The 72089-nt window shown below is 46.2% G+C and overlaps 1 protein-coding gene across 1 annotated transcript; it reads right to left on the bottom strand.

Moving 5' to 3' along the window:
- Positions 1-19072: 19072 nt before the first annotated feature.
- On the bottom strand, positions 19073-20773 carry LOC119364907 (probable galacturonosyltransferase-like 3). The gene has a single exon (XM_037630478.1). It carries the CDS (start codon positions 20620-20622, stop codon positions 19591-19593), a length of 1032 nt encoding a protein of 343 aa, XP_037486375.1. The 5' UTR covers positions 20623-20773; the 3' UTR covers positions 19073-19590.
- Between the last annotated feature and the right edge of the window lie 51316 nt (positions 20774-72089).

Here is a 72089-nt window from a genome sequence, read left to right on the forward strand (position 1 = left end):
GAGGATAGGACATGCGGCGGTGGCAAGGACCTGTGGCGGCGGCGGCGAGTGCAGTGAAAGGCGGCGGCAGCGGCAGTGGCGGGCGGCGGCGGCGCGATGGAAGCGCGGCGGCAGCGGCTAGCTAGGGTTAGGACCGACTTGCGATTGATACCATGTAGAGAGATGTTTTGCAATCCAATACTCGTTGTATTGATGTGGTACTGGTGCACGTATATATAAGTAAAGGGTAGGCCTCAACCTCAACTATACACAACTAGGAGATGGGCCACAACACATAATACATGCGACCCAAAGTACAACTCAACAGTTCTGATAGGTGGTGCTAACGTACATCCACGTTGATGGAGACTTCAACCCACGAAGGGTAACGGCTGCGCGAGTCCACGGAGGGCTGCACCTACAAAGGGTCCACGAAGAATCAACCTTGTCTATCCACCATGGCCATCACCCACGAAGGACTTGCCTCACTCGGGTAGATATTCATGAAGTAGGCGATCTTCTTGCCCTTACAAACTCCTTGGTTCAACTCCACAATCTTGTGAGAGGCTCCCAAGTGACACCTAACCAATCTACGAGACAACACTCTTCAAAAGGTAATAGATGGTGTGATGATGATGAACTCATTGCCCTTGTGCTTCGAATGATAGTCTCCCCAACACTCAACTCTCTGTCACAGATTTGGCTACGAAGGAATGATGATTTGAGTGGAAAGCAACTTGGGGAAGGCTAGAGATCAAGATTCATGTGGTTGGATTGGAATGTCTTGGTCTCAACACATGAGTAGGTGGTTCTCTCTCAGAAAATGAGTAATGGAAGTGTAAGCACGTTCTGATGGCTCTCTCACAACTGGGGATGGGGGTGGAGGGGTATATATAGCCTCCACACAAAATCCAGCCGTTACACACATTTGACCCAACTCGGTCAGACCGAACAGAAGAACTCGGTGAGACCAATTTAGCTCAAAATGTGAAAGTTATGAATCTCGGTGGGACTGATTGGATCAACTAGGTGGGACCGATGTGCTAGGGCTAGGGCAAAACCTCATCTCGGTGAGACCGATTGCTTAAACTCGTTGAGACTGATTTCAGCAAAGAGCAAACAGAGAGTTAGTCAAGCAAACTCGGTGGGACCGATTGCTCATTTCGCCGAATTGTTAAAAGGGAAACCGAGAGTTTGCAAGGCCATCCCGGCGAGACTGAGATCCATATCGGCGTGACCAAATTGTTTAGGGTTTTTGGCAGTGGCTATGTCAAGTGAACTCGGTGGCGCTGGATAGATCAAATCGGTGGGGCCGAGTTTGACTTTGGGTTTTGGATATGTGTGGAAATGAGAAAGTGACTGAGGGTTTTGGAGCAATATCACTATGCACTTTGAGCAAGTATACCATTAGGCAACACCTCATCCCCTTTTAATAGTATTGTCTTTTCTATAGACTCAATGTGATCTTGAATCACTAAAATGAAAATGAAGAGTCTTGAGCTTTTGCCAATCTTTGTCCTTAGCATTTTGAGGGGTCCACATCTCTGGTCCATGCCATGTCAATCATCGAACTTTCTGAAATATATAACTTAAATGGATATTAGTTCAATGAGCTATATGTTGTTATGAATTACCAAAATCACCTCAGGATTAGTTGCACTTTCAGTAGGCACTACTAATGATGATTTTGTTATGCCTATTAATTATTATGATGTTCATGATTGGGGTGATAATTATGATGCTTCTTGCAAACTTGAGAATTTATTTGAGCCTCATAATGAATGTAATATTAATAATAAAATTTGCAATACTATTCAAAGTGGGTTTGGAAGAGCGTCAACTTTAGGTAAAAAGAATCCCACATATTTGGAGGAGAATATTCAATCTTATGATTTTTTTATAAAAGTGGGTTTGGAGACGCCATGACTTCAGTTAATGTTAATCCTATTATCTTGAAAACCTATAAGTATGCATGCATGTAAATCATGAAGAGAATGTTTTATATAATAGTTATATTGTAGAATTTGATTATGATCTTACATGTTATTATTTTGAGAGAGGGGAATATGGTTATAAAAAAATTCATGTTACTAAATTACCTAGTTTCATGTTAAAATTGTTAATATTTCATTCCTCTTTCTTGCATATGCTATATATTGTTTGCCTTAATAATTTGTTTATTTATAAGATTACTTCTTGTTCAGTACAACCACCCTGACACATCAAGAGACGAGATCTGTCCATACCCCTTCATAATAAAGGGTATGATGGTCTTCTCCAAACCAAATAGTGCACCAATTAGGCATCGAACACAGGACCTCCAGGGGTTGCGAAATTGCTAATGGCCAACAGAACCATCACAATTTGGTGATACATATGTAGCGCAGTACTCTATCACCTATAATGGACGTACATCATGAGTTTTTTATTAGAAATAATGTAGCTGATCAAAATTGATACTGTACAACCGGGCCGGACATTCTAGCTAAATCGTTTTGTTAGCTAAAAAAATAATGTGTTTTTTTAATTCGAAACATTTTTTGAAATTTGACTTCTTTTGGAAACACATTTTTTTAAAATTTGCGAGACTTTTTTATGAAAACTACTTAGATTTTGTGAATATTTTTAAAATTTTACAAACTGTTTTTCAAAATTGTAAACATATTTCCTGAAACTGTAGACCTTTTCATAATTTATCAAATTTGTGAGCATTTCTTGGAAACGTGAATAATTTTTCAATTTCTGAATATTTTCTTTAAATGGCAACACTTTTTCATATTGGCGAGCGTTATTCGGAAACACAAACATATTTTCAAATTTACGTATATTTTTTCAAATATACTAACATTTTCTGAAAACGTTCTTATTTTCTAAGGCCTAAGCATTTTTTTGTCGCAATTTTTGTTTTGTTTTTCTTCTCTTTTCATTAATTCATTTTTCTACTTTTGAACTTTATTACTCTTTGTGAAACTTGTTAAAAATTTTGAAAAATTGTTTGGCATTACATAAAATGTTCTTATTTTCATATATTTTTTAATATTCTAAAAATATTCTGGAATTACATAAAACATTCCAGTTTTCAATTTTTTTTCACAAATTTAAGAAATGTATGCATTTTAGAAAAGTTGATAATTTTTTAAAAAGTATGTGGTTTGCATTTTTTGTTTGAAAATTTCATCATTTTCCGTAATTTGTTAACAATGTTGGAAAAAGGTGTTCAAGTTTGTAAATTTTCATACACACTTTGAAATTCCAAAATTGTTGACAAATTTCAAGAAATTGTTATGCAAAAATAAAATGTTCATTTGACCGATAATGACGGGAATGACAAATACACTTACCTAAACTGATATACTTTAGGCTATGGATAAATGATCTCAGCTTCTAGTATGCAAGTTGCGACACGTCTAACCATTTATTTACCTTTTTTTACCAAGAAAACTTTAGAAAATGCAAAACTTGTCGAAAACCCAAGCAACTTGATTTGGTGCCTTGAATTGGTCATAAAAGGCCATGGAAAAAATATTAGGGGCATGTCACCTGCTGTCAAAAGTTGGGTTCATTTCAAGAATGTCCAAAATAACACCGTGTTTAACATAGCTTGTCGGAATAGTCATCCCATGCTAGGTTTCAAGGGAAAATGTATTTAAAATCATAATTTATATAGGTACATAAAATTGTCATTTCAAGTTTCTAACATAACTAATAAAATACAAAATGATAGAATTAAAAACAACAAATGCTCTTTTAAAGCATTGAATAAATATTTAAAGGAAGAAATAATTTATAATAGTTAGTTAAAACTTTTATTTTGTTATTTCAATTTTTTGAAAAGGTTTAAGAAAATAAAGGTTAAATAGGATAAAAATAAATTGTTTTAAATAGAGCAAAAACAAAAAAAGAGAAAAAAAATCTCAGGCCTTGCCCAACTAAGCGACGCCATCGCTCCTGTCGGGCGACTATTGGAATTTGTTAACAATTTAAAAAATGTTCTCTTTTTCAAAAAAAATTGTTCACAAAATTGAAAAAATGTTCGGGAAAATTGAGAACACTTTTTTATATCATTTAATTATTGTTCGCATTTCTGAAAAATGTTTTTGAATTTAATTTTTTCTCCCTGCTCTCCAAAAATGTTTGTTTTCACAATTTTGTTTATGCTAGTCAAAAAATTATTCACATTTTGGCATTTTGAACTACTTTTTAAAGACATGAACATTTTTTCAAGTTACCTCACAATTTTTTAAATGCAAATATTTTTAAATTTGTGAATTGTTTTTGGAAATAATGAACTTTTTGAAATTTTGAACAACATTCTGGAAGCGCGGCCATTTTTTGCAAAAATGAAAGAAGAAACGTAACAGGAAAATGAAAATAAAAAATATTATGGAAAAAACCGATTCACAAAGTGTTCCTAAGTTTTTTAAATATACCCAGCCCGTCCATTACTTAAAGTGCCTGGCTTTACTTTTCACCAAAGGTGTGTTGTCCAAGTGGTTGTGGACGCAATTCATGTTGTAGGTGGTAGGGGGTTCAATTCCCAGCTTGTGTGAGCCTTTTCATCGCAAATGTGTTTACTTTTCTTTTCATCGCATGCTGCCGCTAATGGGCTGGCCCAAGTGAACTGTCCGGCGTATATACATTACATACAAAAGTAGATACAAATTGTGAAAAGTCCATATTACCCTTTATACCTTTTGCAAGGCTTTGTACCGAAGTGGGACTCTTATAAGATTCCTATGCATGGAAGTATGTTAGACTCAAATGTGTTTGCTACATGCTATTTAATGCTCTCTTTATTCTTTAATTCTTGTCTTTCATGTGAGCATCACTACAATCTCAAGCCTATCTTAATGGTTAGAAAGAAAGGGCTTGTTGGTTGAGTGCAGCTAATCTGCACCCGGGCTCAGCTGCACCCACGCTTAGAAAAAAATTCAAAAAAATACTAGAAAAATTCAAAAAATTCCAATTTTTTTTGTGGTGGTAGATAATTTGACGCGTGAGGTGTGCCCCAAAAATAAGCTCATTTGAGCATCTGAGCAGCTCTCAGCAAAAAAGAGAAAATCAGGGTCTGTAAAAATGTATATTGTTTAGGCACTGTTTTGACCCGATTTGTCTTTTTTGCCGAGAGCTGCTTAGATGTCCAAATGAGTTGCATTTTGGGGCGCACCTCACGCGTCAAATTATCGACCACCACAAAAAAATTTGGAATTTTTTGAATTTCTCTAGTATTTTTTTTGAATTTTTTGCTGAGAGGGAGCAGATGAGCCCGGGCACCGTTTAGAGTTTTCGTTGTTGGGAGACATACCAATAGTTATTTTTATTTTGTGAGTCTACATGATTATTACTACTATAGTCATCGTGTTTGTTTCTTTTCTTTCATTTTTTGTGCCAAGTAAAACCTTTAGGGTGATTTGGATGCTTGTTTATTTGGTTCTGTGCAAAAACAGAAACTTTTGCATCACTTATCTAAATTTGTATTCTCTACTCGAGCGTGATAAAATGCTGAATTTTATATACACTGCTTCTATTCAAATTTTCTAAGTTTTGTTAATTTTTCTGAATTTTTGGAGTTACAGAAAGTATAATTAAAAATTAGATTTTTACGTGTTGTTTTGTTTTTGACAGACTTTGTTTCGATTTCATAGTTTGCTTATTTTAGAATTTCCATGCCTTATATTGGGAGGTATAAATTGTTTGAATAATATAATACAGTAGAAATTATGTGAGAACAAGTATGGATCTTGTCTTGACAGTACCCAAGTGAACAATTAATTTCATTATACTAACCTATCTCACGAGTTCCGTTAAGTTTTGTGTGAATGAAGTTTTTTCAAGTTTTGGGTGAGATGGAGATATGATAAGAACAAGGAGCGGCAAGAGTCCAAGCTTGGGTATGCCCATGGCACCCCAAGGTAATACTGAAGGAAGACTCATGCGTCTAAACTTGGGATGCCCCGGATAGCATTTCCTCTTCCGTCTTCAATACTACCGGTAAACCTTACTCGAAGCTATATTTTTATTCTTCACACGATATGTGTTTTGCTTGGAGCGCCATTGCTTTTATTTTAGTTTTGCTTGATGAACTTCACAATCATCTTTTCATGGACACATTTATTAGAGATACACACATTCATCTTAAATTTATAGAATGATCATCTATATTTCACTTATATCTTTTTGAGTTGAGGCAATTACTCTAGTACTTCACTTATATTTTTTTGAGCATGGTGATGTGTTTTATAGAAATTATTTGCACTCTACTGCTTAACTTATATCCTTTTGTGAGTTAAATAGGAAGTGGTAATTTGCATTAGTTATATGATTGGTCCAAAAATGATAGTTATATAGTAGTGGCATAATAAAAATTTGCATGGACTTGTAGATCATTGAACGTGAAAGTGTTTGATCCATTGCAATAGTTTTGCGACATTGAGATGATGATATATGAGTGTGTTAGTGAGTGATTATGGTTTAGTAGTAATATTGACGTTAAGGCTTATGAGTCCATATACATGAAAGTGTTAGTCCTTGGCATAGTGAGGAAGTTGGAGCATGATTTATCATTGATTAATATCCTTTGTGTTGCTTGGATCAGGGCCCCGTGATGGTTTTATCCTACCAAGCAGCATGCGAGTTATTCTTTGCTTTAGAGGACTAATTTCACAATAAATTTTTGAGTTATTTTATGACTAATGTGAGTTTTTGTACTTTAAAGCACTTCCACCCATTCATATTTTGCCAGCCTCCTAGTATCCTGCATTGTCCACTCTCACCTCAAGACACGGCGCACACTTTGTCGGTGCATCCAACCCCGTGGTATGATACACTCTTTCACACATAAGCCTCACTATATCTTCCTCAAAATAGCCATCATATCTACATATCATGGCATTTTTGAAGCCATTCCGAGATATATTGTCATGCAACTTCCACGTGCATTTACATGACTTGAGCATTCACTTGTCATATTGCTTTGCATGATCATATAGAGCTGACATGATATTTTGTGGCAAAGCCACCGTTCATCATTATAATACAAGTTACGCTAGATCATTGTGCATCCATGTATACTACTAGAGGCATTCACTTTTAGTCATTATGTTATTCATATGTTCATGATTTATAAGTAAATAAAAGTGTGATGATCATCATTGTTAGAGTGTGCCCCTACCTGTGAGGGAATGAATAGGAGGAGATTTATGATTCCTCGAAAAAACAGGGGATGAGGTCCATGAGGCCATTCAGAAAAAAAGGAAAAAAGAGAAAAATAGAAAAAAAATTAAGTGAAAAAAAGAGAGGAGACACACTACTATCCTTTTACCACACTTATGCTTCAAAGTAGCATCATGCATTCCATATAGAGAGTCTCCATGATTTTCATTCTCATATACTAGTGAGATTTTTTACATTATAGAATTGACTTGCATATTCTGATGACGAGCTTCCTCAAATGCTTGAGGTCTTCATGAGCAAGTAAGTTGAATGCACACCCACTTAATTTCATATAGAGAGCTTTCATATACTTATAGCTCTAGTGCATCCATTGCATGTCAATCCCTACTCCTCGCATTGACATCAATTATAAAGCCTCTTGATTGCCTAACAATCAAGCCTCATTTGTGCGAGACTTTCTTATACCTTTTTGTCTTCCCTTATAAACCCCCATCAGTAGTCTCTTTACCATTCAAAGTGCTAAGTCCTTGGCTCACGCCCAAGTATTGTGTGAGAGTTGAAAAAACTAAAGTGAGAAAAAAGTATGATTCAGTTGTTTGGTTTGACACCGGGGTTGTTTGTGATTTGGTATCTTTATGTTAGGAAAGACTGAGCATGACATGCTTTACATGATTAAATGTGTAGGGTGTTGGGTAACGTAGTAATTTCAAAAAAAATTCCTACGCACATGCAAGATCATGGTGATGACATAGCAACGAGAGGGGAGAGTGTTGTCCACGTACCCTCGTAGAGCATAAGCGGAAGCGTTAGCACAACGCGGTTGATGTAGTCGTACGTCTTCACGATCCGACCGATCCAAGCACCGAACGTACGGCACCTCCGAGTTCAGCACACGTTCAGCTCGATGACGATCCTCGAGCTCCGATCTAGCAAAGCTTCGGGGATGAGTTCCGTCAGCACGACGGCGTGGTGACGATGATGATGTTCTACCGGCGCAGGGCTTCGCCTAAACTCCGCGACGATATGACCGAGGTGGAATATGGTGTAGGGGGGCACCGCACACGGCTAAGGAACGATCCGTAGATCAATTTGTGTGTCATGGGGTGCCCCCCTGCCCCCGTATATAAAGGAGGGAGGGGGGAGGTGCGGCCGGCCTAGGAGGGGGCGCGCCAAGGGGAGTCCTACTTCCACCGGGAGTAGGACTCCCTCCTTCCTTGTTGGAGTAGGAGAAGGGGAAAGAGGGGGAGAGGGAAAAGGAAAAGGGGGCTGCGCCCCTTGTCCAATTCGGACCAGAGGGGGGCGCAGGCCTCTTTCCTTTTGGCCTCTCTCCTCTATTCCCGTATAGCCCAATAAGGCCCATATACTCCCCGGCGAATTTCCGTAACTCTCCGGTACTCCGAAAAATACCCGAATCACTCGGAACCTTTCCGAACTCCGAATATAGTCGTCCAATATATCGATATTTACGTCTCGACCATTTCGAGACTCCTCTTCATTTCCCCGATCTCATCCGGGACTCCGAACTCCTTCGGTACATCAAAACTCATAAACTCATAATATAACTATCATCGAAACCTTAAGCGTGCGGACCCTACGGGTTCGAGAACAACGTAGACATGACCTAGAACTATTCTCGGTCAATAACCAATAGCGGAACCTGGATGCCCATATTGGTTCCTACATATTCTACGAAGATCTTTATCGGTCAAACCGCATAACAACATACATTGTTCCCTTTGTCATCGGTATGTTACTTGCCCGAGATTTGATCGTCGGTATCCAATACCTAGTTCAATCTCATTACCGGCAAGTCTCTTTACTCGTTACATAATGCATCATCCCGCAACTAACTCATTAGTCACATTGCTTGCAAGGCTTATAGTGATGTGCATTACCGAGAGGGCCCAGAGATACCTCTCCGACAATCAGAGTGACAAAACCTAATCTCGAAATACGCCAACTCAACATGTACCTTCGGAGACACCTGTAGTACTTCTTTATAATCACCCAGTTACGTTGTGACGTTTGGTAGCACCCGAAGTGTTCCTCCGGTAAACGGGAGTTGCATAATCTCATAGTTACAGGAACATGTATAAGTCATGAAGAAAGCAATAGCAACATACTAAACGATCAAGTGCTAGGCTAACGGAATGGGTCATGTCAATCACATCATTCTCCTAATGATGTGATCCCATTAATCAAATGACAACACATGTCTCTGGTTAGGAAACATAACCATCTTTGATTAATGAGCTAGTCAAGTAGAGGCATACTAGTGACTATATGTTTGTCTATGTATTCACACATGTATCATGTTTCCGGTTAATACAATTCTAGCATGAATAATAAACATTTATCATGAAATAAGGAAATAAATAATAACTTTATTATTGCCTCTAGGGCATATTTCCTTCAGTCTCCCACTTGCACTAGAGTCAATAATCTAGTTCACATCGCTATGTGATTTAACACCAATATTCACATCTGCATGTGATTAATACCCATAGTTCACATCATCATGTGATCAACACCCAAAGGGTTTACTAGAGTCAATAATCTAGTTCACATTGCTATGTGATTAACACCCAAAAGAGTACTGAGGTATGATCATGTTTTGCTCGTGAGAGAAGCTTAGTCAACGGGTCTGTCATATTCAGAGCCGTATGTATTTCGTAAATATTCTATGTCCACAATGCTCTGCACGGAGCTACTCTAGCTAATTGCTCCCACTTTCAACATGTATCCAGATTGAGACTTAGAGTCATCTGGATTGGTGTAAAAGCTTGCATCGTTGTAACTTTTACGACGGGCTCTTTTATCACCTCCATAATCGAGAAACATCTCCTTAGTCCTCACTAAGGATATTCTTGACCCATGTCCAGTGATCTACTTATTATATCAAAATTGTATTCCTTTGCCAAACACCGAGCAAGGTATACAATAGGTCTGGTTCATAGCATAGCATACTTTATAGAACCTATGACTGAGGCATAGGGAATGACTTTTCATTCTCTTTCTATTTTCTGCAATGGTCGGGTCTTGAGTCTTACTCAACTTCACACCTTGTAACACAGGCAAGAACTCCTTCTTTGACTGTTCCATTTTGAACTATTTCAAAAATTTATCAAGGTATGTACTCATTGAAAAATCTTATCGAGTGTCTTGATCCATCTATATAGATCTTGATGCTCAATGTGTAAGCAGCTTCACCGAGGTCTTGCTTTGAAAAACTCTTATTCAAGTATCCTTTCATGCTATCCAGAATTTCCATATCATTTCCAATTAACAATATTTCATCCACATATAATATTAGAAATGCTACAGAGCTCCCACTCACTTTCTTGTAAATACAGGCTTCTTCAAAAGTCTGTATAAAACCATATGCTTTGATCAACTCATCAAAGCATATATTCCAACTCCGAGATGCTTGCACCAGTCCATAGATGGATCGCTGGAGCTTGCACAATTTGTTAGCACCTTTAGGATTGACAAAACCTTTTGGTTGCATCATATACAACTCTTCTTTAAGAAAACCATTAAGGAATGCAGTTTTGTTTATCCAGTTGCCAGATTTCATAAAATGCGGCAATTGCTAACATAATTCAGACAGACTTAAGCATAGATACGAGTGAAAAACTCTCATCGTAGTCAACACCTTGAACTTGTCGAAAACCTTTTGCGACAATTCTAGCTTTGTAGATAGTAACACTATCAGCGTCCGTCTTCCTCTTGAAAATCCATTTAATCTCAATGGCTTGCCGATCATCGGGCAAGTCAACCAAAGTCCATACTTTGTTCTCATACATGGATCCCATCTCAGATTTCATGGCCTCAAGCCATTTTGCGGAATCTGGGCTCACCATCGCTTCTTCATAGTTCGTAGGTTCATCATGATCTAGTAGCATGACTTCCAGAATGGGATTGCCGTACCACTCTGGTGCGGATCTTACTCTGGTTTACCTACGAGATTCGGTAGTAACTTGATCTGAAGTTACATGATCATCATCATTAGCTTCCTCACTAATTGGTGTAGTAGTCACAGGAACAGATTTCTGTGATGAACTACTTTTCAATAAGGGAGAAGGTACAATTACCTTATCAAGTTCTACTTTCCTCCCACTCACTTCTTTCGAGAAAAACTCCTTTTCTAGAAAGGATCCATCTTAGCAATGAACATCTTGCTTTCGGATCTGTGATAGAAGGTGTACCCAATAGTTTCTTTTGGGTATTCTATGAAGACGCACTTCTCCCATTTGGGTTTGAGCTCATCATGCTGAAACTTTTTCACATAAGCATCGCAACCCCAAACTTTAAGAAACGACAGCTTAGGTTTACTGCTAAACCATAGTTCATAACGTGTCGTCTCAATGGATTTAGATGGTGCCCAATTAAATGTGAATGCAGCTGTCTCTAATGCATAACCCCAAAACGATAGTGGTAAATCGGTAAGAGACATCATAGATTGTACTATATCCAATAAAGTACTGTTATGACGTTCGGACACACCATTAAGCTGTGGTGCTCTAGGTGGCATGAGTATGTGAAACTATTCCACATTGTTTTAATTGAAGACCAAACTCGTAACTCAAATATTTGTCTCCACGATCAAATTGCAGAAACTTTATTTTCTTGTTACGATGACTCTCCACTTCACTCTGAAATTCTTTGAACTTTTCAAATGTTTCAGACTTGTGCTTCATTAAGTAGATATACTCATATCTGCTCAATTCATCTTGTGAAGGTCAGAAAATAACGATACCCGCCACAAGCATCAGCACTCATTGGACCATATACATCGGTATGTATTATTTCCATCAAGTCAGTAGCTCGTTCCATTGTTCCGGAGAACGGAGTTTTAGTCATCTTGCCTAAAAGGCACGGTTCGCAAGCATCAAATGATTCATAACCAAGTGATTCCGAAAATCCATCTTTATGGAGTTTCTTCATGCGCTTACACCGATATGACCCAAACGGCAGTGCCACAAATAAGTTGCACTATCATTATTAACTTTGCATCTTTTGGCATCAATATTATGAATATGTGTATCACTACGATCGAGATCCAACAAACTATTTTCATTGGGTGTATGACCATTGAAGGTTTTATTCATGTAAACAGAACAACAATTATTCTCTGATTTTAAATGAATAACCGTATTGCAATAAACATGATCAAATCATATTCATGCTCAACGCAAACACCAAATAACATTTATTTAGGTTTAACACTAATCCCGAAAGTATAGGGAGTGTGCGATGATGATTATATCAATCTTGGAACCACTTCCAACACACATCATCACTTCACCCTCAACTAGTTTCTGTTTATTCTGTAACTCCTGTTTTGAGTTACTAATTTTAGCAACTAAACAAGTATCAAATACTCAGGGGCTACTATAAACACTAGTAAAGTACACATCAATAACATGTATATCAAATATACCCTTGTTTACTTTGTCATCCTTCTTATCCACCAAATATTCAGGGCATTTCCGCTTCCGACCATTTCCTTTGCAGTGTAAGCACTCAGTTTCAGGCTTTGGTCCAGCTTTGGTCTTCTTCACGGGAGTGACAACTTGCTTGCCATTCTGCTTGAAGTTCCCTTTCTTTCCCTTTGCCCTTTTCTTGAAACTAGTGGTCTTGTCAATCATCAACACTTGATGCTCTTTCTTGATTTCTACCTTCGTCGATTTCAACATCACGAAGATCTCGGGAATCGTTTTCGTCATCCCTTGCATACTATAGTTCATCACAAAGTTCTACTAACTTGGTGATGGTGACTAGAGAATTCTGTCAATCACTATCTTATCTGGAAGATTAACTCCCACTTGATTCAAGCGATTGAAGTACCCAGATAATCTGAGCACATGTTCACTAGTTGAGCGATTCTCCTCCATCTTTTAGCTATAGAACTTGTTGGAGACTTCATATCTCTCAACTCGGGTATTTGCTTGAAATATTAACTTCAACTCCTGGAACATCTCATATGATCCATGATGTTCAAAACGTCTTTGAAGTCCCGATTCTAAGCCGTTAAGCATGGTGCACTAAACTATCAAGTAGTCATCATACTGAGCTAGCCAAACGTTCATAACGTCTGCATCTGCTCCTGCAATAGGTCTGTCACCTAGCGGTGTATTAAGGACATAATTCTTCTGTGCAGCAATGAGGATAAACCTCAGATCACGGATCCAATCCGCATCATTGCTACTAACATCTTTCAACACAATTTTCTCTAGGAACATATCAAAATAAACATATGAAAGCAACAACGCAAGCTATTGATCTACAACATAATTTGCAAAATACTACCAGGAGTAAGTTCATGATAAATTAAAGTTCAATTAATCATATTACTTAAGAACTCCCACTTAGACAGACATCTCTCTAGTCATCTAAGTGATCACGTGATCCAAATCAACTAAGCAATGTTCGATCATCACGTGAGATGGAGTAGTTTCAATGGTGAACATCATTATGTTGATCATATCTACTATATGATTCACGCTCGACCTTTCGGTCTCTGTGTTCCGAGGCCATATCTATATATGCTAGGCTCGTCAAGTTTAACCCGAGTATTTCGCGTGTGCAACTGTTTTGCACACGTTGTATTTGAACGTAGAGCCTATCACACCCGATCATCACGTGGTGTCTCAGCACGAAGAACTTTCGCAAGGGTGCATATTCAGGGAGAACACTTCTTGATAATTAGTGAGAGATCATCTTAAAATGCTACCGTCAATCAAAGCAAGATAAGATGCATAAAGGATAAACATCACATGCAATCAATATAAGTGATATGATATGGCCATCATCATCTTGTGCTTGTGATCTCCATCTTCGAAGCACCGTCGTGATCACCATCGTCACCGGCGCGACACCTTGATCTCCATCGTAGCATCGTTGTCGTTACGCCATCTATTGCTTCTACGACTATCGCTACCGCTTAGTGATAAAGTAAAGCAATTACAGGGCGATTGCATTTCATACAATAAAGCGACAACCATATGGCTCTTGCCAGTTGCCGATAACTCGGTTACAAAACATGATCATCTCATATAATAAAATATAGCATCGCGTCTTGACCATATCACATCACAACATGCCCTGCAAAAACAAGTTAGACGTCCTCTACTTTGTTGTTGCAAATTTTACGTGGCTGCTACGGGCTTAGCAAGAACCGTTCTTACCTATGCATCAAAACCACAACGATAGTTCGTCAAGTTGGTGCTGTTTTAACCTTCACAAGGACCGGGCGTAGCCACACTCGGTTCAACTAAAGTGAGAGAGACAGACACCCGCCAGTCACCTTTAAGCACGAGTGCTCGTAACGGTGAAACCAGTCTCGCGTAAGCGTACGCGTAATGTCGGTCCGGGCCGCTTCATCTCACAATACCGCCGAACCAAAGTATGGCATGCTGGTAAGCAGTATGACTTATATCGCCCACAACTCACTTGTGTTCTACTCGTGCATATGACATCTACGCATAAAACCAGGCTCGGATGCCACTGTTGGGTAACGTAGTAATTTCAAAAAATTTCCTACGTACACGCAAGATCATGGTGATGACATAGCAACGAGAGGGGAGAGTGTTGTCCACGTACCCTCGTAGACCGTAAGCGGAAGCATTAGCACAACGCGGTTGATGTAGTCGTACGTCTTCACGATCCAACCGATCCAAGCACCGAACGTACGGCACCTCCGAGTTCAGCACACGTTCAGCTCGATGATGATCCCCGAGCTCTGATCCAGCAAAGCTTCGGGGATGAGTTCCATCAGCACGACGGCGTGGTGACGATGATGATGTTCTACCGGCGCAGGGCTTCGCCTAAACTCCGCGACGATATGACCGAGGTGAAATATGGTGGAGGGGGGCACCGCACACGGCTAAGGAACAATCCGTAGATCAATTTGTGTGTCATGGGGTGCCCCCCTGCCCCCGTATATAAAGGAGGGAGGGGGGAGGTGCGGCCGGCCTAGGAGGGGGCGCGCCAAGGGGAGTCCTACTCCCACAGGGAGTAGGACTCCCTCCTTCCTTGTTGGAGTAGGAGAAGGGGAAAGAGGGGGAGAGGGAAAAGGAAAAGGGGGCTGCCCCTTGTCCAATTCGGACCAGAGGGGGGGCGCAGGCCTCTTTCCTTTTAGCCTCTCTCCTCTATTCCCGTATAGCCCAATAAGGCCCATATACTCCCCGGCGAATTCCCGTAACTCTCCGGTACTCCGAAAAATACCCGAATCACTCGGAACCTTTCCGAACTCCAAATATAGTCGTCCAATATATCGATCTTTATGTCTCGACCATTTCGAGACTCCTTGTCATGTCCCCGATCTCATCCGGGACTCCGAACTCCTTCGGTACATCAAAACTCGTAATATAACTGTCATCGAAACCTTAAGCGTGCGGACCCTACGGGTTCGAGAACAATGTAGACATGACCTAGAACTATTCTCGGTCAATAACCAATAGCGGAACCTGGATGCCCATATTGGTTCCTATATATTCTACGAAGATCTTTATCGGTCAAACCGCATAACAACATATGTTGTTCCCTTTGTCATCGGTATGTTACTTGCCCGAGATTTGATCGTCGGTATCCAATACCTAGTTCAATCTCGTTACCGGCAAGTCTCTTTACTCGTTACGTAATGCATCATCCCGCAACTAACTCATTAGTCACATTGCTTGCAAGGCTTATAGTGATGTGCATTACCGAGAGGGCCCAGAGATACCTCTCCGACAATCGGAGTGACAAAACCTAATCTCGAAATACGCCAACTCAACATGTACCTTCGGAGACACCTGTAGTACTCCTTTATAATCACCCAGTTACGTTGTGACGTTTGGTAGCACCCAAAGTGTTCCTCCGGTAAACGGGAGTTGCATAATCTCATAGTTACAGGAACATGTATAAGTCATGAAGAAAGCAATAGAAACATACTAAACGATCAAGTGCTAGGCTAACGGAATGGGTCATGTCAATTACATCATTCTCCTAATGATGTGATCCCATTAATCAAATGACAACACATGTCTCTGGTTAGGAAACATAACCATCTTTGATTAATAAGCTAGTCAAGTAGAGGCATACTAGTGACTATATGTTTGTCTATGTATTCACACATGTATCATGTTTCCGGTTAATACAATTCTAGCATGAATAATAAACATTTATCATGAAATAAGGAAATAAATAATAACTTTATTATTGCCTCTAGGGCATATTTCCTTCATAGGGATCATGTTCTTTAGCATCTTTATTTTGAAAGGCAATGCTTGTTTACTAGTATGCTTATGTATTATTGTTTCAATATCAAACTGATAGACTATTGCCTTGAATCGCTCGTGTCCCAATATTCATACCACAGTTACACCATTTGATTAAGTATATGTTAGGGAACATTCAACATCAAAAATTCATTTGTTATCATTTACCTACTCGAGAACGAGCGGGAATTAGAACGACTTGCCCGCGCCCTCGGTGGGCCTCTTGCATGGATTGCCAAGCGTCAGTAATCCTTTTTCCGTGAGCATGCGCCAAAGATCCCACGACGTACGCACATAAGCCCACCGCCTGTATGCTCGCCCGATCGGTCCAACCGACCAAATCGTGACATGTCTCGCGTACTGCCGCGAAGCGGACACACACCTCTCGTTGATCCATCAATATGTGTGTATTGTGTTTTCTGTTTTTTTATCTCGTCGAGAATAGTGTAGCCAATGACAATGTCATTTCGGACTCGGTCCTTCCTTTAGACCAACAAGCGCGTCCTCAAAAAACTTATCCTGTTACCACCTGTTAGAATTTTTTTTAACCGGGTTAAACCTCTTTTCATTGCAAATGAACGAAAATACAGCAATTCCAGTATTCAGGGGGAGTGAAAGAGGTAGAGTGAGTTCAATCACTGTCAGGAAATCCACTGCATTCGCCCGCCGTTAAAACGAATGCTATGGGACGAAAACCTGACAACACCAAAATAAATTCAGGGCACAAGTCGATCTACCGATGATCAAACAATCACACGAGAAACGACACCAAGATTTCTTACCGAGGTTCACCAAATATCAGGGGGCATGACCATGGCCACTCCTCCCTCCTCCCTGTTGATAGCGTTATAATACCGCACGCCTAGCACCCCGGGGCCGACACATGCCATCGGCTCACTGCACTTGCGTCAATTATACCTGGCCATACCTCGGGCCGGGCCGGGCCTAGCCAAGCCTGGCGAAAAAAACCCAGGCTCGGGCCCGGCCCGACCCGAACACGTAAAAGCCCGTTGGGCTTCGGGCCGGCCCGGCCCATCCTTCAGGAAAACGCGAAAACAACGGGGCCGGCCTGGCCTTCAGGTTTAAAATCTAGGCCCGGACCTAGCCCGAGAGCAGCGTCGGGCCGGGCCGGGTCGGGCCAGGCCGTTCGGGCCGGGCTGCCCATGGCCAGGACTAGTGTCAATCAACACGCCCGTGCGTGACGCAGTCTCCTCTTTTCCCTGCGCCGCGACGAAGACGGATGATCGCCGGCTCTGATTGATGATCATCATGTAGCACGCGAAATAAAGTTGTAAACAAATGCTTCGACAGTGATTTCTTAACTAGTCTTGCCGCTGCTACAAGTTCATACAACAGACACCCACAAAAACTCCAAGATGAAAAAGACAAGAAATGCTTTGCCTGCAGCCAGGCATCGGGGTTGGTTATGTGGGCCGTTGTTTCATCTCCATTTCACAGTTTGGGTCCCAAACCGGCGTTCACTTTCAGGCCACTACGGGATAGTACTTGTACTGCTACTAGCTAGACAGCCAGAGTGGGCCGCTGGTCTCATGGAGCGCGTACCGGCGTGGCGTGGGCGCGTGGCGGTGTGTCGGGACTCGGGACTTGTCCATTGCCTTGCCTTCCTCCTTGGTAAAACTCGGCGACTGTCGGTGGAGCATTTTCTTGCAGTTCTCTGGATCAGACCCTGCGACCGCGTGAACGGTCGATGAGATGAGTTCTGTAGGAGGAGCAGTGGTTTTCTCTTTTGAGACTGTACTCCATTAAGAGCATGAAGACGAAAGAGCTTAGTTGGAGTACGTACTCCTACCTCTTTATTGCTACCTGCTGGAACCGACTAGCGAGCACAGCAATCGAGCTCACCGCTACGTTCTTGAGCTCTTGGCAGTGGCAACCAACGACGGGTGAACCATACACAGGGGCGTCTTTTGTGTGCCACGCCTGGTAATTTGCTGCGGATATCACCAGTTGATCAGGTTCAGGATCACCACACAAGTTCGTAATCAGCAAAACTCCGGATATGAACTTGTGCAGTGTCACCTGGCCCGGCTGCGGAATGAAACAAACTTGACACCGCCAAACAGTCAAACACTAACCAAAGCTCATCGTAACACGTGCTCAAAACCGCTACTCCCAAGGATCGGTAGCCTTCAAAACAAGCAACGAGTTTACGCTGCAAGTAGTGTGGCTGTACTCCTCGGATCTGCACTAAGCCTGCACAAAGCCAACGTCTGACGACAACATCATTCACAACACTCTAGCTGCAGCAAGCGAGCGATCATTCCTTTCACCAACCGGAGACAGTAACACGGGAGAAAAGGGAGAAACCGACCGAGCCCTTTCTTAAGCCTCTTTTTTTTTTGACACAGGTTCTTTCATTCTTTGGCCTCCCCGGCACGAGATGAAGGAGCCAAATGATTTTCCCCGCCTTTACCAAAAAGGTTCCGGCCGAGCACTTGGCCACCGACCACTCACGTCGCAACAAACCACACACTAACCTAATCGTTCAGGGCCCATCAACGCTTTAAACCAAAGTGGAAACGCCGGATCAGATTCCTGAAATCTGGAGCCACAGGCTTGAGATTTGCGCCACAAAACGACGTCCAGTTAGCTGCTCTCAACGAATTAAGTAGCGCATGTATTTGACACAATCTAAGTTTCCACGCCTTACCATATGATATACACCACCGAAAACATGCAAACAAAAATATACCCTCGATTATTTTGGCAGTTTTATCGTATTACTATAGATAGAGTACATCTGTTTCAGATTTCGATCCTAACAGAAAACGAATGGAATCAAATAAGATATTCCCCCAACAGGCAAAAAAACAACAGCTGTACACAACCCGTCGCTGCATCTGGCGAGATCTCATCTCGTCTCAGCATCCGTCCCAGCAAAACCTCGACACACCCGTCACCACCATGCGGGCCTATATGTCAGTACCGACAGGGCCACTCCAACCAGCGACATAAAATTGTCCACCTGGGCCCGCGCCGGGCCCATCCCATCCTGCGAGGCCACCAGGTACGGTGTGTCCGTCCGTCACTGCCCCTACACCGAGTCACCGACACCGACCCCGACGACGGCGACGCCGCAACCGAGCCGGGTCATGGGCAGTGATCCGGACTCGAACGACCGACTTGTCACTCCAGCGACCTGGGCCTCGCATTGTCAGGCCACGGCGGCGAGGAGGTCGTCACGGGCGCCGCGGCGGCGTAGCAGGTCGTAGGGCGCCCAGAGCGCGTCCAGCGGGCAGGGGCGGCCGGCATCCAGGCGAAGCCACGGCTTCCCCTTGCCGCTCCAGTGCAGCAGGCTCACCGGCCCCGGGTGCAGCTCCCGGCACTGCCCCGCCACGTTGTCGCCGCCGAGGCCGTGCTGGTTCCACCTGTGCTGCACGGCCTTCACGTCGCCGGCGAACACGAGGAGGAACGGCGGGAGAGACCCCAGCTCGTATATCCTGGCCTCCTGCTTCTGCACGTCCATCCAGTACTCGAGCTTGGCCGTGTACCCGCCAGCCCGCCACCTGTCGAGGTCGATGACCATGACCCCGGTGTTGAAGTAGCAGGGCGCGCGCGTGCGGTTGGCGAAGACGGAGGAGTAGGCGGGATGGCGCCAGAAGGCGTCGGTGAAGTAGAGGGTAAAGTTGGCGTTGCAGTACTCGGGCGCGGCGAGGGCGGCTTGGGGGCCGAGGTCGGTGGCCCAGAGGCGCGCGACGTCGTCGACGACGAGGAGGTCCGAGTCGAGGTAGAGGACGCGGGGGACGGAGCGGGGGAGGATGTCGGCGAGGTAGATGCGGGCGTAGTTGAGGGGCTGGTCGAGGGCGCGACGCACGGAGGAGGAGATCTTGCCGCAGACGAGGCGGGCGTCGAAGCGGTGCACGGTGGCCGGGAGCGTGGGGAAGGCGGCGGCGAGCGCGGCGCGGAGCCTGGCGAGGCGGCGGGCCGGGGAGGCCGAGGAGGCGACGAAGTGGAAGGCGATGGACTCCGGGCAGGCGGCGTGGCGGAGCACGGAGAGGACGCCCGCGAGGGACCCGCGCAGGTAGGTGCCGTCGAGGGTCATCGCGATGTGGATCGTGGGCGCGCCCGCGCACCCCGCGCCGTTGCGGAACGCCGGCGCCTCCCTGAACTCGGGCAGCTCGGCCGCCGCCGCCGACGACGACGACGCGGCGGCGGCGAAGAGCAGGAGCGCGGCGAGGAGGCGCATTGCGGGGCGGGGACGGATGGGAGTGTGCACCGCTTTATTATTCCCCTCCCATCCGAGGAGAGGGGGAAGGTAAAGAATCGGGGAGGGGGGGATGGAATTTGGATGGGCACGGCACCGTCGGCACGGGTAGGAGGGGAGATGCAGAGTTAAGAGGCGGAGACGGCGGAGGGGAGGGTACAGGCTGGAAAGAGGGCGACGTGTGAGGTTTCCGCGTGGGTTTTCCGGGGCTTCTCGTTGGGATTTTTTCGTGTTTTTCCGGACGTTGGGCTTTGGTGGTTACGATTTCGACGGGGAGGCAGACGAGACGGCCGTAGCAAGCCCGTAGGCGTAGCAGGCTGCTGCGGCTGCGTGATCTTTGCGTGCGCTCTTTTTTAGCGGTAGCCGTTAGCCGGTTAGGCCCAAAGCACCAGCCGATTTAGGCCCTGTTTGTCTGGGCTTTTACTTCTGTTTTTTCAATGATTTCACTTCGGTCAAAAAACTATAAAAAAGCTATAAAAGCTTCTACATAGGTATTTTAGAGCTTTTCTCATTTTGAAGCTAAATATTGTCATAAAAGTTTTAAAAAACTTCTATGGCTTTTTAATCAAAATAGAAAAGCTGCAAAAGCAGAAGCAAAATCACAAACAAACAAGACCTTAGTTTAGCCCGACAGTGGGCAAAGCTTAGTAAGGCTCGCACAAGACCCATTCAAGGCTTCTTTTTTCTCTTTCTTTTAGGTTAATTGAGCACAAGAAAGTGTTTTTTTTAACCGTGCTCTCACCCCTTTCCATTAAAGCACAAGAGAGTTATCCAATTAATTAGCAAAAAACCAGGTGCAAACCTTACAAACTTGGCCACAACAAGCCAAACACAGACCAAACTCAACACAAAGTGCAAACTCCAACCCTCATTGTTGCTCATCAGCGTCATCGTCATCAACTGAAGTGCCCTCAAACCCAGCTGTCGCGCCAATGTCGGATTTCGGGCTCCGCAAACCCAAGAGAGATTCGAACTCAGCGGCGTGTGCGAAGAACTCAACCTCTCAAGCCGATCGATCCGCTGATCTCACGACCTAGCTCGATGAACACGACAGAGAAAGACACGGCCGTTTACCCAGGTTCAGGCCACCTTGTGGTGTAATACCCTACTACTGCTTTGTGGTGGATTAGCCTCGCGAGGGGCTGAGGATGAACTAGTACAAGTGGAAGAACATCCTCAGGAGGCGTGTTCTTGTGATGAGCTCTAGGGATTCGGTCTCCGGGGGTCCGATCCCTTCTACGGTGGTGGCTAGACTATATTTATAATGGCCTTGGTCCTCTTCCTTCGAAACTTAGGCGAGAAGGGATCCCACAACGGCCAAATTTGAAAGGGAACAAGAAGTACATATAATCTTGACGAAAGGCGGTCTTCGCCTACAAAGCCTTTGAGCGTGACCTCGTGGTGGGATCGGCGATGACATCTATCCTGCCGTTCTGGCGGTCTTGGTCTCGTTGCAGGCAAATGGCAATCTTTGGCTGATTCCTTGGGGCTCCACACCTGCGCTTGCCTGCTTTGCACCAAATTGGAAACCTGCCGCTCTGCGCCCGCTGGCGCGCGCCTGGCCTTGGTCATCATGGTTGATGTCATTTCGTCCTCGTGAGGCTGGGTCTTGCATAGAGATCTCTGCTCCGTCAGGAGGCCACCTGTGGCGGCTGCTCCCTCTGGAGGTCTTGATGTCGCCCGCCTCGCGAGGCTTGGCCCCTCGCGAGGGTCTTGTCTTGCCGTAGTTTAAGCTGGGTCGTACCAAGCCGTCGATGAAGCCACATCATGGGCAGCAGGCAGGCAGGTCTGGGTACCCTGGTTCCCAGAACGCTGACAGAAGCCCCCGAGCCCAAGGCGCGCTCGCACTTGGCTTCGAGGCGAAGCCAAAGGGCAAGTACGGAATGCCGCAGGCTCCAATCGCCTGCGGACCGAGCCGGCGCGTGGCGCTTGATGGGACGTGGGCATCTCCGCTTCCCCATGTCGCCTCGGCAATTGTTCGACTTAACGACTGCCTGCTGCATGTAGAGAAAACCATCATTACTGAGGATCATGGGAGGCCGAGATTTACCTTCTCCTGGCTATAAATGGGGGAGCGGGCGGAGCCCCCTGCCCATCTTCGCCTTCTTGCTCCCTGCTTCTCCCTCCTCTTGCTCCACCGTCTTGCTAGTGCATCCATGGCACCGATCAGGAGGTTCTCCACAGGGGAGAAAGGGAAGGCCCCTGAGGTGGAACCCGCGCTGCTCCCGCCGAAGAAGAGGCCGGATCACTCCCGGGACAGTGCCGATGAGGCCGCGATGACACGGCCTTGGCACGAACGGGCCCCGCCAGGCTTCTCTATTCCTTTGTACGCACGCGCGCAGGGCCCCGCGCATGATGATCGGTGTCACGAGGAGCTGAGCCGTGGAGGCGGGCAAGCAGCAGCCGCGAGGCTGCCTCCTTCGCAGACCCACGCCGAAGGCTTGGTCCGGGAGTTCATGGTGTGGGCGGTAACGCCGTCGCACACATGGATTCGCCTCCCGAGGCCCTTTGCGAGGGAGATACCGTCGAGGGGACCCATCGAGCTATGGCTGTAACACGACGGATGCTGCGGCCTAGCCGCAGAAGCAGAGGTCGAGGTTGTGGACACCGGCGATGCCTTCATGACCCGAGGGTGGGGCACGATTGCTCGCGTGCCGCCCGGAGGGGGGCCACGCCATCCACTTCGCGTACGCCGGGGCGTCGACGCTCTTCTTCAAGGTCTTTGATGAGGAAGGCCGCGGTTGAGCTGCTGCTCTGATGGAGGTGGCTGCGGTGACAGGGCCACCGGCGGTGAACTTGCCCTTGGCCTTGCCAGCGATTCCTCCGACAGCGGGGACGCCTCTTCGGACAGCAGCAACGCTTCTTCCGAGCATGACTCGAGCGATGACGTCAGCTACGAACCACCGAGCTGTCGTGCCCGTGCCTCGGGAATGGCGTTAGCTCAGCGTCGTCGGTCAAGCCGTCGGGGCCGCGCTTTGCATTTCCCACTACGGCATGGTCCCCCTTTCATTCTTGTAGTAGCTTAGCGCTCTACGTCTCTAGGACCTAGTCCCTAGGCAGGCTTCAGTCGTTGCTGGTATGCCAGGTCATGATGTCGTGGTCAAGGCTAGGAGGTGAGTGCCCTGAGGTCCGGTTGGAGCCCACGAGTCGCGATGCTCAGGAGGTCCCATTTGACGTGCAAGCAGCTCCCGAGGGACTGAAAAGGAAGCATCCTTGCCCCAGCGAGGTCGCGAGGGTCGTGAGGTTGATCATGAGACTGGTACTTTGCTCATGTTTGGAGACTTATCTTGGCGATCCGTGCTTATCTTCACACCACGGTGGCAGCCTTCGCGTGATGCATGGCCGCATTTCCATAGCCGCGACAATCCTTAAGCGAAACTCGCATCGACCCCTTCCCCTTCCCTCATCTGGGTGCTCTACGTCCTCGGGTCCCGGCTCCCGAGCGAGGCTCAGCTGCCGCTAGTTGGTCAAGGCCAGGGGTGAGAGCTCGGGAGCCAGTAGGGGCCCCTGAGGCATGATGCTCAGAGGCTCCCCCTTTAACACACAAGCAAATTGGGTGGGGGAAAGGGACGGCTGGCCTCGCGCAGGCGCCTTGGAGTGATCGTTGTCGGTGTCAAAACCGGCGGATCTCGGGTTGGGGGTCCCGAACTGTGCGTCTAAGGCTAATGGTAACAGGAGGCTGGGGACACGATGTTTACCCAGGTTCGGGCCCTCTCGATGGAAGTAATACCCTACTTCCTGCTTGATTGATCTTGATGATATGAGTATTACAAGAGTTGATCTACCACGAGATCATAGAGGCTAAACCCTAGGAGCTAGCCTATGATTATGATTGTTGTTGTCCTATGGACTAAACCCTCCGGTTTATATAGACACCATAGGGGGCTAGGGTTACACAGAGTCGGTTACAGGGAAGGAGATCTACATATCCGAATTGCCAAGCTTGCCTTCCACGCCAAGGAGAGTCCCATCCGGACATGGGGCAAAGTCTTCAATCTTGTATCTTCATAGTCCAACAGTCCGGCCAAAGTATATAGTCCGGATGTCCGAGTACCCCCTAATCCAGGACTCCCTCAGTAGCCCCCGAACCAGGCTTCAATGACGATGAGTCCGGCGCACAAATTGTCTTCGGCATTGCAAGGCGGGTTCCATCTCCGAATCTAGAGTACCTGTTGTAGCGAATAGTGTCCGGCTTCCCATTAATGTTGTACTCCTCGGCTTATGTGCTTCAATAATGGTTATCTCCACGTGTTGAGTGAACACGAGAAGTCGGGGCATTTTTATATTTGCCACCCTGACCATGTAAGTAAATCGTCTATTTAAAGAGACGGGGATCCTCAGATCCAAATCACACCATCCTCCCATTGGCAAGCTCTCATCAGAGCGCGCCCGGAAGAAACCATCCAATCATGGCCGACCATCGCAGCTCCTCCGCTTGCTCCCGTAGCACTAAGCCATGTGATTGGGAGAAGTCTTCTGTTCCCCATAGCCGACTAGTAGAGTTGCAGACCCAGGGGTTTCTTCCACTTGCATACATGGTCCCCGTCCGAGCCGGACTAGCCACCTATAATGGCGGGGAGCAAGCAGAGAGCTTTCCCAACCCATCTCAGGGGGAGCGGGTATGCCTTGTCCCTTATTTGCTGAGGGACTCGGGTTTCCAATCCACCCGTTCCTCTGCGGGCTCCTGGAGTTCTATGGCCTCCAGCTGCATAATTTTACCCCTCCCTCCGTACTGCACATCGCAGGTTATGTTGCCTTCTGCGAGCTATTTCTGGGCTGCGAGGCTCATTTCGAGCTATGGAAGAGGCTATTCTGCCTCGTCCCTCGTAATCAAGAGGGATCAATATATCAAGTGGGCGGAGCCGAAATATGGCGCGTCGCCAAGACCGGATACTTGCCCGGCACTCCAAAGAAGACATCCGAAGACTGGCCCTCGGAGTGGTTTTATGTAGAGTATGTTCCCCTTCCGGACCCAATTCGGACGGGCCTTCCCGAGTTCAGTAATGCTCCACTGAAGAAACGCCAAAGCTGGCGCCCCTGGAGCCCCCAGGAAGAAGATAATAGAGAAGTCCTTTACCTGATGGGCAGGATAAAAACGTTGGCCAAATCGGGATTGACAATAATCGAAGTCATGTCAATATGCATAATGCGGGGGGTGCATCCACTTCAATATCGGGGTAAACCCATGTGGCACTTCAACGGAGAAGACGATGCTACCCGCTGCGGTCATAAAGGTCCGGACTCCGCCGCCGCTCTGGCGAAAATACTGTCTGACTTATACAAGGGAGAAGAAGAGGAGTTCCTCCATATTAAGCCACGAGATGGATTTTCTATGTACAACCCCCCAAGCTGGGTGAGCTGCCATCCTTTATTCAACTCCATTTATTCCCGCTCTCTTTATCATAAATATTTACCTTGCCAATTCCTAGCAGGAACTGAAAAAGGCCGTAAGGGAGATTCACAGCCCCTCTCCACAGCTAGAGGACCCTGGCCGGGCCCTTGACCCCAGACTTGAAGAAGATCCGGACATATCTGTGGAGCTTGTCGACGTGACATTTTACCAGGCAAGCTATGACGACACCTTGGTGGCCATCGTCGCTGACTATCCTGGACTGCTCCCTGTATCGAACGTAAGTAAAACCGAAGTTCTAACTTCCGAGAAGGATTCCTTCTTTACGCCTTACCTTATGCACATACATTGTACTTTATAGAAACGGCTACCGGGACGCCGCGCCGAGCCCACGGGGGCTCATCGGCATAGGGCACCCAGGCCAGGCAGGCTTAAGAGGAAGGCGGTTAGGATTGAGACACCATCGCAAGAGGTATAATTTAAAACCTGCTCCATGATTATCGTCTTTGAAATGTAACGACGTCCATTGTGTCCTGGCAGAAAGAGTAGTCACCGGACTATATCTGGAGACCCTGCCTGCCACGCCTCCGCCAGCTGGATTCCAGAACCGGCCTCAAGGGTGGAGGCTAATGTGGGGACAACACCGAACTATCCTCCTACAGAGGATGCAGATAGATTCTCTGCTACGAACTCCGAAGTGGAGAGCGCCATGAATCACCGGCGACGACGGGCCGTACTCCGTGACGCTAGTTTCTCCGAAGAGGCATTTAATGCCTTCAACTCAGGAGACGCATACATCCGAGTTGCTCAAGATGGACTCGCTAGAGCCACGGACCAGTATGTAAAGGATATACGGGTAAGAAAATTTGATAAGTATGTATATCAGTAGCCCCTGAGACTCGAAACAGTTGGCACAACTGATTTAAGGATCATTGTATGCATAGGTTCTTGTAGAGAAGAATACCCATTTATCTCAAGAGCTAGAGGAATGCAAGGCCCAGCTGAGGGCCGCAGTTGCCAAAATAGAGGAATCCAAGAAGGCCTCATCTGGTAATACTTGTCTCAATCAAAGAGAATTTAAGTACGTATACCAGTTAGTATTCGGCATGCTTTACAAATCTAACAATAGATTCTGCAGACAATTCCGGAGATAATCCGGAGATCGTACGAGAGGATGAGCCGCATGCTCAAAGATAGCTAAAGGCTGGCGAGCCTGTGCTTACACAGGTTAGGCGAGAGAAAAATGATCTCCAAGATACCAATGTCCGGCTAAGCATCGAATTAGCAGATGTTCGAGCCCAGCTTGCTGACTCCGTGAAGGAGAATAGGAGGCTTCGGCGCGGAATTTATGGTAAGTGTTTAAACGAACTGTTGTACAGTTCGGCGAAGAAACGTGTTAACAGAGTTATGTCTGTAGGTATGCTGACAGGCCGTACTGAAGAGGAGATGCCCGGATCCGTAGGCGATCTGCTGTAAGATCTCTCACAACTGCACGAACGAGTTCGGCAGGTGATGCAAGGTATTGCCCAGGCCTTGTGGCCATCCGCTTCCCTGCCAGGAGGCATGGGGGAGCTTGTGGAGATGCTCAAGGGAGCACGGCAGCGCTTCCAATTATGGAAGATATCATCCTGCCGACAAGGTGCAAGGGAAGCCTGGGCCATGGTGAAGAAGCGATACACCAAGGCTGACCCGAACCATATGGTCGAGGTCGGCCTTGGTGTATCACTAGAAATCCCCGTAAGTCTGGTATATGACCAAGTAGAGTTAGCCGCAAAGTATTCCCAACAAGATTGTAGGCTAGACAACCTGTTGGATGGTATAGAAGAAGAATTTAGCCAGTCCAAGTGACTATGTACTTCAGTGGACGTATGTAGTCCCCAGCCGGATTGTAAATCATTTGTCTTGGCGGACCTTTTCGCTTCAGCCTCCGGACCCGACAGTCCGAAGTGTATCCGAATACCTGCTCAATTATGTAAAACCGGGGTACACGTGGAAACCAGGCGTAGGGGTCATAAGTGCTTGAACAGACAAGTACCCAACCAGTTATGTTATATTACATGGATAGTAAGAAACATCTTCCAGAGAGAATAGTTCCGTTAAGGGTTCTTTTCCCTGGGTACGCATGCATTAATGTGCATGTCCGAACTGCGAACAGAGATGCAAAATACAAACATTTGGGGATTTATGTTATAATAGATAAAAAACATCTTTTGTTCACCGACCGAATATTCCCTTAAGAATCCTAGCTTTCGGCTTCACCCAGTCTGAGGTACACATCCGGCTGGCCCGGAAGTAACAATCGCAGAGGTGCTCCCCTTATGCCCTAGCCGAATTAACGGGAACGTAGGGCATAAACACAAGAGCCAGGCAACCCAGCTTGGCCAAAACTTAAGTCATATCGATGCATATAATGGTGAAAAAAGGGGCACATATGGAGAAGTTACACATACGCACTGGGCATGAAGCCTGGAAAATAATTATATTAAGCTTATGTATAAGAAGCCCCCAGGTATAAGTGGCGCGCATAGCACGGTGAAATTGTGTGGACGTGTCACACTTTAAGCCTTCTAGAGCTATATAAGAAAGAAGAAAAAAGAGAGGATATAATATAAAAGGGGCGGAGGTAAGGAGACAAACACAGAGTCCGGCGCTTAGGCGTATAATCTTTGGAGTTTGGCCGCATTCCATGGGTTCGGCTCTAATCGATTATCCGATGCATCACGCAGGTGGTACGCTCCTCCGGTGAGATTTTTATCAATGATGAAGGGACCCTCCCATTTGGGCTTGAGCTTGTCCTTTTTCTTCTCCGGTAAGCGTAGAACGAGTTTGCCAATATTGTAAGTTTTGGTCCGCACTTCTCTGCTTTGATACCTTCGAGCTTGCTGCTGATAGAATGCGGAACAGGCTTTTGCTACATCGCGCTCCTCCTCCAGGGCATCTAGATTGTCCTGCCGATCGAGCTCGGCTTCTCTCTCTTCATACATGCGCACCCGAGATGAGTCATGAATAATATCGCAGGGCAATACCGCCTCTACGCCATACACCATAAAGAATGGTGTGTATCCGGTAGTGCGATTTGGCATGGTCCGCAGCCCCCATAGTACGGAGTCGAGCTCCTCGACCCAGTGCGTATCTGATTCCTTCAAGGATCGCACTAGTCTGGGTTTGATGCCGCTCATGATGAGACCATTTGCACATTCGACTTTACCGTTTGTTTGGGGGTGATAGACAGAGGTGTAATCGAGCTTAATGCCCATATTGCCGCACCAAGTTTTCACCTCATCGGCTGTGAAATTTGAGCCATTATCAGTGATGATGCTGTGGGGTACACCGTAACGGTGCACAACCCCTGCTATGAAGTCCATCACTGGTCCGGATTCGGCCGTTTTAACTGGTTTGGCTTCTATCCATTTGGTGAACTTGTCCACCATGACCAATAAGTATTTTTTCTTATGGCTTCCCCCTTTAAGGGGTCCGACCATATCAAGCCCCCAGATCGTGAAGGGCCAAGTTATGGGGATTGTTTGGAGAGCGGTAGGGGGCATATGGCTCTGATTGGCGAAAAGTTGGCAACCGACGAAATGTTGGACAAGGTCCTGTGCGACTGCTCGGGCTGTCGGCCAGTAAAAACCTGTACGGAAGGCGTTTCTTACAAGTGCCCGAGCTGCGGCATGGTGGCTGCCGAGTCCGGCATGGATTTCGGCCAAGAGCTGCCGCCCTTCCTCTTCGGAGATGCATCTTTGGAGCACTCCGGTGGCGCTTTTCTTATAAAGCTCTCCCTCGTGGACATTGTAGGCTTTAGAGCGCCGCACAATGCAACATGCTTCATTTTGGTCCTCAGGGAGTTCTTGCCTCTCTAGGTAGGCTAAGAAGGTTTCTGTCCACGGGGCAATGATAGCCATAATTATGTGGGCAGAAGGTGTTATTTCGGTGCCAGAGCCTCCAATTACATCGGATGGTTCGGTATCTGGGGTTATATTCGGTTCCGGACTGGTATTGCTGGTTTCCCCTTCCCATACCATGGATGGCTTGAACAACCATTCCAAGAAGATATTAGGTGGGACGGGGTCGTGCTTGACGCCGATGCGGGCGAGGATATCTGCCACTTGATTGTTTTCTCGAACCACATGATGGAATTCGAGCCCCTCGAACTGAGCTGACATTTTGAGGACGGCATTACAGTAAGCCACCATTTTTGGATCCTTGGCATCAAAGTCTCCATTTATCTGAGATAATGCGAGGTTCGAATCCCCGCGCACTTATAGGCGTTGGATGCCCATGGAGACTGCCATCCGAAGACCATGCAACAAAGCCTCGTATTCGGCTGCATTTTTGGAGTGTGTGAATAGTATTTGGAGTACATACTGGACCGTGTCTCCGGTGGGGGATGTCAAGACAACACTCGCTCCCAATCCGGCCAGCATTTTGGAGCCGTCGAAGTGCATGATCCAATTGGAGTATGCGTCGTACTCTTTAGGGAGTTTGGTCTCTGTCCATTGGGGGACGAAGTCAGCCAGTACTTGTGACTTAATGGCTCGCCGTGGTTTGTATGTTATGTCGAACGGAAGGAGCTCGATAGCCCATTTAGCAATCCGTCCCGTGGCGTCGTGGTTATTTATTATGTCATTGAGTGGTACTTCGGAGGCCACCGTGATCGAACACTCTTGAAAGTAGTGTCGTAGTTTCCGGGATGCCATGAAGACCGCGTATGCTATCTTTTGATAATGTGGGTACCGGGACTTGCATGGAGTGAGGACAGTGGATACGTAGTATACCGGCTTTTGAAGCGGGAACTTGTGTCCGTCCGTTTCTCGTTCGACGACGAGCACTGCGCTTACAACCTGGTGTGTTGCGGCTATATATAATAGCATGGGTTCGCCAGTATTTGGCGCGGTCAGGATTGGATTGCTGGACAAGAGGGCCTTTATTTCTTCCAGTCCGGCCGTGGCCGCATCCGTCCACTCAAAGTGTTTGGTGCGTCGAAGAAGGCGATAAAGAGGTAGTGCCTTTTCTCCCAATAGGGAGATAAAGCGGCTTAAGGCAGCCACACATCCAGTTAATTTCTGGATTTGCTTGAGGTCTGTTGGGGTAGCCAACTGTGACAGAGCTCGGATTTTTGCCGGATTTGCTTCAATTCCTCTATTGGAAACGATGAAGCCGAGCAACTTTCCGAAGGGTACGCCAAAAACACATTTTTCCGGGTTGAGCTTGATGTCATATGTTTGGAGGTTGTCGAACGTGAGCCTCAAGTCATCTATTAAAGATTCGACGTGTCTTGTTTTGATGACCACTCGTCCACATATGCCTCCACTGTTTTGCCGATTTGTTTTTCCAGGCATGTCTGAATCATGCGTTGATAGGTTGCGCCGATGTTTTTGAGCCCGAAGGGCATGGTGTTGAAATAGAAAGGACCATATGGTGTGATGAATGCCATTACGTCTTGATCGGACTCCACCATCTTTATTTGATGGTATCTGGAGTATGCGTCGAGGAAACACAATGAGTCGTGTCCTGCGGTAGCGTCGATGATTTGATCAATGCGGGGGAGGGGGAAAGGGATCATTGGGGCAGGCCTTCTTAAGGTCCTTGAAATCGACACATAGGCGCCAAGATTTGTCCTTCTTTGGTACCATCACCAGGTTTGCTAGCCAGTCCGGATGTTTTATATCTCTGATGAATCCGGCTTCGAGTAACTTGGCTAGCTCTTCTCCCATGGCTTGTCGTTTAGGTTCTGAGAAGCGCCGAAGAGTCTGCTTGAACGGCTTGTATCCCTTCAGTATGTTTAGGTTATGTTCGGCCAGCCTGTGTTGGATGCCCGGCATGTCTGAAGGATGCCAGGCAAAGATGTCCCAATTCTCACGCAAGAACTCTCGCAGTGCGGTGTCTATTGTGGGGTTCAGCTGTGTCCCAATGGAAGCTGTTTTTGTAGGGTCCGTTGGGTGGACCTGGAATTTGACTATCTCGTCCGCTGGTTTGAAAGAGGTGGACTTGGGTCGTTTGTCGAGTATCACATCGTCCCTGTCCACTGTGGAGCGCAGCGTGCTTAGCTCTTCGGCCACGAGGGCTTCGAATAATGCCTCAAGGGCCAGCGCGGCGGTTTTATTTTTGGCGCGGAGTGCGATGTCCGGATCACTAGCTAGAGTGATGATTCCATTGGGCCCGGGCATTTTGAGCTTCATGTACCTGTAATGGGGTATAGCTTGAAAGCTCGTGAATGCATCCCGCCTAAAAGGGCGTGGTATCCGCTGCTGAACGGGGCCACTTGGAATGTGATTTCTTCGGACCTATAATTCTCTAGTGTGCCGAATACCACATCTAGTGTGATTTTTCCCGCACATCGTGCCTCCCGACTAGGGATGATTCCCCTGAAGGTCGTGCTGCTTCGCTCAATGCGGCTCTTGTCTATTTACATCTTGTTGAGGGTCTCCTCGTAGATGAGGTTTAATCCGCTGCCGCCGTCCATGAGCACTTTGGTAAGCCGGAAGCCGTCCATGATTGGACTAAGGACCAAAGCGGCTGGTGCCAGAACTATTCAGAATTGAGGTTCATCACTGGCATTGAAAGTTTTAGCCGTGTCGTTCCATGGATTTATTGCTGCAACGTGGCAGACTTTGGCAAGGCTGCGGAGTGCTCGCTTACGCCTATTATTTGAGGCGAAAGTCTCGAAGACTGTCAGTACCGTATTGTTATATTCGGCGGGGTGTTGCTCTGCGGTATTGTTGATGAGGAGGTTCTCGCCGCTCTTTGCTACCGCCGGAGTATCCAACATGCTCTAAGGCTATGTGTTGGTATGGTATCCGGTGTGCTGTGAATTTTGCATGGCCCATTGATCCATTCCTCCAATACGGTTCCACGCCCTGCGGCGGGTCTTGGTTTCTTGGTAATTGAATTGGGTGACTTGCGAGAGATTACCCTTTTAGTTCGGATGAAGGGTTTAGTGAGAGTCGAAGGATCCTATAATTTTGTTTGGGTTTTCCAGGCGCTTTCCATCGCACAGCACTTCTGTACTATGGCCGCCAAGTCAGCAAAGCGTACTATGTCGCAGCGACTTATGGCGTTGAGGATTCCCTTGTCCGTGCAATTTTTGCAAAAGAATGACATTGCATCTTGCTCGCGACAGTCCTTAACCTTGTTTATTACAAGGAGGAATCTGACCCAGAAGTGATGTACTGTCTCTTGAGGCTCTTGTCTGATGTGGGAAAGATTGCTTGAATCTGGGCGGGTGGGTAGATTTAAGTCCAAACCCTGACCCGATCTAAGGCCTAGGGGCAGAAAAGCTTCCGAGCTTGGCAGCTCGGGCTCTGGGATGTTGCCCAATTTTCCTGGCCCACCGCCCGATTCTAAGTTCGGGCTTTGGGTCATGTCCTCCCGCGAATGGGTATCCGGCTCGGAGAGCTCAGAAATATGAACATAGTTCGTCCTCAAAATAGAGGGAGAATCAATGTGTTGCTCTTCCACTACCGCTGTCTCATGGGTGGGCGGCGGAGAGTTAATCTCCCTTTGGTCGGGTTTAAGCCCAATCCAATCATAGTCCGTAGTGACACCCAAAGCGGCAATGCGATCCAAGAGCTCATTCATGGAAGAGAGCTCCATTGGATCCATCTATTCGGCAAGTTCCGAGTTGATGTGGAGGCTGTTTTTGATGACCTGAGAAGTCATCGTCGGCGCGATAGCCGATCGGGCGGTGATGACGAAGCCGCCTAGTCGGAGAGTTTGGACTAGGGCCAGGGCTCTCCCAGAGGTGATGTTGTCCTTGATAACGAGGCGAGCCATCAAACCTTACCGTGACGACACAGTGGAACTCTCAATGAAAGCACCAATGTCGGTGTCAAAACCGGGGGATCTCGGGTAGGGGGTCCTAAACTGTGCGTCTAAGGCTAATGGTAACAGGAGGCTGGGGACACGACGTTTACCCAGGTTCGGGCCCTCTTGATGGAGGTAATACCCTACTTCCTGCTTGATTGATCTTGATGATATGAGTATTACAAGAGTTGATCTACCACGAGATCATAGAGGCTAAACCCTAAGAGCTAGCCTATGATTATGATTGTTGTTGTCCTACGGACTAAACCCTCTGGTTTATATAGACACCAAAGGGGGCTAGGGTTACACAGAGTCGGTTACAGGGAAGGAGATCTACATATCTGAATTGCCAAGCTTGCCTTCCACGCCAAGGAGAGTCCCATCCGGACACGGGGCGAAGTCTTAAATCTTGTATCTTCATAGTCCAACAGTCCGGCCAAAGACTATAGTCTGGATGTCCGAGTACCCCCTAATCCAGGACTCCCTCAATCGCGACTTGCCGCATCGGGTCTTGAGATTCCTGCAGGTTAGCTGGAGGGAGGAAGCATGGCATACAACAGTGTTTGCCGACCTACCGGCGGTCCTTCGTCGAGAAGGTGAAGCCACTGAGGACCTGGTGAGGTGATGTGTGCGGAGCTGGCCGCGAGCCAGAGCTCGGTCTCTCAGGTTATTTAGTGATGTACGGACGGACCCGTGCACAGACGTCGTGTCGACAACCCCCATTGCGGGACGAAGTCAAGGCAGGGTAGCAGCGCGCGGGGGCCGCGCCGGGCGGCCTCGCGAATAACAGGGCAATGGATATGATGCCGGCAATAGCATAAAGCAGCTTATGAAAGGGGTGAAATCAGTTCCGGTAGATGCACAAAACGATACATGCTGCAGGGCGGACCCATACAGCTTGAGGATAATGCAACCCGAGGGGTGCCCTCAACTGAATAAACTAAAATGTCACCTGGCACCGTTTGGGTACAAATGTTGAAGTAGCCGGAGATGCACGCCGCAGAAGTTGCTTATCACGAGCGAGCCGGCTCCTGAGCCTCGGGGAGCTCCGAAGGCTCTGGCTCCTCCTCCATGAGGACTGCTGATACGTCTCCAACATATCTATAATTTTTGATTGTTCCATGCTATTATATTACCTGTTTTGGATGTTTATGGGCTTTATTTTACACATTTATATCATTTTTGGGACTAACCTACTAACCGGAGGCCCAGCCCGTATTGCTGTTTTTTTTGCCTATTTCAGTATTTCGAAGAAAAGGAATATCAAACGGAGTCCAAACGGAATGAAACCTTCGGGAGCATGATTTTTGGAACGAACGTGATCCGGAGGACTTGGACTGCAAGCCAAGAAGCAGCCAGGCAATCACGAGATAGGAGGGCGCGCCCACCCCTCCTGGGCGCCCCCCCTATCTTGTGGACCCCTCGAGCGGCCACCGACGTACTTCTTCCTCCTATATAAGCCTACATACCACAAAAACATCCAGGAAGCCACCAAAGAAATATTTCTGCCACCGTAACCTTTTGTATCCGCGAGATCCCATCTTGGAGCCGTCGCCGGTGTTCTGCCGGAGGGGGATTCCACCACGGAGGGCTTCTACATCAACACCACAGCCCTTCCGATGAGTTGTGAGTAGTTTACCACAGACCTTCGGGCCCATAGTTATTAGCTAGATGGCTTCTTCTCTCTTTTTGGATCTCAATACAATGTTCTCCCCCTCTCTTGTGGAGATCTATTTGATGCAAACTCTTTTTGCGGTGTGTTTGTTGAGATCCGATGAATTGTGGGTTTATGATCAAGTTTATCTATGAGAAATATCTGAATCTCCTCTGAATTCTTTTATGTATGATTGAGTTATCTTTGCAAGTCTCTTCGAATTATCGGTTTGGTTTGGCCTACTAGATTGATCTTTCTTGCCATGGGAGAAGTGCTTAGCTGAGTTCAATCTTGCGGTGTCCTTACCTAGTGGCAGAAAGGGTTGCAAGGCACGTATTGCATTGTTGCCATCGAGGATAAAAAGACGAGGTTTATATCATATTGCTTGAGTTTATCCCTCTACATCATGTCATCTTTCTTAATGTGTTACTCCATTCTTATGAACTTAATGCTCTAGATGCATGCTAGATAGCGGTCGATGTGTGGAGTAATAGTAGTAGATCCAGGCAGGAGTGGGTCTACTTGTCACAGACGTGATGCCTATATACATGATCATGCCTAGATAATCTCATAATTATTCGCTTTTCTATCAATTGCTCGACAGTAATTTGTTCACCCACCGTAATACTTATGCTATCTTGAGAGAAGCCTCTAGTGAAACCTATGGCCCCCGGGTCTATCCTTTATCATATATAAGCTTTCAATCTACTTTTATTTGCATCTTTAATTTTTGCATCTATATTATAAAATACCAAAAATATATTTATCTTATCATATTATCTCTATCAGATCTCACTTTCGCAAGTGGCCGTGAAGGGATTGACAACCCCTTTATCGCATTGGTTGCGAGTTCTTTGTTTGTTTGTGTAGGTTCATGGGACTTGTGAGGAGCCTCCTACTGGATTGATACCCTGGTTCTCAAAAACTGAGGGAAATACTTACACTACTGTGCTGCATCACCCTTTCCTCTTCAAGGAAAACCAACACAAGCTCAAGACGTAGCAAGAAGGATTTCTGGCGCCGTTGCCGGGGAGGTCTTCGCTCAAGTCAAGACATACCAAGTACCCATCACAAACTCATCTCCCTCGCATTTACATTATTTTCCATTTGCCTCTCGTTTTCATTTCCCCCACTTCACCCTTGCCATTTTATTTGCCCTCTGTTTCCTGATCTCCTCTTTTTTCCTCTTGCCTTCTTCTCTCCCTCTTTCGCTTGCCTTTTCCTGTTTTCTTGTGTGCCCGTTTGTCCTTATGGCTTTGCCTAAAAGTACCAACCTCCTTCTTAAAAGGATGGAAGAGATTGAATCAAACATTAGAAGCTTTATGACTTTGCAATTTGAGCATAATAGTTTCTTCAAAAAAGAGCTTAAACAACAAAGAGATTTTTTGGGTTTTATGAATAAAGAGCTTGATGATATGAATAAAAAATTTTATGGTGTGAACTCTCAAATTACCCGGCTTGAGAAGGCTATAGCCCAAATTTCTGATAAGCAAGCTACCTTAGTCAATAAGATGGCTGCCAAACCAGAAAAGTTAGATGAAAATATTGATGAAGATCTTAAAGTTATTGATGCATCCCCTATTAGATCCTTGTTTTGCAATATGATTCTTGATGATAATGGGACTGTAAGTGAATCAACTTTTGTTAAAAAGCGTTCCGATAATTTGGAGTTTTTAGATCTTGACGCTAAATTTGGTAAAAGTGCAATTGGAGAGGTCAAAACTTTAAATAGTATTGAACCCACTATCTCGGATTTCAAGGAATTTGATTATGATAATTGTTCTTTAGAGAGTTGTATTTCCTTGTTGCAATCTGTTGTTAATTCTCCTCATGCTTATAGTCAAAATAAAGCCTTTACCAAACATATTGTTGATGCCTTGATGCAATCTTTTGATGAAAAACTTAATTTGGAAGTTTTTATACCTAGAAAACTTAATGATGAGTGGGAACCTACTATAAAGATTAAAATTAAATATTATGAGTGTTTTGCTTTATGTGATTTGGGTGCTAGTGTTTCCACGATTCCGAAAACTTTATGTGATATTCTAGGTTTCCATGATCTTGATGATTGCTCTTTAAATTTGCATCTTGCGGATTCCACCATTAAAAATCCAATGGGAAGAATCAATGATGTTCTCATTGTTGAAATTAGAAATTTGGTGCCCGTTGATTTTATCGTTCTTGATATAGATTGCAATCTTTCTTGCCCTATTATTCTTGGTAGACCTTTCCTTAGAACGGTTGGTGCGATTATTGATACGAAGGAAGGGAATATTAGATTCCAATTTCCATTAAAGAAAGGCATGGAGCACTTTCCAAGAAAGAAAGTCAAATTACCTTATGAATCTATCATGCGAGCTACCTATGAATCAAGTGCCAAAGATGGCACTAGTTAGATCTATCTTCGCTTTTATGCCTAGCTAGGGGCGTTAAACGATAGCGCTAGTTGGGAGGCAACCCAATTTTCTTTGTGTTTTTTGTTTTTGTTCCTGTTTAGTAATAAATTTTGCATCTACTTTCTGTTTAGATGTGTTTTTATGTTTTAATTAGTGTTTGTGCCAAGTAGAACCTATAGGATAACCTATGATATGAGTTGATTTGATTCTGCTGAAAAGCACAAACTTTGCACTCACAAGAAAAAATTCAATAAATCACAGAAACATGCTTTTGCATTGATTATTTTTGCTGCTGATCAAATGACAATTTGTTTAGGACTTCCTATTTTGGTAGGATTTTTGAGGTTCCAGAAGTTTGTGTTAGATACAGATTGCTACAGACTGTTCTGTTTTTGACAGATTCTGCCTTTCGTGTGTTGTTTGCTTATTTTGATGCATCTATGGCTAGTATGTAAGGGTATGAACCATAGAGAACTTGGAATACATTAGGTTTAACACCAATATAAATAAATAATGAGTTCATTATAGTACCTTATGTGGTGGTTTTTATTTCTTGCACTAACGGAGCTTATGTGATTTCCTGTTGAGTTTTGTGTTGTGAAGTTTTCAAGTTTTGGGTAAAGATTTGATGGACTATGGAATAAAGAGTGGAAAAATCCTAATCTTGGGGATTCCCAAGGCACCCAAAGATATTCAAGAATAGCCAAAAGTATAAGCTTGGGGATGCCCCCGGAAGGCATCCCCTCTTTCGTCTTCGTTCATTGGTAACTTTACTTGGAGCTATATTTTTATTCGCCACATGATATATGTTTTGCTTGGAGCGTCGTGTATTATATTAGTCTTTGCTTTTTAGTTTACCACAATAATCCTTGCTGTACACACCTTTTTGGAGAAGCCCACTTGATTAGAATTTGCTATGTGCTTCACTTATATCTTTTGAGCTAGATAGTTTTTGCTCTAGTGCTTCACTTATATCTTTTAGAGCAGGGCGGTGGATTAATTTTGAAGAAATTGCTAGTCTCACATGCTTCACTTATATTATTTTGAGAGTCTCTTATAACAGCATGGTATTTGCTATGGTTATGAATTTGGTCCTAGAATGATGAGCATCCAAGTTGGGTATAATAAAAACTATCATAGAAAGTGAATTGGATGCTAGGATCAATTTGATGCTTGATAATTGTTTTGAGATATAAAGGTAGTAATGTTAAGAGTCATGCTAGTGGATAATTATGAAATTGAGAAATACTTGTGTTGAAGTTGGCAAGTTCCCTAGCATGCACGTATGGTAAAAGTTGTGTGACAAATTTGTTGCATGAGGTGCTCTTTTGATTGTCCTCCTTATGAGTGGCAGTCGGGGACGAGCGATGGTCTTTTCCTACCAATCTATCCCTCTAGGGGCATGCGTAGTAGTACTTTGCTTCGAGGTCTAAGTAGACTTTTGCAATAAGTATATGAGTTCTTTATGACTAATGTGAGTCCATGGATATACGCACACTCATCCTTCCATTTTGCTAGCCTCTATTTTACCGCGCAACTCTCGCCGGTAGCATGCACCCATTATTTACCTTCCTCAAAACAGCCACCATACCTACCTATTATGGCATTTCCATAGCCATTCCGAGATATATTGCCATGCAACTTTCCACCGTTCCGTTTATTATGACACACTCCATCATTGTCATATTGCTCTTTGCATGATCATGTAGTTGACATCGTATTTGTGACAAGGCCACCTTCATAATTTACATGTCGCTCTTGATTCATTGCATATCCTGGTACACCACCTGAGGCATTCATATAGAGTCATATCTTGTTCTAGCTTTGAGTTGTAATTCTTGAGATGTAAATCAATAAAAGTGTGATGATCTTCATAATTAGAGCATTGTCCCACTGAAGAAAGGATGATGAAGACTATGATTCCCCCACAAGTCGGGATGGGACTTCGGACTTTGTAAAAATAAAAGAGGCCAAAGAAGCCCACCAAAAAGAAAGAAAAGAAAAAAGAAAAAAGAAAAAAAAAGAAAAGAAAAAAAAGGGAAAAGAAAAAAACAAAATGAGAGAAAAAGAGAGAAGGGACAATTGCTACTATCTCTTTTCCACACTTGTGCTTCAAAATAGCACCATGATCTTCATGATAGAGAGTCTCCTATGTTGTCACTTTCATATACTAGTGGGAATTGTTCATTATAGAACTTGGCTTGTATATTCCAATGATGGGCTTCCTCAAAATGCCCTAGGTCTTCGTGAGCAAGCATGTTGGATGCACACCCACTTAGTTTCTTATGTTGAGCTTCCATACATTTATAACTCTAGTGCATCCGTTGCATGGCAATCCCTACTCACTCACATTGATATCTATTAATGGGCATCTCCATAGCCCGTTGATACGCCTAGTTGATGTGAGACTATTTTCTCCCTTTTTATCCTTACAACCACTACCATATACCACCATAGTGCTATGTCTGTGGCTTGCGCTCATGTATTCTGTAAGAGTTGAAAAAAGCTGAAGTGCATTAAAAAGTATGAACCAATTGCTCGGCTCGTCATTGGGGTTGTACATGATGGGAGTATTTTGTGTAATGAAAATGAAGCATGACCTAACTATATGATTTTGTAGGGATACGCTTTCTTTGGCTATGCTATTTTTATAGGACACGATTATTTGTTAGTATGCTTCGAAGTATTACTATTTTTATGTTATATAAGCTTTTATCTTGAAGCATTTGGATCTTAACATTCATGCCACAATAAAGAAAATTACATTGAGAATTATGCTAGGTAGCATTCCACATCAAATTTTTTGTTTTTATCATTTACCTACTCGAGGACGAGCAGGAATTAAGCTTGGGGATGCTTGATACATCTCCAACGTATCTACAATTTTTGATTGTTCCATCCTATTATATTACCTGTTTTGGATGTTTATGGGCTTTATTTTACATATTTATATCATTTTTGGGACTAACCTACTAACCGGAGGCCCAGCCCGTATTGCTGTTTTTTTGCCTATTTCACTATTTCGAAGAAAAGGAATATCAAACGGAGTCCAAACGGAATGAAACCTTCGGGAGCATGATTTTTTAGAACGAACGTGATCAGGAGGACTTGGAGTGCAAGCCAAGAAGCAGCCGAGGCAGCCACGAGATAGGAAGGCGCGCCCACCCCTCCTGGGCGCGCCCCCCTATCTCGTGGGCCCCTCGAGCGGCCACCGACGTACTTCTTCCTCATAAATAAGCCTACATACCACGAAAACATCCAGGGAGCCATCGAAGAAATATTTCCGCCACCGTAACCTTCTGTATCCGCGAGATCCCATCTTGGAGCCGTCGCCGGCATTCTGCTGGAGGGGGATTCTACCATGGAGGGCTTCTACACCAACACCATAGCCCTTCCGATGAGTTGTGAGTAGTTTACCACAGACCTTCGGGTCCATAGTTATTAGCTAGATGGCTTCTTCTTTCTTTTTGGATCTCAATACAATGTTCTCCCCCTCTCTTGTGGATATCTATTCGATGCAAGATCTTTTTGCGGTGTGTTTGTCGAGATCCGATGAATTGTGGGTTTATGATCAAGTTTATCTATGAGAAATATCTGAATCTCCTCTGAATTCTTTTATGTATGATTGAGTTATCTTTGCAAGTCTCTTCGAATTATCGGTTTGGTTTGGCCTACTAGATTGATCTTTCTTGCCATGGGAGAAGTGCTTAGCTTTGGGTTCAATCTTGCAGTGTCCTTACCCAGTGACAGAAAGGGTTGCAAGGCATGTATTGCATTGTTGCCATTAAGGATAAAAGGATGAGGTTTATATCATATTGCTTGAGTTTATCCCTCTAGATCATGTCATCTTTCTTATTGCGTCACTCTGTTCTTATGAACTTAATACTCTAGATGCATGCTGGATAGCGGTCGATGTGTGGAGTAATAGTAGTAGATGCAGGCAAGAGTCGGTCTACTTGTCACGAACGTGATGCCTATATACATGATCATGCCTAGATAATCTCATAATTATTCGCTTTTCTATCAATTGGTCAACAGTAATTTATTCACCCACCGTAATACTTATGCTATCTTGAGAGAAGCCTCTAGTGAAACCTATGGCCCCCGGGTCTATCCTTTATCATATAAGCTTTCAATCTACTTTTATTTGCATCTTTACTTTTTGCATCTATATTATAAAATACCAAAAATATATTTATCTTATCATATTATCTCTATCAGATCTCACTTTCGCAAGTGGACGTGAAGGGATTGACAACCCCTTTATCGCATTGGTTGCGAGTTCTTTGTTTGTTTGTGTAGGTTCGTGGGACTTGTGAGGAGCCTCCTACTGGATTGATACCTTGGTTCTCAAAAACTGAGGGAAATACTTATGCTACTGTGCTGCATCACCCTTTCCACTTCAAGGAAAACCAACGCAAGCTCAAGATGTAGCAACTGCCTGGCGCCTGGCTTCACGAGACGCCAGGACGCCACGCATGCATCGCTGGAGCGAGGCAGCCGCGCCCGGCAGGCCGAATGGCATGCACACATAGCTGTGGGGGCAGCCTCCACACCGACCGACGCTGGACGGCCAGAAGAGCTCTTGAGAAGCAGCTCTGTTGAGGCCCGGGATGTTGACGCAGACGCACAGCTCGCTGGCCCGCATCCTGAGCAGCAGCTACATTGAGTGGCGTGGGCCGTCGCTCGCCTCGCATGGCCCGCACCTCCTGAAGATCTTCGATTGCCCTGGTGATGAACTCCTGCGGGCTTGGTGCCTCGCGCCCTGTGCCTTGCTCCTGGAAGCACATGTGGAAGCACGCTTCTACATGGTGCCTGAGGGAGTCCCGGATTAGAGGGTGTCCGGATGACCGGACTATAACCTTTGGCCGGACTCCTGGACTATGAAGATACAAGATTGAAGACTTCGTCCCGTGTCCGGATGGGACTTTCCTTGGCGTGGAAGGCAAGCTTGGCGATACGGATATGTAGATCTCCTCCCATTGTAACCGACTCTGTGTAACCCTAGCCCTCTCCGGTGTCTATATAAACCGGAGGGTTTTAGTCCATAGGACGAACAACAATCATACCATAGGCTAGCTTCTAGGGTTTAGCCCCTCTGATCTCGTGGTAGATCTACTCTTGTACTACCCATATCATCAATATTAATCAAGCAGGAGTAGGGTTTTACCTCCATGGAGAGGGCCCGAACCTGGGTAAGAACATCATGTCCCTTGTCTCCTGTTACCATCCGCCTAGACGCACAGTTCGGGACCCCCTACCCGAGATCCGCCGGTTTTGACACCAACATTGGTGCTTTCATTGAGAGTTCCTCTGTGTCGTCATCTTTAGGCCCGATGGCTCCTCCTATCATCAACAACGATGCGGTCCAGGGTGAGACTTTTCTCCCTGGACTGATCTTCGTATTTGGTGGCTTTGCACTGCGGGCCAATTCGCTTGGCCATCTGGAGTAGATCGAAAGCTACACCCCTGGCCACCAGGTCAGATTTGGAAGTTTGAACTACACGGCTGACATCCGCGGAGACTTGATCTTTGATGGGCTCGAGCCACAGCCGAGCGCGCCGCACTATCACGATGGGCATGATTTAGCTCTGCCGCCGAATAGTGCCCAGGAGGCCGCCCCAGTGTCCGCTCCAGCCCTTAGCTCGGAGCCGACTACGCCAATCGAGGACGGGTGGCTGGACACCGCCTCGGGGGCTGCAATCTCTACGGCGATCGAGCCGAACACCTGCCATGTCCTTTGCGAAGCTCGTGACTCCAAGGAGCCGGACTCCTTTCCGGACTCCGAACCTTTCGCGCCCCTGCCGATCAAACCCGATTGGGCACCGATCATGGAGTTCGCCGCCGCGGACATCTTTCAGCACTCGCCCTTTGGCGACATTTTGAATTCACTAAAGTCTCTCTCTTTATCAGGAGAGCCCTGGCCGGACTATGGTCAGCGAGGATGGGGCGCGGATGACGAAGAAATTCAAAGCCCACCCACCACCCACTTTGTAGCCACTGTCGATGATTTAACCGACATGCTAGACTTCGACTCCGAAGACGTCGACGGTATGGACGACGATGCAGGAGACGAACAGGAATCAGCACCTATAGGGCACTGGACAACCACCTCATCTCACGATGTATACATGGTGGACACACCTTAAAGAAACGACAACGAGGAACAAAGGGGCGCAACGAGGGATCGTTCCCTCGAAAAGCAATCAAAGCGGCGGCGTAAGCGCCGCGCCAAACCCCACCTCGACAGAGACCCAGCCATAGAGCAGGGCGAACCGGTGGACGACGAACATGCCATCGAGCAACCGTCCGAACAGGGCAACTTGGGTAAACAAACCGAACAACCCGTCCCTGGCGAAGATAATAGTCCGGACGACCTCACGCCGGACAAGTTGCTGGAGCAGAAGAACCTCCACAAAAGGCTCATCGCCATTGCGCCTAGCCTAAAAAAGCAGAAGCGGAAGCTCAAAACAGCGGAAGATGCACTCAGAATTATATGGGGCAAAGTACTCAACACCGCAGACAAATACGGCGACAGTCGCCACCCAAAGAGCTATCTGAAGCGAAAATTACTACCGGAATTTGATGAGGAGGCCTTAGAGTCCCCGCAATCAAAAAATAAGGAAGACACCCGGTCGGATAAACAACCCCATGGCCAACATAGAGCGGAAAGGGGTGCCGCACTCAAGCCGGCACGCGATCCGCACAAGGATTCGCATCAAAAAGACGGCCCAGCCAGATCTATCTACGGGCCAAGAAAGCAAGCTCTAGTAAGCAATGCAACGCAACAAGTATCCAAACATCACGGCACACCCAAATATAGGGGTGCCGCACACCCCCTATGTTTCACCAATGAGGTGCTGGACCATGAATTTCCAGCGGGATTCAAGCCAGCAAACATAGAGGCATACGACAGAACAACAGACCCTGGAGTCTGGATTGAGGATTATATCCTCCACATACACATGGCTAGAGGAGATGACCTCCACACCATAAAATACTTACCCCTCAAGCTCAAAGGGCCATCCCGGCATTGGCTTAAAAGCCTTCCCGAAAACACCATCGGAAGTTGGGAAGAGCTCGAGGATGCTTTTCGGGCAAATTTTCAAGGGACCTATGTCCGACCTCCGGATGCAGACGATCTAAGTCATATAACTCAACAACCCGGAGAGTCAGCCCGGAAACTCTGGAACAGATTTCTTACTAAAAAGAACCAGATAGTCGACTGTCCGGACGCCGAAGCCTTAGCAACTTTCAAACACAGCGTTCGAGACGAATGGCTCGCCAGACACCTCGGCCAAGAAAAGCCAAGAACAATGGCCGCATTAACAAGCCTCATGACCCGCTTTTGCGCAGGAGAGGATAGCTAGTTGGCAAGAAGCAGCACCAGTGACCCAAGTACATCCGAAGTTCAGGATGGAAACAGGAAACCACGACGTGGCAAGGACCAGCGCCGGACCAAGGGAAACAGCCCGAAGAGCACGGCAGTCAACGCCGGATTCAAAAGCTCTCGGCAGAATCAGAAAAATCTGCCCCTCAAGGATAACAGGGATGAGCTATCTAACCTAAACAAAATCTTGGACAAAATATGCCAAATCCACAGTACTCTCGGGAAGCCTGCAAACCATACCCACAGAGATTGTTGGGTCTTCAAGCAATCCGGCAAACTCAACGCCGAACACAAGGGGCTCGACATACCAAGCGAGGACAACGACGAACCCCACAAGCAGAGCACCGGAGAACAAAAGAAGTTCCCACAAGAAGTCAAAACAGTAAAATGGACGGCGGCAGAAAGGGAAAAACAGAGTGGCGCCTATAGAGATACACGACATACGGCCTGTCCCAGAGGAGTCCCGCCACTGGTTGTTACAACCAATCACCTTCAACCAACAGGATTACTCTAGAAGTATCCGGAACGCAGGCTGGACTGCCTTGGTATTAGATCCGATAATTGACGGACTCCGCTTTACACAAGTCCTAATGGACGGCGGCAGTGATCTAAACCTGCTATACCAGGACACAATCCGCAAAATGGGGATAAACCCAACAAAAATTCGCCATGGCAACACTTCCTTTCAAGGGGTAACGCCAGGCCCAAATACCCATTGTACGGGTTCTGTCCTGCTAGAAGTTATGTTCGGCTTCCCCGACAACTTCCGCCGCGAAAAGCTAACCTTTCAAATCGCCCCATTTACAAGTAGCTATCAAGCACTACTGGGATGCGAAGCTTTCGCCCGCTTTAACGCAATACCGCATTATGCATCCCTTACGCTTAAAATGCCCGGTCCGCGAGGCATCATCTCATTAAAGGGAAATATTGAGTGTTCCTCGAGCGCGGAAGACTGTGCGGCTGCCTTGACAGCCACACACTAAACCAACTTTACTAGTCAAAGCACCTACACAGGTCGTTCAGACCCCGGACATGGCTAGACGAGTCCGGCATAAACATACAAAGGCTTACTAGCCGCATACCCCCGTACAAGGGGCTCTGCGCGTATACAACAAGAGACGATAAAGCTCAATTCTACCCATTTTCTGAATTATACTTTGTTTATTTAATATAACATAGATTTTTGCACGATTGTTTTCAACTAAGTTCCTCTCTTTTAGAGATGAACACCATGCTACACCCGTCCAGGATATGGCACAACGGAGACACAAGCGCAGACGTGCAGTAGGGACCCATTCCAAGGATTCTTTTCAGATTAAGACCCTGCGTAAACCTTTTTTACTGTCTCTTGTTGATAACATCCCTCGGTTTCTTATTATAACCGAGGAGGAGGCTGGCGTCTTGGCATTTGGCCACGTCAAAAATTTGCGCGTACCTGGACACCAGGGGCTTCTTACCAAGGGCGTTGTTCAGCCCGTTTTCATAAAGACCGAATACCTTAGGGAGTGTTTGGCATCGCGAGTTTGGCCTTATATGCATTAGCTCCGAATCATGTCTTTGGTCAAATGTTGGGTTTGCCTGGCTCCTGTGTTTTGCTGCCTTACGTTCCGCTCTATCGGCTAAGGCGGCACCAGGAGAACTACTACGATTGTGCCCCGGTTCGGCCAGGCGAGCACCTCAGTAGAGAAAGCCGAAAACCGACTGTCATGATATAGCGTGAGACTGGTCAACCACTCGATGAATTGCCGGAATCTTTAGGATTCCTCCGCATTAACGAAGGGCCGTTTCCCGGTCAGGCACACACGCGCCCCAAATTCGGGTGAGCGCGGTGCCCCTAGGGGCTATATAGTAGCCCCACTGTCAAACTCCTATGGCTAAGTGAAAGTGATAAAGCATTATAGTCCCATTGCCTAGTTCGCTGCGCTATCACCTCCTTAATAGGACCAAGACGTTGGATCAAGTGTGAAAATGCGCCTTCTGCGAACACCCCCGCATTATATGTGTGGGGGCTGAAGCCAAAGACTGCCATCTTTCAGGTTACATACACAATACATTAACGGCCGCACAGGAGGTATTCTAATTCTTGAAGGCACAAGTATAGAAAGCTTTTATATTCCATCAAAACATTGTTTTACAATAATACATGTTATTCGAACATTACATCCTTCGAGCACTGCGTCTCTATTAAACGAGCGCCCTGCAGAACTTCCTAAAAATAGTGCTCGGCAGGTACTCGACTCTCGTCCGAATCTTGGGATGCAACAACAGCGGCCGTCATCTCCACCCAGTATGTCTTGACACGGGCAAGAGCCATCTACGCACCCTCTATGCACGCTGACCTCTTCATTGCATTAATATGCGGCACCACACCGAGGAACTGCTGCACCAAGCTAAAACAACTCTTTGGCTCGGGCCTTTTCGGCCACAGATGACTCACGACATGCTTCATGGCGAGTCCGGATAACCTATTCAGCTCCGCCCATGCGGCCAAATGATCGGATACAGAAAGTGGGCGCTCTGGATTGTGGAACTGCGACCAAAGAAGCTTTTCCACTTCGTGGTCAGTTTGATCGCGGAAGTGTTCAGCCGCGTCCGCGGCACTCGCCGCCAAGTCCAGATAAGTGTTCGCCGCACTCCACTTCTGGTCCAACGGAGCATATTTAGGATCCCCGAACTTCATGCGCAGCATATAGGGCTTTCCAGCCGTGATATCTCCGGCCTGACGTAGCTCCTCCTTCATAGCTCTCATCGCAGAGCAAGTATCCTTGGCCTCGGTAGTGACCTTCTCTAGGTCCTTCTGTGCCACCCGATCTTCTTTTTCAAGAAGCTTGCATCAGTCGGTAGCATTCTTCAACTTTACAGCCATCTCGGCCATTTCCTTCTTGCTTTGGCAATGAGCAGCCTGTTCGGCTTTCAGCTCTTCAGTCACCTTTAAGGCAGCCACATCGCTTTTCCTGGCCTGCTCCTTGGCTCGGGCAAGTTCCGCCCGAAGGTTCTCCATGGCAGCGGCACCATCTGCATCAAGCACACATGTTGTAAGGTACGGGCATCAAGCTCCTCTTACCAGGTGTCTTCGGAGACATCACATACCTTGTGCCTCGTCCAGCCGCTTGTTGACAAGCGCGATGTCGGCATCTGCCACGTCAAGTTGCCACTTTAGCTCGGCAAATTCATCAGTCCGGCTAGCCACCGAGCAGTTCGCCACCTACATAGGAAAGGCGACATCTTATACCTGGGATTATGATCCTCGGCGCGTCGTCATTTTTGACAACGCACCGAGTCTCAGGGGATGCTATCTATAGAGGGCGCATCTTATATATGCGGATCTGTCACAAGGTACATCATTTTGTGTACCTCAAAGCCTGTCAGTAAACTCCTGACGGCCTCGTACAACCCGCTCTCCGCGGATGAAATCCTTCCAATCACCGTATCCATCAACACACGGCGTTCTTCTGAGATAGACGCTCGCCCGAGCAGATCCTCCAGCTCCTCTGATCGCGCACCGGACGGTGCCGGACTCGTCCGATGGCCTTCTTCGAAGGCCGGACACGGAGAGCCTTGGGGGGCCATACGACTGCCCTTCGACCCTGCTGGAGTTGGAGAAACCCTCCGTGACGACACCTCAGGGTCGCCCGCCTCGCAAGGCGGTACGGCAGGGGGAGGCGTTCCGCTCTCCATCATTTCCGGACGAAGATCCCCTCAAGATGAGGTCTGCTGAGAAGGGTTGTGATCCGAACTACAAGGTAAAATTTCGGTTATCTTCCTCAGAAATAGAACAGGGATGTCTCTCATATTAAAAATCCCCCTCTTTACTTACGGCTCGGCGGAGAGCTGATCCCCTTGGGGGCACAATGCGACCAGGGCACCCCCCGACGCCGGACCCTCTGGCGAAGATTTCTTTCCCCGCTTTGAGACCATGGTCTCCGGGTCTTCAGAGGCGGTCCTCTTCTTCCCCTGGTTGGAGGAATCCTCGATTCCTCCTTCCCTGACAGCCTCCTTCCGGGAGGCGGTAGCATCCTTGCTCCCCTCTTCGTCTTCTTCCAAAGGCGCAACCTCCAACATCCTGGTTAACACATGATCCGACGTAGTCTTGGGGAGGGGGGCCGGACACCTGATTAGCTTTGCTTTCGCTATCCACTCCTGTTTAAGGGACAACTCTTTTAAGGGCAATTTTATGATAAATATACGGATGGCGTGTACGGGTACAGGGCTACTTACTTGAGTATCCGGGCAATTGCAGCTCAGACCCGCGTCCTCGGACGAGTCCGGACACATTGCTTGTGATCCGAAGAACAATTTGTACATCTCCATGGGCGCCGCACCCATAAAATGTTGGAGGGCTCGCGGTCCTTCCGGATTAAACTCCCACAGGCGGAGGGGGCGGCGTTTGCAGGGCAGGATGCGGCGAATCAACATAACCTATGTCACTAAGGCCAGATTGATATCTCTTTCTAGGAGATCTCGAACGCGGCCCTGCAACAAGGGCACGTCCTTGGACGGCCCCCAATTAAGCCCTTTATTGACCCATGACGCCAGCTGTGGTGGGGGACCCAAGCGAAAGGCGGGTGGTGCCACCCATTTGGTGCCCTTGGGAGCTGTGATATAAAACCACTCTCGTTGCCATAAGCTGATCTCCTCTTGAAAAGAGCCCTCGGGTCATGGAGCGTCGGCATTCTTGCTTATAACAGCACCTCCGCACTCTGCGCGCTGCCCCTCGATCATCTTCGGCTCTACTATGAAGGTCTTAAGCCACAATCCGAAGTGAGGACTAATACGGAGGAAGGCCTCACACACGACAATGAACAAAGAGATATGGAGGATGGACTCCAGAGCTAAGTCGTGAAATTCCAGCCCGTAATAAAACATGAGCCCCCTCACGAAGGGGTCCGTCGGGAAGCCTAGCCCCCGAAGAAAGTGAGACGCGAACACCACGCTCTCACCAGTCTTGGGAGTGGGAATAACCTTCCCTTGAGCAGACAGCCTGTGTGAGATTTCGCTGGTTAGATACCTGGCATCTCTTAGCTTTCGCACGTCTTCTTCCGTAAGGAGGAAGGCATCCACTGGCCTTGAAGGTCGGAGCCGGACATCATCGAAGGTCTGAAGCGCCTGAATCTGGAGCTTTGGGTGTTGGAACTCAAGGCAAGAGGTGGATTTGATTGAAGATTGAGAGAAAGGAGTCGAGCCTTGGTCTCTTTATAAAGAGGTTGAATACCAAGAGCCCTCCCCGTGACCGTTTGGGACTCGCCTTCGATTGAGGAGACATACCAACAGGCACGATTGGGTTACCCACGCCCGTATTTATGAGAATCCCGGAATAAGGGGACACGATCTCTGCTTTGACAAGACGTGCCAAGGAAATCGCCTCGCTAAACGCGCTGAGGTGGGACAGTAAAACGATTCGAATGAAGGCTTGGCCGTGGCATGATGTCACGCTACGGAATACGTCAGCAGATTAGATTTGTACAAATATTATTCTTTCTACGGTGGTATATGGAACTTATTTTGCAGAGCCGGACACTATCCTTGTGTTCAAAATCTTCTATGAAGTATTCGGAGGAGGAACCCGCCTTGCAATGCCGAAGACAATCTACGCCGGACTCGTCGTCATTGAAGCCTGGTTCACGGGCTACCGAGGGAGTCACGGATTAGGGGGTGTCCGGATGACCGGACTATAACCTTTGGCCGGACTCCTGGACTATGAAGATACAAGATTGAAGACTTCGTCCCGTGTCCGGATGGGACTTTCCTTGGCGTGGAAGGCAAGCTTGGCGATACGGATATGTAGATCTCCTCCCATTGTAACCGACTCTGCGTAACCCTAGCCCTCTCCGGTGTCTATATAAACCGGAGGGTTTTAGTCCATAGGACGAACAACAATCATACCATAGGCTAGCTTCCAGGGTTTAGCCTCTGTGATCTCGTGGTAGATCTACTCTTGTACTACCCATATCATCAATATTAATCAAGCAGGAGTAGGGTTTTACCTCCATCGAGAGGGCCCGAACCTGGGTAAAAACATCGTGTCCCTTGTCTCCTGTTACCGTCCGCCTAGACGCACAGTTCGGGAACCCCTACCCGAGATCCGCCGGTTTTGACACCGATAGTGCCCGAACGCCTCCCTCGTGACGTTGGCCAGGTCAGAGGCCTTCCAGAGAAGGGCCCCTCAGCCCAACCTGAAGGGGGCGTCGGGCGCGCCTTCCAATGTGAGAGGGAAAGGCGCCCCAACAGAGGGCGAGGGGCACGAGTCACGATCAACCGGCATACCAGCCTCCTGAGTGCCCCTAAGGAGGAGCTACTTCTTATTCTTCTTAGGGGCAACCTCAGGGGGAAGGGTGACGCCCTTGCCACCTGAGTCCTCGACCGCTGCAGCCTGGTAGGCGCGCTCGAGGGAGCACACCACATCTTTCTCATCGCAGGGGACCATGATGATGGCGCCACTTCCCGGCATCTTGAGGATGTTGTAGCCGTGGTGCGTTGCTGCCATGAACTTGGCGAGGGATGGGTACCCGAGGATGGCATTGTACGGCAGGAGAATGTGAGCGACATCGAAGTCGATGAGCTCGGTGCGATAGTTGTCACGCTTGCCGAAGGTGACGGGGAGGCAAATCTGCCTGATGGGGTACATGGAGCCACCGGCCACCCCTGAGAATGGCTTGGTGGGCTGAAGCTGGTCATATGGCACCTAGAGCCTTTCAAATGTCTCGACGGAGAGAACATTGAGACCAGTGCCGCCGTCGGCGAGTGTCTTGGTGACGAGAATGTTGCTGATGGTAGGCGAGCAGAGCATGGGGAGCGCGCCTGAAGTGGCCAAACACTTGAGGTGGTCCGAGGAGTCGAAAGTGATGGTGTACTTGGACCACCTAAGCGGATGCGACACCTCGAGATTGGGGAGGGCTACATTCACCTCACGAGCGAACTGCTTGAAGATGCGATGGGAGGGAGGGGCCTGAGCACCTCCCAGGATGCAGGCAATACCACGAGTCTCTTGGAATCCCCCAGCCCCATCGTCATGGCGGTGTTCACCGTTCCTTCTTGGCGACGACGGCAGTGGAGGGAGGCCAGCATTGCCGTGAGGACGGTCCTCATGAGGCTGATCTCGCCATGGACCCTTGCGAGGCTGGTCCAGCTAGCGGTCCTCACGAGGTTGATCACGCTAACCCTGACGGGGGTGATACATCTCCAACATATCTATAATTTTTGATTGTTCCAGGCTATTATATTACCCGTTTTGGATGTTTATGGGCTTTACCATACACTTTTATATTATTTTCCGGACTAACCTACTAACTGGAGGCCCAACCTGAAATGCTGTTTTTTTTGCCTATTTCAGTGTTTCGCAGAAAAGGAATATCAAACGGAGTCCAAACGGAATGAAACCTTGGGGAGCGATCTTTTTGGAACAAACGCAATCCAGGAGACTTGGAGTGGACATCAAGAACCAGCCGAGGCGGCCACAAGGGTGCAAGGCGCGCCCTGGTGGGGCGCCCCCTTCCTCATGGGCCCCTCGTGGCTCCCCTGACCTACTTCCTTTGCCTATATATATATCCGTACCCCGAAACCATCCAAGAGCACCACGAAAAACTATTTCCACCGCTGCAACCTTATGTATCCGTGAGATCCCATCTTGGAGCCTTCGTTCGCGCTCCGCCAGAGGGGGAATCGACCACGGAGGGCCTCTACATCATCACCAAGGCCTCTTCGATGAGTTGTGAGTAGTTTACCACAGACCTTTGGGTCCATAGTTATTAGCTAGATGGCTTCTTCTCTCTCTTTGAATCTCAATACAAAGTTCTCCTTGATCTTCTTGGAGACCTATTCAATGTAACTCTTTTTGCGGTGTGTTTGTCGAGATCCAATGAATTGTGGGTTTATGATCAAGTTTATCTATGAGAAATATTTGAATCTCCTATGAATTCTTTTATGTATGATTGGTTATCTTTGCATGTCTCTTCGAATTATCAGGTTGGTTTGGCCTACTAGATTGATCTTTCTTGCAATGGGAGAATTGCTTAGCTTTGGGTTCAATCTCGTAGTGTCCTTTCTCAGTGACAGCAGAGGCAGCAAGGCACATATTGTATTGTTGCCATCGAGGATAAAAAGATGGGGTTTATATCATATTTCTTGAGTTTATCCGTCTACATCATGTCATCTTGCTTAATGTGTTACTCTGTTCTTATGAACTTAATACTCTAGATGCATGCTGGATAGTGGTCGATGTGTGGAGTAATAGTAGTACATGCAGGTAGGAGTCGGTCTACTTGTTGCGGACGTGATCCCTATATACATGATCATGCCTAGATACTCTCATAACTATGCACTTTTCTATCAATTGCTCGACAGTAATTTGTTCACCCACCGTAATAATTATGCTATCTTGAGAGAAGCCACTAGTGAAACCTATGGCCCCCGGGTCTATTCTCTATCATATAAGTTTCCAATCTACTTTATTTTGCAATCTTTACTTTTCAATCTATATCATAAAAATACCAAAAATATTTATCTTATCACATTATCTCTATCAGATCTCACTTTCGCAAGTGGCTGTGAAGGGATTTACAAGCCCTTTATCGTATTGGTTGCGAGGTTCTTGTTTGTTTTTGTAGGGACGAGGAACTTGTGAGGAGCCTCCTACTGGATTGATACCTTGGTTCTCAAAAACTGAGGGAAATACTTACACTACTTTGCTGCATCACCCTTTCCTCTTCAAGGGAAAAACCAACGCATGCTCAAGAAGTAGCAAGAAGGATTTCTGGCGCCGTTGCCGGGGAGGTCTTCGCTCAAGTCAAGACATACCAAGTACCCATCACAAACTCATCTCCCTTGCATTACATTATTTGCCATTTGACTCTTGTTTTCCTCTCCCCCACTTCACCCTTGCCGTTTTATTCACCCTCTCTTTTCTGTTCGCCTCTCTTTTTTGCTTGCCTCTCGTGTGCCCGTTTGCCCTTATGGCTTTGCCTAAGAACGCTGATCTTCACCTTAAAAGGTCAGAGGAGATTGAATTAAACATTAGAAGCTTGATGACTTTACAATTTGAACATAATAATTTCTTTAGAAATGAGTTTAAAGAACAAAAAAGCTTTATGGGGTACATGGATAAAGATCTTGATAATATGTCTAAGGAATTTTATGGTTTGAATTCTCAGATTGCTCGTCTTGAAAAATCTATAGCCCAAATTTCTGATAAGCAAGCCACCTTAGTTAATAAGATGGCTGCCAAACCAGAAGGGTTAGATGATAATAATGATGAAGATCTAAAAGTTCTTGATGTGTCTCCTATTAAATCCTTGTTTTGCAATATGAATCTTAATGATGATGGGACCGGAGATGATTCAACTTTAGTTAAAAGGCGTTCCAATGATTTGGAGTATTTTGATCTTGATGCTAAAATTGGTAAAAGTGGGATTAGAGAGATTAAAACTTTACATAACAATGAACCCACTACTTTTGATTTCAAGGAATTTAATTATATGATAATTGTTCGTTAATAGATTGTATTTCCTTGTTGCAATCTGTGTTGAATTCTCCTCATGCTTATAGCCAAAATAAAGCTTTTACTAAACATATCATTGATGCTTTGATGCAATCTTATGAAGAAAAACTTGAATTAGAAGTTTCTATCCCTAGAAAACTTTATGATGAGAACCTACTATAAAAATTGAAATAAAAGATCATGAATGCTATGCTTTGTGTGAATTGGGTGCTAGTGTTTCCACGATTCCAAAAAGTTTGTCATATGCTAGGTTTTCATGAATTTGATGATTGCTCTTTAAACTTGCGCCTTGCGGATTCCACCATTAAGAAACCAATGGGAAGGATTAATGATGTTCTTATTGTTGCAAATAGGAATTATGTGCCTGTGGATTTTATCGTTCTTGATATAGATTGCAATCTTTCATGTCCTATTATTTTTGGTAGACCTTTCCTTAGAACGATTGGTGCAATTATTGATATGAAGGAAGGAAATATTAGATTCCAATTTCCGTTAAGGAAAGGCATGGAACACTTTCCTAGAAATAAAATCAAATTACCTTATGAATCTATTATGAGTTCCACTTATGAATTGAATGCCAAAGATGGCAATACTTAGATCTATCCTCGCTTTTATGCCTAGCTAGGGGCGTTAAATGATAGCGCTTGTTGGGAGGCAACCCAATTTTATTTTTGTTCCTTGCTTTTTGTTCCTGTTTAGTAATAAATAATTCATCTAGACTCTGGTTAGATGTGGTTTTATGTTTAATTAGTGTTTGTGCCAAGTAGAACCTATAGGATCATCTTGGGTGAAAGTTAATTTGATCTCGCTGAAAAATAGAAACATTTGCGCTCAGGAGAAAAAAATCTGATAAATCACAGAAACTTGCTTTTGAGTTGATTATTTTTGCAGTAGATCAATAGACAAATTACCTAGGACTTCCTATTTTGGTAGGATTTTTAGGGTTCAAGAAGTATTCGAAAGTTACAGATTGCTATAGACTGTTCTGTTTCTGATAGATTCTGTTTTTTGTGAGTTGTTTGCTTATTTTGATGAATCTATGGCTAATATCGGAGGGGGGGGGGGTATGAACCATAGAGAAGTTAGAATACAGTAGATTTAACACCAATATAAATAAAGAATGAGTTCATTACATTATCTTAAGTGGTGGTTTTTCTTTCTTGCACTAATGGAGTTTATGAGATTTCCTGTTGAGTTTTGTGTTGTGAAGGTTTCAAGTTTTGGGTAAAGATTTGATGGACTATGGAATAAGGAGTGGAAAGAGCCTAATCTTGGGGATGTCCATGGCACCCCAAGATAATTCAAGGGCAACCAAAAGCCTAAGCTTGGGGATGCCCCGGAAGTCATCCCCTCTTTCGTCTTCGTCTATCGGTAACTTTACTTGGAGCTATATTTTTATTTACCATATGATATGTGTTTTGCTTGGAGCGTCTTGTATGATATGAGTCTTTGCTTTATAATTTACCACAATCATCCTTTCTGTACACACCTTTTGGGAGAGACACACATGATTCGGAATTTATTAGAATACTCTATGTGCTTCACTTATATCTTTTGAGCTAGACAGTTTTGCTCTAGTGCTTCACTTATATCTTTTTAGAGCACGGCGGTGGTTTTATTTTGTAGAAATTATTGATCTCTCATGCTTCACTTATATAATTTTGAGAGTCTTTTAGAACATCACGGTATTTTCTATGGTTATAAAATTGGTCCTAGAATGATGGGCATCCAAGTTGGGTATAATAAAAACTATCATAGGAAGTGAATTGAATACTATGATCAACTTGATGCTTGATAATTGTTTTGAGATACAAATGTGGTAATATTAGAGTCATTCTAGTGGAGTAATTGTGAATTTGAGGAATACTTGTGTTGAAGTTTGTGATTCCCGTAGCATGCATGTATGGTGAACCGTTATGTGATGAAGTTGGAGCATGATTTATTTTTTGATTGTCTTCCTTATGAGTGGCGGTCGGGGACGAGCGATGGTCTTTTCCTACCAATCTATCCCCCTAGGAGCATGCGCGTAGTACTTTGTTTCAATAACTTGTAGATTTTTTGCAATAAGTATATGAGTTCTTTATGACTAATGTTGAGTCCATGGATTATACACACTCTCACCCTTCCACTATTATTAGCCTCTTTTGTGCCGCACAACTTTTGCCGGTACCATACACCCACACCCACCATTTACCTTCCTCAAAACAGCCACCATACCTACCTAATATTGCATTTCCATTGCCATTCCGAGATATATTGCCATGCAACTTTCCACCGTTCCGTTTATTATGACACACTCCATCATTGTCATATTGCGTTTGCATGATCATGTAGTTGACATTGTATTTGTGGCATAGCCACCTTGATAATTCTTTCATACATGTCACTCTTGATTCATTGCATATCCAGGTACACCACCGGAGGCATCTACATAGAGTCATATTTTGTTCTAAGTATTGAGTTGTAAGTAAATAAAAGTGTGATGATATTCATTATTAGAGCATTGTCCCAAGTGAGGGAAGGATGATGGAGACTATGATTCCCCCACAAGTTGGGATGAGGCTTTGGACTTTATGAAAAATAAAAGAGGCCAAAGAAGCCCAAATAAAAAGAGAGAGGCCAAAGAAGCCCACCAAAAAAAAGAATGAGAGAAAATGATAGAAGGGACAATGCTACTATCCTTTTCCACACTTGTGCTTCAAGTAGCACCATGATCTTCATGATAGAGAGTCTCCTATGTTGCCACTTTCATATACTAGTGGGAATTTTGCATTATAGAACTTGGCTTGTATATTCCAATGATGGGCTTCCTCAAAATGCCCTAGGTCTTCGTGAGCAAGCAAGTTGGATGCACACCCACTTAGTTTCTTTTGTTGAGCTTCATATACTTATAGCTCTAGTGCATCTGTTGCATGGCAATCCCTACTCACTCACATTAATATCTATTAATGGGCATCTCCATAGCCCGTTGATATGCCTAGTTTATGTGAGACTATCTTCTCCTTTTTTTGTCTTCTCCACAACCACCATTCTATTCCACATATAGTGCTATGTCCATGGCTCACGCTCATGTATTGCGTGAAAGTTGAAAAAGTTTGAGAACATTAAAGTATGAAACAATTCCTTGGCTTGTCATCGGGGTTGTGCATGATTTAAATATTTTATGTGATGAAGATAGAGCATAGCCAGACTATATGATTTTGTAGGGATAGCTTTCTTTAGCCATGCTATTTTAAGAAGACATGATTACTTTGTTAGTATGCTTGAAGTATTATTATTCTTTTGTCAATATGAACTTTTATTTTGAATCATTTGGATCTAAACATTCATGCCACAATAAAGAGAAATACATTGAGAAATATGCTAGGTAGCATTCCACATCAAAAATTCTGTTTTTATCATTTACCTACTCGAGGACGAGCAGGAATTAAGCTTGGGGATGCTTGATATGTCTCCAACGTATCTATGATTTTTGATTGTTCCATGCTATTATATTACCCATTTTGGATGTTTATGGGCTTTACTATACACTTCTATATCATTTTTGGGGCTAACCTACTAACCGGAGGCCCAGCCCGAATTGCTGTTTTTTTGCCTATTTCAGTGTTTCGTAGAAAAGGAATATCAAACGGAGTCTGTTGGGGATATAACTACTGAGCATAAACCTCCTAGAAGGGGCCGGGTTATGCTCATAAGTGATCGTCTACATTCAAGCCCATGAAGACGAAGACTATGGCGCTTTACTACAGAAGCTTAGAGGCCCAGAGCCCAATGGCAGATTAGGGCCCATGTATGTAAACCGTCTTGAGATGTGTAACTTGTGTTGTAAGTTAGGGAAAGAAAGAAACCGAGCCGGAAACTTGTATGAGCTGGCCTCAGGATTCTGTAGACCGCCCGAGCGTCAACCTATGTATATAAAGGGACGACCCGACGGCGGTTCAGGGACGATAAACAACAACTCGAGAACTAGGCAAAGCGTATTCGCTCCCTGGTTATCGAGACCCCATCAATTCCACCACAACTGGATCGTAGGCTTTTACCTTCACCGCAAGGGGCTGAACCAGTATAAACTCCCCGTGTCCTTTGTCCGGTTTAACTCCTCTAAGCTAACCTAGTCACGATGGCTCCATGACTAAGTCCTTTCACTAGGACATCTGACGTGATAATTCCACGACAGTTGGCGCCCACTGTGGGGCTATCGCACGACGGTTTCAAGTTCTTCGAGGGAAAGTTCGAAGGACTCAAGGGATATGCAGTGGGCCGGATGACCAAGAGTCGTCGCGGCAAGGTCTACGTCGACGATGCAGGCTGGGGCCCCAACATCGGCTCAATCGAGTACGGGTACCGGGTCCCCTTCGGAGTGATTCACGTCTTCATCGGCAAGATTGGTGAACCGGGCCCTGAGCCGAACATCTGCACCGACCTTGTCGAAACGGCTCAGCGTGCAAGCCCTACCCCGATTCAGCCCGCCATGAAGTGTGCATTCGTAGGATTCATCCATGGTACTGAATTTGAACCGGTATCCAATGGTGAGACAGCCGTCTATTCCGATGGCGAGTCATCCACCGGCGAAACCGAGTCTTTGTATCAAGTGCAGGATGGCTAGTTCGGGGGTTGTTCCGATGGTGGCAGTATTCCGGACCCCTTCGAACCGCCAAACCGGGTTGCAATCTTCATGGCCGGCACACAGCTCGCACCTCAATCTTCAACAGCGGCGACAATGATTTCCGAATCGGCAGCTGGGGCAGGAGGCCTCGCACGCCCACCGGTTCAAGTCTTGTCCGGTTTATTGGATGCTTTAGCTACATTGTTGACCACTGAAGTTAATCCGGATAATCGGGATGAGCATAATGCAGAGGTCAGAAAGTTGCGGGATCAGATAGCTCAGGCTAAGGAGGACATGGTTGTTGAGGAGACCAGGATGGCTGAGGAAAGGATCGCTTTGGATGCTCAGGCTCAGCGAGTTCATGCAGAGTCTTACCGGCTTATGCTGGACCAGAACACTTCAAACGAGGTGATGATGAGGAGGCACCAGTCTCGTCTGCCACCAGTTTACGAAGCAAGGAATCTTTTCAGTATGCTAGGAGCGGGAACCGGTAACCCGCCCGTGGTGAACCGAGTTGAAGTGCCCAGGACAGGAGTGCCGGACCAGCCGCGCACGATGGACCTGCCTCAGCAGAACCGTGATCCGCCACAATATGTGCCAACACCGCTAGGTCACTTTCCTACCCCTTTGGATAATATGATTGCTGCGGCGTCAAGATTGGCCGCTATTCCAATGGAAGGTGATTCCCCAGCAGCGATTGAGACACGACGGGCTAGAGACCTACTTCAAACAGCAATGGTTCAGCAGCAGGCTTATTCATACAGTCATGACAGGATCCACTCTACCCCTCGCCCAAGTCGGAGTTACAGCAGGCATGTTGAAGAGCCAGTTGTATCAAGCAGCGGACGAAGTCCTAACCCGGCAGTCGGGAGGAATAATGCACAGGATGTAGTAGACTAGGGACAAGCGCGTCGAGAAGCCGGTTTACCTGCGCAGGATTTGGAGCGTCAGCTAACACCGGTTCGTGCAACTACTATAGTGGAGCAAGGAGTCGGTTTTACCACTTTGGGAGTGTCGGGTCTCACATCAGCCCTGCGCAATGTGCGGTTGCCTAAGGACTTCAAGGGTCCTCGAAAGGTGCCCAATTACACTGCTGACTTACACCCGGGTCATGGGTTGAAAGCTATGAGATGGCGATGGAGATGCTGGATGTGGATGGAGCGGCGTGTGCTAAGTAATTCACTATGATGTTAGAAGGAACAACTCGCACTTGGCTAAAGAGTTTACCACCTAATTCTATTAGGTCATGGGACGAGTTGAAGAGCCGGTTTATCAGCAATTTCAAGGATACATGCAAGCAACCGATGTCAATTGTGGATTTGGTCGCTTGTGTTCAAGGAGAGAACGAATCGACCACCCATTGGGTGCGCCGGGTTTCTAAGATCCTACATTCATCAGACCGCATCAATGCAGATTGAACAATTATAACATTGGAGGGCAATTGCAAGTTTAAACCTTTGAAGTTAAAGTTGGGACGACTCAAGCGTCACTGCAATGACATGGAAACACTCATGGGGGCTCTAGTTAAGTATGCCGACTCTGATAGTACCAAGGATCCCGGGTCTGACGAGGAAAAGCCGGGAAGGGAAATAAGAGCGGCAACACCAAGGGGCAGCAGCCTAATCCGGCAGGCCACGGCAACAATGGTAAGCGTAAAGCGGATAGGTCAGATTTTGTGGCTAACACCAATATGCAGGGTAATGCTCAGCGTCGTAAGGGTAAACCGCCCCAGCGGGGTGGAGGTATGAATCTGGAGCGCCTGTTGAACCAGCCTTGCCCAAAACACGGGACGAAGGAGAATCTAGCTACGCACCTTTGGAAGGATTGCTTCATTACACGAGAGTTCAAAAACTCTGATCTTTTCCGATACGATCAGGGTCCATCTGGCGGTTCAGGTCCTGGGTCTCATGGGTCGGGTTACGGTGGAGGCGGTTCAAGCTCAGGTTTCCAGAATAATCAGGGCAATCAGAACAACGAGGGTGGTTATAATCAGCAGAATAATCAGGAGAATCAGCAACAGTCGGGTTATCAGAGTCATCCGAAGCAGTTGAATAGTGGGCAGTATCATGTTTTCACCACTAGCTTGTGCAAGCGCGATCAGAAGCTTCACAAAAGGGCAGTTAGCACCGTTGAACCGACAGTGCCTCATTACTTGCGTTGGTCTGGGCAGCCCATTGTGTGGAGCAGAGAGGATCATCCGCCCCGGGTTGATAATCCGGGTCATCTGGCTTTGGTGGTGGCACCTCAGGTTGGGGGTTATAAGTTCGCCAAGGTGCTCATGGATAGAGGGAGCAGTATCAATATTCTGTATTATGATACCTTCCGTCGCATGGGGTTGACGAATAAGAATCTTAAACTATCAAACACTATTTTTCACGGGGTAGTACCAGGTAAATTGGTGTACCCAGTTGGTAAGATAGCTCTGGAGGTTGTATTTGGAGATGACCATGATTCCAGGTTAGAAACCTTGATCTTTGAAGTGGCGAAAATCCAGAGCCCATATCATGCCCTGTTTGGACAACCGGCTTATGCAAAGTTCATGGCAAGACCCTGTTATGTCTATCTACAGCTCAAAACGCCAGGTCATAAGGGGACCATTACGGTACACGGGAGTCGCAAGATCGCTTTGGATTGCGAAGAGGGTGATGCGGCTTATGCGGAGTCGGTTTGTGCGGTAGAAGAATTGAAGTTTTATAAAGACAATGTTGATCCGGCTGATATGACTCCTCTGAAGAAGCCCACCACAGAGCATGACCCAACCCTGCAGTTTAAACCGGCTGATGAGACTAAGTTGGTTGATTTTTTCCTGGCGATTCATCCAAACAGTTTAGTATCAGCACTAATCTGGATCCAAAATAGGAAAGCGCGCTCATCGAGTTCATCCATGAGAACCGGGACATCTTTGCATGGAAACCTTCTGACATGCCAGGTGTACCGAGGGAACTCGCTAAGCACAATCTCAATATTGATCCTAAGTTTAAACCGATCAAGCAATTTCTTCGCCGCTTCAATGAAGAAAGGCACAAGGCTATTGGTGAGGAGGTAGCCCGGCTTTTGGCGGCTGGTTTTATCATTGAGGTTTTTCATCCGGAGTAGTTGGCTAATCCGGTACTGGTGCTTAAGAAGAATGGCACTTGGCGCATGTGTGTGGATTACACGGACTTGAACAAAGCTTGTCCGGCTGATCCTTTTGCTCTCCCTCGTATTGATCAGATCATTGATGCTATGGCGGGTTGTGAGCGTTTGAATTTTTTGGATGCTTATTCTGGTTATCATCCGACCAAGATGGCAGTTAAGGACCAGGAGAAAACATCTTTCATCACTCCCTTTGGAGCCTTCTGCTATGTGTCTATGCCTTTTGGGCTCAAGAGTGCCTAGGCGACTTATCAGCGATGTGTGCAGAATTGTTTGCATACTCAAATTGGGCGCAACGTTCACGCTTATGTGGACAATATTGTAGTCAAATCCAGGAAGAAGGAGACACTGATAGATGACTTGAAGGAGACCTTTGACAATCTTCGGGTTTACAAGATGGTGCTTAATCCGGCCAAGTGCGTTTTCGGTGTTCCGGTAGGCAAGCTCTTGGGTTTTTTGGTGTCTAACAGGGGCATTGAAGCTAATCCGGAAAAGATCAAGGCTATTACATATTTGGCTAAACCGGCGTGTATCAATGATGTTCAATGTCTGGCAGGTCGTATTGCGGCCCTGAACTAGTTTATCAGCCGATTGGGAGAGAAGGCGATCCCTCTGTATCAGATGTTGAAGAAGACAGACAATTTTGTCTGGAGTAACACTGCTAATGTGGCGTTTGAGGACTTAAAGAAGCAGTTGGCTGAACCGCTGGTTCTTGCTGCTCCGGTCGATAATGAGCCATTGTTATTATATGTAGCTGCTAATGCCCGGGCTGTCAGCGTGGCTATTGTGGTCGAACAAAAGGAGGCTGGGAAGGAATATCCGGTTCAAAGGCCGGTTTATTATATCAGCGAAGTACTCATCGAGTCAAAGCAAAGATATCCGCATTGGCAGAAGCTTGTGTATGGGGTTTTCATGGTGAGTTGGAAGCTTAAGCAATACTTTCAGGGCCATCCCATCACAATGGTCAGTTCCGCTCCTTTGGGAGATATAATCTAGAACAGGGAGGCAACTGGTCGGGTTGCTAAGTGGGCTATTGAGCTTGGACCGCACGGGTTGAAGTATATGCCTGATACAACCATCAAGTCTCATGTGCTTGTGGACTTCATCAATGACTGGACAGAGTTGTAGGCAGCGGAAGACAAACCGGATAACACATACTGGACTATCCACTTTGACGGGTCCAGGCAATTGGAGGGCTCGGGGGCTGGAGTTGTCCTCACTTCCCCTCGAGGTGATAAAATCCATTATGTTCTTTGCTTAATGTTTCCTTGTACTAACAATGCAGCTGAGTATGAGGCCTTGCTCCACGGGCTTCGAGTGGCTAAGGAAATGAACTTAAGCCGGGTACGATGCTTTGGGGACTCTGATTTGGTGGCTCAGCAAGTCTCTGGTACTTGGGATTCTAAGGATCCACTCATGGTGGCTTACCGACGAGAGGTGGATATTTGTGCTGGTCACTTCAAGGGTTATCAGGTTGAGCACATTGATCGGCGCAAAAATGAAGCGGCAGATGCTTTAAGCCGGCTAGGGTCTCAGCGTAAACCGGTGCTGCCCAATACCTTTCTGGATGTTTTACATAATCCATCAGTTAAGTTGCCTACAGAGGAGGACCTGGCTATTCCTGATCCGGAGGCTCACTTGGTAGCCGCTTTGCATATTATTCCGGATTGGACGGTTCCATATTTGGCATATATGAACCGGGGCGAGTTACCAGAAGATGAAGTTTTGGCTAGACAGATAATCTGGCGGTTCAAGTCCATGGTTATTCACAATGGCGAGTTACACCACTGCAGTGTCTCGGGTGTGTTCCAGCACTGTGTTTCCCCTAAAGAAGGCCATGAGATTCTGCATGAGATCCACGAAGGAGACTGTGGTCACCACGCCGGTTCAAAATCCTTGGTTGCTAAAGCTTTTCGTCATGGCTTCTATTGGCTGACGGCTCATGCTGATGCTGAGGACTTGGGGAGGCGGTGCGACGGTTGTCAGAAATTCTCACGCCAAGCTCATGTTTCGGCTCAGGAGCTAAGGATGATTCCAATCACTTGGCCGTTTGCTACTTGAGGGATTGATATGGTAGGACCTTTTAAGCGGTCCAAAGATAAGAAGACCCACCTGTTGGTGGGGGTTGACAAGTTCACTAAATGGGTTGAAGCGGAGCCAATAAGCAAGTGTGATGCAGCCACGGCGGTTCAATTCATGAAGAAGGTGATCTTTCGTTTTGGTTTTCCACACAACATCATCACAGATAATGGCATGAACCTTTCCAAAGGTGAGATGGAGGATTTTTGTCAAAGAGAGCACATCCGGCTTGATGTGTCATCAGTGGCACACCCCCAGTCTAATGGTCAAGCTGAGAGAGCGAATCAGGAAATCTTGAAGGGTATCAAGCCCCGGCTTATGGTTCCTTTGAAAAGGACGCCGGGTTGTTGGGTGGAGGAATTGCCTTCTGTGTTATGGAGCATAAACACCACCCCAATCGATCTACGAGTTATACACCTTCTTCATGGTTTACGGGGCAGAGGCGGTACTCCCAAGCGATATTCGTCATGATTCGCCCCGGGTTGCCAATTATGTTGTAGCAGACAACGAACAAGCACGTCAAGAAGCACTGGACCTGTTAGATGAAAAACGGGACATGGCGTTGGCTCGTTCGTCAGTTTATCAGCAAGACCTACAGCGCTATCACAGCCACCGGGTTAAAACCAGAGCCTTTCAAGAAGGCGACTTAGTGCTCCTGCTCATCCAGGATCAGACCGATATGCACAAGTTATCCCCTTGGGAAGGGCCCTTTGTGGTCAGCAAGAATCTGCACAACGGATCATACTACCTCATCGACGTTCAAGAGCACAAAGACTCGCGCAAATCGGAGGAGGAGACCCGTCGGCCGTGGAACATCGCTCATCTTCGGCCTTATTACACCTGATCGATAGGCTCCTGTTATGTACATGTTTTGACAATGTATATATCATGATGAATATAATAAACCAGCATCCTTGCTAAAAGCAGGTCCTCTATCGTTTTTTCCAATATTTCTTGGTTACATGGGGGCTTCAGCTGATAAAGCGGAGTTTTGTCCATTAATCTGGCTATCACGCCACAACAAAGCTTGGGAGCTTCACACCCAAGGGGCCAAAGAGAGTCTTGTTGCTAAGCGCAGCTCAAACATAGGCACCCACTGAGCATAGCTCAAAAAGTTACTTGGGGGCTCTTTGTGCAAAGCAACAAAGAGTTTGAAAGGACCCTTGTAATAGGCTATCGAGCCAGGCTTGGAAGCCAGGTGTATTCACCTAAAACCCCGGGTTAACCTGCCTTCATCAAGTAAGCCACTCCGTCCAGGTAAACTTGGTATGACCCATCGAATGTTTGACAAGTCAATCTAATACAGACCCTGAACTTGTCAAAGTTAAAATGATGATTGGTTAATGTGAGGTCCATCTTAAAAGGCTTTGTAAAATGGTTTAACTCAGTGGCCTGGCAGCCCATGAAAAGCCTCGATTTTGGGCCTGACAGCCCTTGAAAAGCCTCGGCTACAAGTTTTATTTGCTTTCATTTTGTCAAAGTTTTTCTTCTTTGATAAGGTTTTTGGTGAACCGGCGTCTATTGACCCAGTATGACTATAAGTCATCACTTTAACCCAGTGTTTGTTAAACCGGCTTGGCTTTCAGCTATAAGTTGTTAGACCACATTCAATTATAAACCGGCGATTGATTAACCCGGTCTGGCATTGACTATACGTCGCCAGGATGATCATCCGGTGTTTATCATAACCCGGTATGGCTTCAGAATAAACCAGCAAAGCATGGTGAAGAGTTATCAACACTCCAGATTTGGGTTTTCACCCTTACTACAAGAAAGTTGGTAAATCAACGATGTGATTCAATATCACAGGTATGATATACTTCATATTTTGTTATCCTTCTAGCCTTGGTTATAAACCTGGCTTTATATTGGGCATTATGACCCGTCCGGCGGTAAACCGCCAGGACACTTTTTCAATCTATTATGTGCAGAAACAGGATTGCATGAAATTGCTAAAGCACATAAGCAAACACAGCAACAATCATGACGGATTAAAACAGTGTTATGCAGCAATGCACGATGGCAACAGATCAAACAAGTATTTCAACTAGCATATTACAAGGCGCTTTGATGCCCAAAATAATAATTGTTTTTCGCACAGATTGCAATGTGAGGAGATAAAGACGGCTGCTGAATTATGATTCATCATCAGACTGACGTAAAGATGATGGATCATCTTGCGCCGGTTCACCCTCCTCCTCTCCACCCAGTGGCTGGAAGTCAATGGTTGCCCAGTCAATTTCGGTTAAGGCTCAGAAGACAGCTTCGTCGCTTATAAGGGTGGACAGTTCAACATCAGGGGCATAAGTGTGCTTACGGATTGGTGGGATAAGATTTTGCACTTCATAAACAGATGCATCAATCCGCTTGTTGTCCGCATCATAAATCGACCGGTGGAAAGACAAGTCAGCCTCCTCGGCCAATTTGCTTGCAATAGGACGCATTTCCTTCGTCAGAGCCTTGAGGGCATCATTATCAAAATCTGAACCGTCTTCTTTTTGGCTGGGATAGCCGTTTCCAATGTCTTCCGGATCTAGATCAGCTATCCAGGCTTTGGCTCGGGTTAGAGGAGATAAAGCACCGGCCCTCGCAGCTGACCTCTTTACTTCCTCCAGCTGGGCAGGTGTCATGGATAACTTGACCAATGTTTCCTTGATCAAAGTGGGGGGCGGTTTATTATATGAGGCTGTGCAGATGACCCGTTGAGCGCCGGTATACAGTTGTTCTATCAAAGTATATGCAACTTTCAGTTTCTTGCGCATGTCTGAGCCAAGATGAGCAACATGACTACCTGCAACGGTTTAAGAATTGTTGTTAAACCGACAGGTTCAAGGATGTTTAAGAAGAGCTCATGAAGAGAGTTCTTACCAAAGACAACAGAAGTCATAGCGTTGATTTGCCGCTTCAGGCGAGTCAGTTCTTTGGTCACTGGTTTAAGGGCCGTTTCAGCATCTTCTGCCCGCTTTACCAGAATTGCTCTATCAGCGTCCTACTTTGCTCGCTCATTTTTGAAATCCTCCTTCAATTTCTCCATGGAGGATAAGGTGCTACTCAGCTCATCTTTGGCCTTGGACGCCTCTGTTTGCTGGGACTTGATATTTTCCTGCAGATCGACGAGTTGGGATTCTTTCTTCTTCAGCTCATCCTGTAAAGTACATTCAACAAATCGGTAGTGCATCTTTGAAGTCCCAAGCACATAACAAGTTATGCACTTGGCACTTGGGGGCTAATGCCTATCGCTTTTCATCAACAGTATGGTCAAGTCCCAAGGATCCATACAAGTATTAATCTTGGCACTTGGGGGCTAATGCTTAATTGATCAGATAAATCAGATGTTAATAAATTCAACAAGGATAAGCTTGATAATAGTAAGTCCCGGTTCATCTTGAAGAGATAAACCGGCCCTTGGGGGCTACACGGTTGAAGTTTTTCTTATCAAAGTCCCGGTTCATCTTGAAGAGATAAACCGGCCCTTGCGGGTTACACTAGAGTTGATATGAAGTGAAAGGAAGGACAATTTATGAAACGTTCGAGCAAGAATTACCTCATAGCGCTCCTTCATCAAGTTGACTAAGCCGGCTTCATAGTCGCGGCTTATATACAGGCGGTTTAAATATCCAGAGTGCAAATCTGGGGTGTTGCGGTGAGCATACTGCAACAAGTCGGTCTTCCACTTACCCTTGTCCATGGCAGCAAATTCTTCCTTGGCACTATGCTTTGATAAAGAGACAGGGTTGCCAGGAGGAGTATGGCCGATACTAGTAATTACAACATCATCTGTGGCACCGTCAACAGTTCTTGCTGGGCTTGGTGGATTGGCAGAAGGGCTTGGCAGATCAGTAGGCTAGTTTGTTGTATTTATCTCGGCTGGTTTAGTAAAAGTATCCTGAACTTGAGGTGCTAGATCTTCCAGGACAGTGTCAACATTTGGGTCGTGAACCTCGGGGGTCTTCTCCGGTTCAGGGACCTGGTTGTCATCAGTCGGTTTACTCAACTTAGCTCTCTTACTAAGTCTGGCTTGGGCACTGAAGAAGGCATATGCAGAAGTCAGTACAATAAACCGGTCCAAAACATAAAAGGTTAAAGTGTAATATACTTACCCAGGAACAGTCTTGAGGGGAGGCATTTGGGTGGCTGATGATTCACCGGAGGATGAATTGGAGGTTCCCTGATAATTTGAATCAGACGGATTAAGAGGGTATCGGAAGTAACCCTCCTTAGGATAAAATGTATTAGAAGTGCAAGAGACCTCTGGACGGCGTTTTCAGACCAGACTGTCCGGTAAACCGGAGGAGGTAACCAATTGGCCGCTATGCCGGGTCGTGCGACGAGATTCATGCTGCTGTGTCTTCAAAGAAAAGCGCGGATCCAAATAAGCAAGAGGGTGTGAATATTTTACTTTCCGGATTGTTCGATGGATTTTTGGTGTTGGTAGAGGATCTAAATCAGAAGAAAGGAAAATTACCTCTACATCATCAGCACGGCTGGCTTCCACATCATCCTGATAATGATCATTGTCAATAAGGTGCATGAAAAATGAACCAAGAGAATCAAGTTCTACCTCTGATTCTGAGTCATCAAGGTCTTCATTATTAGATGGCCCAGGGGACTCGATGGTTCTCTTCTTTGTTGGCCTCTTTGTGACCTTGGTCTTAACACGAGGTGCTCTCACCGGTTTGTCTTGTGGATTTGCCGGCTTGTCTTGATGTTTCCTCTTCCAGAACGGATCATTGCCCTGCAAAGATAGACAGAAGGCCATCAAAAAGTGTCAAAAGAGGGCGGATTAAAGTAGAAAGATGCAATTCTTACAGCTGGCGGTTTGTTGGAGGCATAAAAGGGACGCAGCCCAGTCTTGCTGCACTCAGATATCGGTTCATCCAACATTTTTTGATAGCTTCAGTAATCTCTTCATCAGTTAACTGCATATTAGTGTGCCGTTGAGGGTCGTTGACATTCCCAGATTATTCACACATTAACCCGGTGCGACGGCTTAAGGGCAAGATACTCCACGAAACCCAGCAACAGACAAGGTCAATACCGGTTAAACCGTTTGCCATAAAAGCCCGGATCTTAGAAATCTATGGTGCATATTTCGATCGTTCCCTGGCAGTAAGCCGTTGACACAATGGATGTTCATTGCTGAGCCGGTGAGCACGATAACCCGGCAGAGGATTTTCATCATCAGGAGCAGTATTCCGGCAGTAAAACCACGTCTGATTCCAGTCCTTGGGGTGGCTGTGATGTTTGGCATGAGGAAAATTGACTTCTTTCCTTTTTTGAATTGACACCCCGCCAAGTTCAGTATTGGGGCCGTCGGTAAATTCAGTACGGCGGTTCAAGTGAAAGAAGTCTCTAAAAAATTCAACGGTCGGTTCTTCTTGCAGGTAAGGTTCACAAAACACTTGGAAATTGCAAATGTTGGACACAGAGTTCGGTCCAATGTCTTGAGGGCGGAGTTGGAAGCTGGCAAGTACATCACGGAATTTTTTTGATCCGGGAGGGCTAAACCCTCGGTCCAGATGATGAACAAACACAACTACTTCTCCAACATGGGGTTCAGGAGGATTTTCAGTGCCCGGGACCCTCCAGTGGATGGTTTCTTTGCTCGCTAAACTGCCAGTTGCAACATACCCTTCCAGTTGTTCTTCAGTGACCCGAGAATGGACCAATTGCAAGCAGAGAACTGTTTGGCCATTATTGATGACAAGCTATAAAAGAAGATTAAAAGCCGGTTCACGATTCAGGACTGGTATAGATAAACCGGTGTCAGGCCGGGGGAAGGAGTCAATCAGAGCATATGTACACGTTAAACCGGATACTGATGTTAAGGTAAAGTTGGCGGTTTAAGAGAGCGCTAATGGTACCTGGCGGATTATCATTTTCTAAAGGTTAAACCGCCTACAGTGGTATGGAAGAAACAGATCTAAAAATTACTAAGTGCTGCAGAAACAGGTTTCACAGGCTAAAGTTATAATTATGGATCTAGCGCAGTTCAGAAAAAGGAAAATTTTCAAAGCCCTAAAGTGGCGACAGCAGAACAGCAAAAGTCCAGATGGGATCTGCTCACATACGAAGGGATACTATGGTGAGGAAAATAACCTATAGCTACGGCCGCGCGGGGAGGATATCAAACTCATCAAGATATGATGTGACAGTAAGGTCAAGTAGTGAACGCTGACGAACAGTGATGAACACCGATGAATACATGAAACCCTAATGCAAATCTAGGGTTGAAGAAAGAAGGTTTACTGGCTTTACAGGAGCAGCGGAGAGGTGTCGCGGTTCTCTGGTACGTTCAGGTCGATGCAGCAGCCAGGGGTGGTGCAGCGTTTGAAGGTCGAGGGCGGCGGCGGAGCTTTAGGGCTCGGGCGTCGCGAGGAGGAAGAAGAGGCGAAGAGGCACGGAAGGGGAAAGAAAAAGACCTATGGTCCTATTTATAAGGCAAATGGATAAGTAGGCAGGCGCGGGAATTGAGGAGCCCAAAAATAGATATGGGACACAGCTGTCGCCTCGGTCTTCGGAGGTCAATTAATAAAAGGAAGTATTGACAGGGTTTTTCAAGCAAGTGACGTCATGACGGTTTACGGTGATTTTAGAAGATGATGTGATGGCAGTTTACAAGGATAAACACGAAGATGCTCAAGATGGAATTTCTTTAAATTGAAGATTGACATGAACAGGTTCAAATCAATCTGGGGCCTAATGTTGGGGATATAACTACTGAGTATAAACCGCCCAGAAGGGGCCGGGTTATGCTCATAAGTGATCGTCTACATTGAAGCCCATGAAGATGAAGACTATGGCGCTTTACTACATAAGCTTAGAGGCCCAGAGCCCAATGGCGGATTAGGGCCCATGTATGTAAACCGTCTTGAGATGTGTAACTTGTGTTGTAAGTTAGGGAAAGGAAGAAATCGAGCCGGACACTTGTACGAGCCGGCCTCGAGATTCTGTAGACCGACCGGGCGTCAACCTATGTATATAAGGGACGACCTGGCGGTGGTTCAGGAACGAGAAACATCAACTCGAGAACTAGGCAAAGCGTATTCGCTCCCTGGTTATCGAGACCCCATCAATTCCACCACAACTGGATCATAGGCTTTTACCTTCACCGCAAGGGGCCGAACGAGTATAAACTCCCCGTGTCCTTTGTCCGATTTAACCCCTCTAAGCTAACCTAGTCGCGATGCCTCCACGACTAAGTCCTTTCACTAGGACATCTGACGTGATAATTCCACGACAGTTGGCTCCCACTGTGGGGCTATCGCACGATGGTTTCAAGTTCTTCGAGGGCAAGTTTGAAGGACTCAAGGGATATGCAGTGTGCCGGATGACCAAGAGTCGCCGCGGCAAGGTCTACATCGACGACGCAGGATGGGGCCCCAACGCCGGCTCAATCGAGTACGGCTACCGGGTCCCCTTTGGAGGGATTCACGTCTTTATCGGCAAGATTCTAGTGGGTCAGAATTTCAAGGACATCTGACGTGATAATTCCACTATAGAGTCCAAACGGAATGAAACCTTCGAGAGCGATCTTTTTGGA

This window comes from Triticum dicoccoides, chromosome 2B (assembly GCF_002162155.2).
Source record: "Triticum dicoccoides isolate Atlit2015 ecotype Zavitan chromosome 2B, WEW_v2.0, whole genome shotgun sequence".
Taxonomy (NCBI): Eukaryota; Viridiplantae; Streptophyta; class Magnoliopsida; order Poales; family Poaceae; genus Triticum; species Triticum dicoccoides.

Excerpts from the sequence above, each read along its gene's own strand:
- LOC119364907 (XM_037630478.1), bottom strand. The coding sequence starts at position 20,622 with ATGCGCCTCCTCGCCGCGCTCCTGCTCTTCGCCGCCGCCGCGTCGTCG.